Raw genomic sequence first — 72,089 nt, forward strand, 5'->3', positions numbered from 1 at the left:
TGTAAGTTACAATGGAATGTGCCGGGAAAAAGCCCTTTAAGTGTATGTGTCATTCCTTCTTGTTTGTATTTTTAACAAAATTTTTATTCTTTATCACAGCAAATTCGATTACAATGGTTTGTTTGGTCTAGGTGTGCAAGACGTGGTTCCTTCACACATATACATATATCTATTCTTCTTTGGAATCTTTTCCCGTGTAGGTTATGACACAATGTTGAGTAGTCTTCTCTTGGTATTCTGTAGGTCTTTGGTGATTATATATTTCACGTGTGTTTGTATATCTCTGTTCACCTCAATATGGTAATGTACCCAATCCTCACACCTTTCCATTTGGTGAACCTTAAGTTTTTGTACTGAATCTGTGATTGCCTTTCTCTGTGGAAGTATCTTCGTTTGTATCAATTTTTAGGTAACACCTCTATGTGGTATGATAGGATATGTGTCTTTCGTTTTCTCACTTACTCCAAGTTGCGTGATTACTTCTAGAGTCATCTATGGTGCTGCAAATGGCATTGCTTCATTTTATCGCTAGCTCATAATCCATCTGTACATGTAGCAGTTCTTCTTTGTCCACCCATCTGTCGGTGGACTTTTTGGTGACTTCCATATCTTGGCTATGGTAATACTGTGCAATGCAGATTTGCCTGCCTCTTTCTTTCCAATTCTGTCTTCTTAGGTTATAGGTCCAGGAATAAGCCTCTGGATCGTACGGTAGCTCAATGTTTACCTTTTAACGGCACCTCCACTCTGCTCTCATGAGTGGCTCTCTCCAGGTTACATCCCACTTAAAGTGGAGGGTTTGCATTTCTCCACAGCACCTTCAGCATTTATTCTTTGTGGTTTTTTACTGATGGTTATTCTGACTGGTGTGAGCTGATACGTCTTTGTGGCTGAATTTGCATGTGTCTCATGATCCATTAAAACTGAGCTTTAAGGCAGGTCCTTTTCATTTTTCAGGCTGTGAGTACCGCTTAGTTCTTCAAAGTGTTTTCTTAAAGTATGTATGTCATAATTTTAAAATTTTTTGGCCATTACCTCCCTGAAGACATTTTGCGGTGACCATTAGCACAGGCTTAAACCTGCGTTTGCAGGTAACGGCCAGAGGGTGGCGGTCTTTCTACGTTCCCCGTGCTGGTACTAGGGCAACAGGCCTTCCGGCCAGTGGTGTTCCTCGGTCATAAATTAGAGTGGAATGTGCCTGAAGAAACCCACAAATGCTGATGTCTCCTTACTTATGTTTGTCTTTTAAATTTACCTTATATTTATTATTGGAGCAATATTACATTGTGTACATGGAAGAGTTCTTCTTGGTGCGTTCCTCTGTTGATGGACATTTTCATTGCTTCCAAATGTTGGCTATGGTCAATATGGCTGGAGTGCAGGATTGCCAGCCTGTGACGTTTTGATTCTCATTTTCTCAGGGGATAGGCCCAGCAGTGGGTATGACTGATTGACGGGTAGCTCAGTGTTTACCTTTTCAAGGCACTTCCATTGTGTTTTCATTAGTGGCTCTTACCACGTCCCCCTTAGGGCCGAGTGTACGCATTCCTCCACAGTCCCTTCAGCATTTATTTTTTGAAACATTTTTGCTGATGGCCATTCTGACTGCTGTGAGCTGATAGGTTTTTGTAATTTGGGTTTGCATGTCTTTAAAAATTCCTAAAATATATCATTTTCCCACACCGTTTTCTTTCCTCTTCTTTAAAGGAAAAGCTGTGAGTACCACATAGCTCTTGAAATTGTCCTCTTGGAAGGTTGCCCTCTTTTGAAATTTTTGCTCCATTTTTGATCCCAGGATTTATTTGGAGGGCAGGTGTCATTTACAGAATGGCAAGTTGGTGAATATTTAGTGACCTTTAGCAGTGGGTTGAAAGCTGCTGTTGTGGGAAATGGCCACAAGGAGGCAGCATTTCTCCATTCCCAAATCTGAGTACTAGGGCAGCAGAGCCTTTCTGGAAGTCGTGTTCCTAGGTTGTAAATTAGAATGGAATGTGCCAGGAGAAACCCCCATAAGTTTAGGTCTCATTACTTCTTGTTTTTGTTAATTTTTTTAATCGGGGTAAGGACTAGAATATTGTTTGTCCTAGGGGTACACAATCTGGTTCATTTGTACATTATATATGTCTACTCTACAGATCCTCTTCCCATGTAAAATATTACAGAGTGTTCTGTAGACCTCCCTTGCTATATGGTCGGTCGTTTTGAAATATGCATATAATATGTATTTGGATATGTATAGTAACACTAATCTCATTTATCCATTCCCCCCACCTTTCCTTTTAGATGAGCATAGTTGGTTTTCTAAGTCTGTGAGTGTCTTTCTCTGTGGAAATATGTTCATTTGTGTCAGTGATTAGATAACGCCTCTAAGGGATATCATAGGATATAGGTCTTTTGCTTTCCGACTTACCTCATGTTTTGTGATTATCTCCAGGCTCATCTCTGGTGCCTCAAAGAGCAGTGTTTCATTGTTTTCCATGGCTAATATTCCATTGTGTACATGGACTCCTTCTTCTTTATCCATTCACCTGTTGATGGACATTTTGGTTGCTTCCCATCTTGGCTATTTTGAATAAGGCTGCAGTGCAGCATTTGCAGCCTGTGTCTTTTCGATCCTGGTCTTCTCAGGTGAGAGGCCCAGTGGTGTGCCTGCTGGATTGAATGGTACCTCAGTTTTCACTTTTCAACGCAGTTCCTTTCGGTGGTCATTATTGGCTGTTAACCACTTTCCATCCCACCAGCACCTAGAGGTTACACAGTTCTCTACAACCCCGTCAGCATTTATTGTTGGTAGACTTTTTGCTGACGGTCAGTCGACAGGTGTGAGTTGGAACCTTTTGGTTGATTAGATTGCATGAGTCTAATCATTCCTGAGGTTGAGCTTTTACCCATTTTCCTGTTTTTTTGTTTAAAGAGAGTGAGGAATACTTACCTCTGCATACTATCTTCTTGAAACATTCGCCTGTTTTGAATTTCTTTTGTCCATTCCCCACCTGAGCACAATTTTTGATGGCAGGTGTCCTTTACAGCCCTGAGCCCTTGTGAATTTTAAGTGACCAGTAGCTGTGGGTTTAAAGCTGCTCTTGCGGGAAACGGCCACAAGGGGGCAGCATTTCTCCTTTACCAAATCTGGTCACTAGGGCAACAGAGCCTTAATGGAAGTCGTGTTCTAGGTTGTAAAGTACAATGGAATGTGCCGGGAAAAAGCCCTTTAAGTGTATGTGTCATTCCTTCTTGTTTGTATTTTTAACAAAATTTTTATTCTTTATCACAGCAAATTCGATTACAATGGTTTGTTTGGTCTAGGTGTGCAAGACGTGGTTCCTTCACACATATACATATATCTATTCTTCTTTGGAATCTTTTCCCGTGTAGGTTATGACACAATGTTGAGTAGTCTTCTCTTGGTATTCTGTAGGTCTTTGGTGATTATATATTTCACGTGTGTTTGTATATCTCTGTTCACCTCAATATGGTAATGTACCCAATCCTCACACCTTTCCATTTGGTGAACATTAAGTTTTTGTACTGAATCTGTGATTGCCTTTCTCTGTGGAAGTATCTTCGTTTGTATCAATTTTTAGGTAACACCTCTATGTGGTATGATAGGATATGGGTCTTTCGTTTTCTCACTTACTCCAAGTTGCGTGATTACTTCTAGAGTCATCTATGGTGCTGCAAATGGCATTGCTTCATTTTATCGCTAGCTCATAATCCATCTGTACATGTAGCAGTTCTTCTTTGTCCACCCATCTGTCGGTGGACTTTTTGGTGACTTCCATATCTTGGCTATGGTAATACTGTGCAATGCAGATTTGCCTGCCTCTTTCTTTCCAATTCTGTCTTCTTAGGTTATAGGTCTAGGAATAAGCCTCTGGATCGTACGGTAGCTCAATGTTTACCTTTTAACGGCACCTCCGCTCTGCTCTCATGAGTGGCTCTCTCCAGGTTACATCCCACTTAAAGTGGAGGGTTTGCATTTCTCCACAGCACCTTCAGCATTTATTCTTTGTGGTTTTTTACTGATGGTTATTCTGACTGGTGTGAGCTGATACGTCTTTGTGGCTGAATTTGCATGTGTCTCATGATCCATTAAAACTGAGCTTTAAGGCAGGTCCTTTTCATTTTTCAGGCTGTGAGTACCGCTTAGTTCTTCAAAGTGTTTTCTTAAAGTATGTATGTCATAATTTTAAAATTTTTTGGCCATTACCTCCCTGAAGACATTTTGCGGTGACCATTAGCACAGGCTTAAACCTGCGTTTGCAGGTAACGGCCAGAGGGTGGCGGTCTTTCTACGTTCCCCGTGCTGGTACTAGGGCAACAGGCCTTCCGGCCAGTGGTGTTCCTCGGTTATAAATTAGAGTGGAATGTGCCTGAAGAAACCCACAAATGCTGATGTCTCCTTACTTATGTTTGTCTTTTAAATTTACCTTATATTTATTATTGGAGCAATATTACATTGTGTACATGGAACAGTTCTTCTTGGTGCGTTCCTCTGTTGATGGACATTTTCATTGCTTCCAAATGTTGGCTATGGTCAATATGGCTGCAGTGCAGGATTGCCAGCCTGTGACGTTTTGATTCTCATTTTCTCAGGGGATAGGCCCAGCAGTGGGTATGACTGATTGACGGGTAGCTCAGTGTTTACCTTTTCAAGGCACTTCCATTGTGTTTTCATTAGTGGCTCTTACCACGTCCCCCTTAGGGCCGAGTGTACGCATTCCTCCACAGTCCCTTCAGCATTTATTTTTTGAAACATTTTTGCTGATGGTCATTCTGACTGCTGTGAGCTGATAGGGTTTTGTAATTTGGGTTTGCATGTCTTTAAAAATTCCTAAAATATATCATTTTCCCACACCGTTTTCTTTCCTCTTCTTTAAAGGAAAAGCTGTGAGTACCACATAGCTCTTGAAATTGTCCTCTTGGAAGGTTGCCCTCTTTTGAAATTTTTGCTCCATTTTTGATCCCAGGATTTATTTGGAGGGCAGGTGTCATTTACAGAATGGCAAGTTGGTGAATATTTAGTGACCTTTAGCAGTGGGTTGAAAGCTGCTGTTGTGGGAAATGGCCACAAGGAGGCAGCATTTCTCCATTCCCAAATCTGAGTACTAGGGCAGCAGAGCCTTTCTGGAAGTCGTGTTCCTAGGTTGTAAATTAGAATGGAATGTGCCAGGAGAAACCCCCATAAGTTTAGGTCTCATTACTTCTTGTTTTTGTTATTTTTTTTAATCGGGGTAAGGACTAGAATATTGTTTGTCCTAGGGGTACACAATCTGGTTCATTTGTACATTATATATGTCTACTCTACAGATCCTCTTCCCATGTAAAATATTACAGAGTGTTCTGTAGACCTCCCTTGCTATATGGTCGGTCGTTTTGAAATATGTATATAATATGTATTTGGATATGTATAGTAACACTAATCTCATTTATCCATTCCCCCCACCTTTCCTTTTAGATGAGCATAGTTGGTTTTCTAAGTCTGTGAGTGTCTTTCTCTGTGGAAATATGTTCATTTGTGTCAGTGATTAGATAACGCCTCTAAGGGATATCATAGGATATAGGTCTTTTGCTTTCCGACTTACCTCATGTTTTGTGATTATCTCCAGGCTCATCTCTGGTGCCTCAAAGAGCAGTGTTTCATTGTTTTCCATGGCTAATATTCCATTGTGTACATGGACTCCTTCTTCTTTATCCATTCACCTGTTGATGGACATTTTGGTTGCTTCCCATCTTGGCTATTTTGAATAAGGCTGCAGTGCAGCCTTTGCAGCCTGTGTCTTTTCGATCCTGGTCTTCTCAGGTGAGAGGCCCAGTGGTGTGCCTGTTGGATTGAATGGTACCTCAGTTTTCACTTTTCAACGCAGTTCCTTTCGGTACTCCTTACTGGCTGTTAACCACTTTACATCTCACCAGCACCTAGAGGTTACACAGTTCTCTACAACCCCGTCAGCATTTATTGTTGGTAGACTTTTTGCTGACGGTCAGTCGACAGGTGTGAGTTGAAACCTTTTGGTTGATTAGATTGCATGAGTCTAATCATTCCTGAGGTTGAGCTTTTACCCATTTTCCTGTTTTTTTGTTTAAAGAGAGTGAGGAATACTTACCTCTGCATACTATCTTCTTGAAACATTCGCCTGTTTTGAATTTCTTTTGTCCATTCCCCACCTGAGCACAATTTTTGACGGCAGGTGTCCTTTACAGCCCTGAGCCCTTGTGAATTTTAAGTGACCAGTAGCTGTGGGTTTAAAGCTGCTCTTGCGGGAAACGGCCACAAGGGGGCAGCATTTCTCCTTTACCAAATCTGGTCACTAGGGCAACAGAGCCTTAATGGAAGTCGTGTTCTAGGTTGTAAGTTACAATGGAATGTGCCGGGAAAAAGCCCTTTAAGTGTATGTGTCATTCCTTCTTGTTTGTATTTTTAACAAAATTTTTATTCTTTATCACAGCAAATTCGATTACAATGGTTTGTTTGGTCTAGGTGTGCAAGACGTGGTTCCTTCACACATATACATATATCTATTCTTCTTTGGAATCTTTTCCCGTGTAGGTTATGACACAATGTTGAGTAGTCTTCTCTTGGTATTCTGTAGGTCTTTGGTGATTATATATTTCACGTGTGTTTGTATATCTCTGTTCACCTCAATATGGTAATGTACCCAATCCTCACACCTTTCCATTTGGTGAACCTTAAGTTTTTGTACTGAATCTGTGATTGCCTTTCTCTGTGGAAGTATCTTCGTTTGTATCAATTTTTAGGTAACACCTCTATGTGGTATGATAGGATATGTGTCTTTCGTTTTCTCACTTACTCCAAGTTGCGTGATTACTTCTAGAGTCATCTATGGTGCTGCAAATGGCATTGCTTCATTTTATCGCTAGCTCATAATCCATCTGTACATGTAGCAGTTCTTCTTTGTCCACCCATCTGTCGGTGGACTTTTTGGTGACTTCCATATCTTGGCTATGGTAATACTGTGCAATGCAGATTTGCCTGCCTCTTTCTTTCCAATTCTGTCTTCTTAGGTTATAGGTCCAGGAATAAGCCTCTGGATCGTACGGTAGCCCAATGTTTACCTTTTAACGGCACCTCCACTCTGCTCTCATGAGTGGCTCTCTCCAGGTTACATCCCACTTAAAGTGGAGGGTTTGCATTTCTCCACAGCACCTTCAGCATTTATTCTTTGTGGTTTTTTACTGATGGTTATTCTGACTGGTGTGAGCTGATACGTCTTTGTGGCTGAATTTGCATGTGTCTCATGATCCATTAAAACTGAGCTTTAAGGCAGGTCCTTTTCATTTTTCAGGCTGTGAGTACCGCTTAGTTCTTCAAAGTGTTTTCTTAAAGTATGTATGTCATAATTTTAAAATTTTTTGGCCATTACCTCCCTGAAGACATTTTGCGGTGACCATTAGCACAGGCTTAAACCTGCGTTTGCAGGTAACGGCCAGAGGGTGGCGGTCTTTCTACGTTCCCCGTGCTGGTACTAGGGCAACAGGCCTTCCGGCCAGTGGTGTTCCTCGGTTATAAATTAGAGTGGAATGTGCCTGAAGAAACCCACAAATGCTGATGTCTCCTTACTTATGTTTGTCTTTTAAATTTACCTTATATTTATTATTGGAGCAATATTACATTGTGTACATGGAACAGTTCTTCTTGGTGCGTTCCTCTGTTGATGGACATTTTCATTGCTTCCAAATGTTGGCTATGGTCAATATGGCTGCAGTGCAGGATTGCCAGCCTGTGACGTTTTGATTCTCATTTTCTCAGGGGATAGGCCCAGCAGTGGGTATGACTGATTGACGGGTAGCTCAGTGTTTACCTTTTCAAGGCACTTCCATTGTGTTTTCATTAGTGGCTCTTACCACGTCCCCCTTAGGGCCGAGTGTACGCATTCCTCCACAGTCCCTTCAGCATTTATTTTTTGAAACATTTTTGCTGATGGTCATTCTGACTGCTGTGAGCTGATAGGGTTTTGTAATTTGGGTTTGCATGTCTTTAAAAATTCCTAAAATATATCATTTTCCCACACCGTTTTCTTTCCTCTTCTTTAAAGGAAAAGCTGTGAGTACCACATAGCTCTTGAAATTGTCCTCTTGGAAGGTTGCCCTCTTTTGAAATTTTTGCTCCATTTTTGATCCCAGGATTTATTTGGAGGGCAGGTGTCATTTACAGAATGGCAAGTTGGTGAATATTTAGTGACCTTTAGCAGTGGGTTGAAAGCTGCTGTTGTGGGAAATGGCCACAAGGAGGCAGCATTTCTCCATTCCCAAATCTGAGTACTAGGGCAGCAGAGCCTTTCTGGAAGTCGTGTTCCTAGGTTGTAAATTAGAATGGAATGTGCCAGGAGAAACCCCCATAAGTTTAGGTCTCATTACTTCTTGTTTTTGTTATTTTTTTTAATCGGGGTAAGGACTAGAATATTGTTTGTCCTAGGGGTACACAATCTGGTTCATTTGTACATTATATATGTCTACTCTACAGATCCTCTTCCCATGTAAAATATTACAGAGTGTTCTGTAGACCTCCCTTGCTATATGGTCGGTCGTTTTGAAATATGTATATAATATGTATTTGGATATGTATAGTAACACTAATCTCATTTATCCATTCCCCCCACCTTTCCTTTTAGATGAGCATAGTTGGTTTTCTAAGTCTGTGAGTGTCTTTCTCTGTGGAAATATGTTCATTTGTGTCAGTGATTAGATAACGCCTCTAAGGGATATCATAGGATATAGGTCTTTTGCTTTCCGACTTACCTCATGTTTTGTGATTATCTCCAGGCTCATCTCTGGTGCCTCAAAGAGCAGTGTTTCATTGTTTTCCATGGCTAATATTCCATTGTGTACATGGACTCCTTCTTCTTTATCCATTCACCTGTTGATGGACATTTTGGTTGCTTCCCATCTTGGCTATTTTGAATAAGGCTGCAGTGCAGCCTTTGCAGCCTGTGTCTTTTCGATCCTGGTCTTCTCAGGTGAGAGGCCCAGTGGTGTGCCTGTTGGATTGAATGGTACCTCAGTTTTCACTTTTCAACGCAGTTCCTTTCGGTACTCCTTACTGGCTGTTAACCACTTTACATCTCACCAGCACCTAGAGGTTACACAGTTCTCTACAACCCCGTCAGCATTTATTGTTGGTAGACTTTTTGCTGACGGTCAGTCGACAGGTGTGAGTTGAAACCTTTTGGTTGATTAGATTGCATGAGTCTAATCATTCCTGAGGTTGAGCTTTTACCCATTTTCCTGTTTTTTTGTTTAAAGAGAGTGAGGAATACTTACCTCTGCATACTATCTTCTTGAAACATTCGCCTGTTTTGAATTTCTTTTGTCCATTCCCCACCTGAGCACAATTTTTGACGGCAGGTGTCCTTTACAGCCCTGAGCCCTTGTGAATTTTAAGTGACCAGTAGCTGTGGGTTTAAAGCTGCTCTTGCGGGAAACGGCCACAAGGGGGCAGCATTTCTCCTTTACCAAATCTGGTCACTAGGGCAACAGAGCCTTAATGGAAGTCGTGTTCTAGGTTGTAAGTTACAATGGAATGTGCCGGGAAAAAGCCCTTTAAGTGTATGTGTCATTCCTTCTTGTTTGTATTTTTAACAAAATTTTTATTCTTTATCACAGCAAATTCGATTACAATGGTTTGTTTGGTCTAGGTGTGCAAGACGTGGTTCCTTCACACATATACATATATCTATTCTTCTTTGGAATCTTTTCCCGTGTAGGTTATGACACAATGTTGAGTAGTCTTCTCTTGGTATTCTGTAGGTCTTTGGTGATTATATATTTCACGTGTGTTTGTATATCTCTGTTCACCTCAATATGGTAATGTACCCAATCCTCACACCTTTCCATTTGGTGAACCTTAAGTTTTTGTACTGAATCTGTGATTGCCTTTCTCTGTGGAAGTATCTTCGTTTGTATCAATTTTTAGGTAACACCTCTATGTGGTATGATAGGATATGTGTCTTTCGTTTTCTCACTTACTCCAAGTTGCGTGATTACTTCTAGAGTCATCTATGGTGCTGCAAATGGCATTGCTTCATTTTATCGCTAGCTCATAATCCATCTGTACATGTAGCAGTTCTTCTTTGTCCACCCATCTGTCGGTGGACTTTTTGGTGACTTCCATATCTTGGCTATGGTAATACTGTGCAATGCAGATTTGCCTGCCTCTTTCTTTCCAATTCTGTCTTCTTAGGTTATAGGTCCAGGAATAAGCCTCTGGATCGTACGGTAGCCCAATGTTTACCTTTTAACGGCACCTCCACTCTGCTCTCATGAGTGGCTCTCTCCAGGTTACATCCCACTTAAAGTGGAGGGTTTGCATTTCTCCACAGCACCTTCAGCATTTATTCTTTGTGGTTTTTTACTGATGGTTATTCTGACTGGTGTGAGCTGATACGTCTTTGTGGCTGAATTTGCATGTGTCTCATGATCCATTAAAACTGAGCTTTAAGGCAGGTCCTTTTCATTTTTCAGGCTGTGAGTACCGCTTAGTTCTTCAAAGTGTTTTCTTAAAGTATGTATGTCATAATTTTAAAATTTTTTGGCCATTACCTCCCTGAAGACATTTTGCGGTGACCATTAGCACAGGCTTAAACCTGCGTTTGCAGGTAACGGCCAGAGGGTGGCGGTCTTTCTACGTTCCCCATGCTGGTACTAGGGCAACAGGCCTTCCGGCCAGTGGTGTTCCTCGGTCATAAATTAGAGTGGAATGTGCCTGAAGAAACCCACAAATGCTGATGTCTCCTTACTTATGTTTGTCTTTTAAATTTACCTTATATTTATTATTGGAGCAATATTACATTGTGTACATGGAACAGTTCTTCTTGGTGCGTTCCTCTGTTGATGGACATTTTCATTGCTTCCAAATGTTGGCTATGGTCAATATGGCTGCAGTGCAGGGTTGCCAGCCTGTGACGTTTTGATTCTCATTTTCTCAGGGGATAGGCCCAGCAGTGGGTATGACTGATTGACGGGTAGCTCAGTGTTTACCTTTTCAAGGCACTTCCATTGTGTTTTCATTAGTGGCTCTTACCACGTCCCCCTTAGGGCCGAGTGTACGCATTCCTCCACAGTCCCTTCAGCATTTATTTTTTGAAACATTTTTGCTGATGGCCATTCTGACTGCTGTGAGCTGATAGGGTTTTGTAATTTGGGTTTGCATGTCTTTAAAAATTCCTAAAATATATCATTTTCCCACACCTTTTCTTTCCTCTTTAAAGGAAAAGGTGTGAGTACCACATAGCTCTTGAAATTGTCTTCTGGGAAGGTTACCCTCTTTTGAAATTTTTGCTCCATTTTTGATCCCAGGATTTATTTGGAGGGCAGGTGTCATTTACAGAATGGCAAGTTGGTGAATATTTAGTGACCTTTAGCAGTGGGTTGAAAGCTGCTGTTGTGGGAAATGGCCACAAGGAGGCAGCATTTCTCCATTCCCAAATCTGAGTACTAGGGCAGCAGAGCCTTTCTGGAAGTCGTGTTCCTAGGTTGTAAATTAGAATGGAATGTGCCAGGAGAAACCCCCATAAGTTTAGGTCTCATTACTTCTTGTTTTTGTTAATTTTTTTAATCGGGGTAAGGACTAGAATATTGTTTGTCCTAGGGGTACACAATCTGGTTCATTTGTACATTATATATGTCTACTCTACAGATCCTCTTCCCATGTAAAATATTACAGAGTGTTCTGTAGACCTCCCTTGCTATATGGTCGGTCGTTTTGAAATATGCATATAATATGTATTTGGATATGTATAGTAACACTAATCTCATTTATCCATTCCCCCCACCTTTCCTTTTAGATGAGCATAGTTGGTTTTCTAAGTCTGTGAGTGTCTTTCTCTGTGGAAATATGTTCATTTGTGTCAGTGATTAGATAACGCCTCTAAGGGATATCATAGGATATAGGTCTTTTGCTTTCCGACTTACCTCATGTTTTGTGATTATCTCCAGGCTCATCTCTGGTGCCTCAAAGAGCAGTGTTTCATTGTTTTCCATGGCTAATATTCCATTGTGTACATGGACTCCTTCTTCTTTATCCATTCACCTGTTGATGGACATTTTGGTTGCTTCCCATCTTGGCTATTTTGAATAAGGCTGCAGTGCAGCCTTTGCAGCCTGTGTCTTTTCGATCCTGGTCTTCTCAGGTGAGAGGCCCAGTGGTGTGCCTGCTGGATTGAATGGTACCTCAGTTTTCACTTTTCAACGCAGTTCCTTTCGGTGGTCATTATTGGCTGTTAACCACTTTCCATCCCACCAGCACCTAGAGGTTACACAGTTCTCTACAACCCCGTCAGCATTTATTGTTGGTAGACTTTTTGCTGACGGTCAGTCGACAGGTGTGAGTTGGAACCTTTTGGTTGATTAGATTGCATGAGTCTAATCATTCCTGAGGTTGAGCTTTTACCCATTTTCCTGTTTTTTTGTTTAAAGAGAGTGAGGAATACTTACCTCTGCATACTATCTTCTTGAAACATTCGCCTGTTTTGAATTTCTTTTGTCCATTCCCCACCTGAGCACAATTTTTGACGGCAGGTGTCCTTTACAGCCCTGAGCCCTTGTGAATTTTAAGTGACCAGTAGCTGTGGGTTTAAAGCTGCTCTTGCGGGAAACGGCCACAAGGGGGCAGCATTTCTCCTTTACCAAATCTGGTCACTAGGGCAACAGAGCCTTAATGGAAGTCGTGTTCTAGGTTGTAAAGTACAATGGAATGTGCCGGGAAAAAGCCCTTTAAGTGTATGTGTCATTCCTTCTTGTTTGTATTTTTAACAAAATTTTTATTCTTTATCACAGCAAATTCGATTACAATGGTTTGTTTGGTCTAGGTGTGCAAGACGTGGTTCCTTCACACATATACATATATCTATTCTTCTTTGGAATCTTTTCCCGTGTAGGTTATGACACAATGTTGAGTAGTCTTCTCTTGGTATTCTGTAGGTCTTTGGTGATTATATATTTCACGTGTGTTTGTATATCTCTGTTCACCTCAATATGGTAATGTACCCAATCCTCACACCTTTCCATTTGGTGAACATTAAGTTTTTGTACTGAATCTGTGATTGCCTTTCTCTGTGGAAGTATCTTCGTTTGTATCAATTTTTAGGTAACACCTCTATGTGGTATGATAGGATATGGGTCTTTCGTTTTCTCACTTACTCCAAGTTGCGTGATTACTTCTAGAGTCATCTATGGTGCTGCAAATGGCATTGCTTCATTTTATCGCTAGCTCATAATCCATCTGTACATGTAGCAGTTCTTCTTTGTCCACCCATCTGTCGGTGGACTTTTTGGTGACTTCCATATCTTGGCTATGGTAATACTGTGCAATGCAGATTTGCCTGCCTCTTTCTTTCCAATTCTGTCTTCTTAGGTTATAGGTCTAGGAATAAGCCTCTGGATCGTACGGTAGCTCAATGTTTACCTTTTAACGGCACCTCCGCTCTGCTCTCATGAGTGGCTCTCTCCAGGTTACATCCCACTTAAAGTGGAGGGTTTGCATTTCTCCACAGCACCTTCAGCATTTATTCTTTGTGGTTTTTTACTGATGGTTATTCTGACTGGTGTGAGCTGATACGTCTTTGTGGCTGAATTTGCATGTGTCTCATGATCCATTAAAACTGAGCTTTAAGGCAGGTCCTTTTCATTTTTCAGGCTGTGAGTACCGCTTAGTTCTTCAAAGTGTTTTCTTAAAGTATGTATGTCATAATTTTAAAATTTTTTGGCCATTACCTCCCTGAAGACATTTTGCGGTGACCATTAGCACAGGCTTAAACCTGCGTTTGCAGGTAACGGCCAGAGGGTGGCGGTCTTTCTACGTTCCCCGTGCTGGTACTAGGGCAACAGGCCTTCCGGCCAGTGGTGTTCCTCGGTTATAAATTAGAGTGGAATGTGCCTGAAGAAACCCACAAATGCTGATGTCTCCTTACTTATGTTTGTCTTTTAAATTTACCTTATATTTATTATTGGAGCAATATTACATTGTGTACATGGAACAGTTCTTCTTGGTGCGTTCCTCTGTTGATGGACATTTTCATTGCTTCCAAATGTTGGCTATGGTCAATATGGCTGCAGTGCAGGATTGCCAGCCTGTGACGTTTTGATTCTCATTTTCTCAGGGGATAGGCCCAGCAGTGGGTATGACTGATTGACGGGTAGCTCAGTGTTTACCTTTTCAAGGCACTTCCATTGTGTTTTCATTAGTGGCTCTTACCACGTCCCCCTTAGGGCCGAGTGTACGCATTCCTCCACAGTCCCTTCAGCATTTATTTTTTGAAACATTTTTGCTGATGGCCATTCTGACTGCTGTGAGCTGATAGGGTTTTGTAATTTGGGTTTGCATGTCTTTAAAAATTCCTAAAATATATCATTTTCCCACACCGTTTTCTTTCCTCTTCTTTAAAGGAAAAGCTGTGAGTACCACATAGCTCTTGAAATTGTCCTCTTGGAAGGTTGCCCTCTTTTGAAATTTTTGCTCCATTTTTGATCCCAGGATTTATTTGGAGGGCAGGTGTCATTTACAGAATGGCAAGTTGGTGAATATTTAGTGACCTTTAGCAGTGGGTTGAAAGCTGCTGTTGTGGGAAATGGCCACAAGGAGGCAGCATTTCTCCATTCCCAAATCTGAGTACTAGGGCAGCAGAGCCTTTCTGGAAGTCGTGTTCCTAGGTTGTAAATTAGAATGGAATGTGCCAGGAGAAACCCCCATAAGTTTAGGTCTCATTACTTCTTGTTTTTGTTATTTTTTTTAATCGGGGTAAGGACTAGAATATTGTTTGTCCTAGGGGTACACAATCTGGTTCATTTGTACATTATATATGTCTACTCTACAGATCCTCTTCCCATGTAAAATATTACAGAGTGTTCTGTAGACCTCCCTTGCTATATGGTCGGTCGTTTTGAAATATGTATATAATATGTATTTGGATATGTATAGTAACACTAATCTCATTTATCCATTCCCCCCACCTTTCCTTTTAGATGAGCATAGTTGGTTTTCTAAGTCTGTGAGTGTCTTTCTCTGTGGAAATATGTTCATTTGTGTCAGTGATTAGATAACGCCTCTAAGGGATATCATAGGATATAGGTCTTTTGCTTTCCGACTTACCTCATGTTTTGTGATTATCTCCAGGCTCATCTCTGGTGCCTCAAAGAGCAGTGTTTCATTGTTTTCCATGGCTAATATTCCATTGTGTACATGGACTCCTTCTTCTTTATCCATTCACCTGTTGATGGACATTTTGGTTGCTTCCCATCTTGGCTATTTTGAATAAGGCTGCAGTGCAGCCTTTGCAGCCTGTGTCTTTTCGATCCTGGTCTTCTCAGGTGAGAGGCCCAGTGGTGTGCCTGTTGGATTGAATGGTACCTCAGTTTTCACTTTTCAACGCAGTTCCTTTCGGTACTCCTTACTGGCTGTTAACCACTTTACATCTCACCAGCACCTAGAGGTTACACAGTTCTCTACAACCCCGTCAGCATTTATTGTTGGTAGACTTTTTGCTGACGGTCAGTCGACAGGTGTGAGTTGAAACCTTTTGGTTGATTAGATTGCATGAGTCTAATCATTCCTGAGGTTGAGCTTTTACCCATTTTCCTGTTTTTTTGTTTAAAGAGAGTGAGGAATACTTACCTCTGCATACTATCTTCTTGAAACATTCGCCTGTTTTGAATTTCTTTTGTCCATTCCCCACCTGAGCACAATTTTTGACGGCAGGTGTCCTTTACAGCCCTGAGCCCTTGTGAATTTTAAGTGACCAGTAGCTGTGGGTTTAAAGCTGCTCTTGCGGGAAACGGCCACAAGGGGGCAGCATTTCTCCTTTACCAAATCTGGTCACTAGGGCAACAGAGCCTTAATGGAAGTCGTGTTCTAGGTTGTAAGTTACAATGGAATGTGCCGGGAAAAAGCCCTTTAAGTGTATGTGTCATTCCTTCTTGTTTGTATTTTTAACAAAATTTTTATTCTTTATCACAGCAAATTCGATTACAATGGTTTGTTTGGTCTAGGTGTGCAAGACGTGGTTCCTTCACACATATACATATATCTATTCTTCTTTGGAATCTTTTCCCGTGTAGGTTATGACACAATGTTGAGTAGTCTTCTCTTGGTATTCTGTAGGTCTTTGGTGATTATATATTTCACGTGTGTTTGTATATCTCTGTTCACCTCAATATGGTAATGTACCCAATCCTCACACCTTTCCATTTGGTGAACCTTAAGTTTTTGTACTGAATCTGTGATTGCCTTTCTCTGTGGAAGTATCTTCGTTTGTATCAATTTTTAGGTAACACCTCTTTGTGGTATGATAGGATATGTGTCTTTCGTTTTCTCACTTACTCCAAGTTGCGTGATTACTTCTAGAGTCATCTATGGTGCTGCAAATGGCATTGTTTCATTTTATCGCTAGCTCATAATCCATCTGTACATGTAGCAGTTCTTCTTTGTCCACCCATCTGTCGGTGGACTTTTTGGTGACTTCCATATCTTGGCTATGGTAATACTGTGCAATGCAGATTTGCCTGCCTCTTTCTTTCCAATTCTGTGTTCTTAGGTTATAGGTCCAGGAATAAGCCTCTGGATCGTACGGTAGCTCAATGTTTACCTTTTAACGGCACCTCCGCTCTGCTCTCATGAGTGGCTCTCTCCAGATTACATCCCACTTAAAGTGGAGGGTTTGCATTTCTCCACAGCACCTTCAGCATTTATTCTTTGTGGTTTTTTACTGATGGTTATTCTGACTGGTGTGAGCTGATACGTCTTTGTGGCTGAATTTGCATGTGTCTCATGATCCATTAAAACTGAGCTTTAAGGCAGGTCCTTTTCATTTTTCAGGCTGTGAGTACCGCTTAGTTCTTCAAAGTGTTTTCTTAAAGTATGTATGTCATAATTTTAAAATTTTTTGGCCATTACCTCCCTGAAGACATTTTGCGGTGACCATTAGCACAGGCTTAAACCTGCGTTTGCAGGTAACGGCCAGAGGGTGGCGGTCTTTCTACGTTCCCCATGCTGGTACTAGGGCAACAGGCCTTCCGGCCAGTGGTGTTCCTCGGTTATAAATTAGAGTGGAATGTGCCTGAATAAACCCACAAATGCTGATGTCTCCTTACTTATGTTTGTCTTTTAAATTTACCTTATATTTATTATTGGAGCAATATTACATTGTGTACATGGAACAGTTCTTCTTGGTGCGTTCCTCTGTTGAAGGACATTTTCATTGCTTCCAAATGTTGGCTATGGTCAATATGGCTGGAGTGCAGGATTGCCAGCCTGTGACGTTTTGATTCTCATTTTCTCAGGGGATAGGCCCAGCAGCGGGTATGACTGATTGACGGGTAGCTCAGTGTTTACCTTTTCAAGGCACTTCCATTGTGTTTTCATTAGTGGCTCTTACCACGTCCCCCTTAGGGCCGAGTGTACGCATTCCTCCACAGTCCCTTCAGCATTTATTTTTTGAAACATTTTTGCTGATGGCCATTCTGACTGCTGTGAGCTGATAGGGTTTTGTAATTTGGGTTTGCATGTCTTTAAAAATTCCTAAAATATATCATTTGCCCACACCTTTTTCTTTCCTCTTTAAAGGAAAAGCTGTGAGTACCACATAGCTCTTGAAATTGTCCTCTTGGAAGGTTGCCCTCTTTTGAAATTTTTGCTCCATTTTTGATCCCAGGATTTATTTGGAGGGCAGGTGTCATTTACAGAATTGCAAGTTGGTGAATATTTAGTGACCTTTAGCAGTGGGTGGAAAGCTGCTGTTGTGGGAAATGGCCACAAGGAGGCAGCATTTCTCCATTCCCAAATCTGAGTACTAGGGCAGCAGAGCCTTTCTGGAAGTCGTGTTCCTAGGTTGTAAACTAGAATGGAATGTGCCAGGAGAAACCCCCATAAGTTTAGGTCTCATTACTTCTTGTTTTTGTTAATTTTTTTAATCGGGGTAAGGACTAGAATATTGTTTGTCCTAGGGGTACACAATCTGGTTCATTTGTACATTATATATGTCTACTCTACAGATCCTCTTCCCATGTAAAATATTACAGAGTGTTCTGTAGACCTCCCTTGCTATATGGTCGGTCGTTTTGAAATATGTATATAATATGTATTTGGATATGTATAGTAACACTAATCTCATTTATCCATTCCCCCCACCTTTCCTTTTAGATGAGCATAGTTGGTTTTCTAAGTCTGTGAGTGTCTTTCTCTGTGGAAATATGTTCATTTGTGTCAGTGATTAGATAACGCCTCTAAGGGATATCATAGGATATAGGTCTTTTGCTTTCCGACTTACCTCATATTTTGTGATTATCTCCAGGCTCATCTCTGGTGCCTCAAAGAGCAGTGTTTCATTGTTTTCCATGGCTAATATTCCATTGTGTACATGGACTCCTTCTTCTTTATCCATTCACCTGTTGATGGACATTTTGGTTGCTTCCCATCTTGGCTATTTTGAATAAGGCTGCAGTGCAGCATTTGCAGCCTGTGTCTTTTCGATCCTGGTCTTCTCAGGTGAGAGGCCCAGTGGTGTGCCTGCTGGATTGAATGGTACCTCAGTTTTCACTTTTCAATGCAGTTCCTTTCGGTAGTCATTATTGGCTGTTAACCACTTTCCTTCCCACCAGCACCTAGAGGTTACACAGTACTCTACAACCCCGTCAGCATTTATTGTTGGTAGACTTTTTGCTGACGGTCAGTCGACAGGTGTGAGTTGAAACCTTTTGGTTGATTAGATTGCATGAGTCTAATAATTCCTGAGGTTGAGCTTTTACCCATTTTCCTGTTTTTTTGTTTAAAGAGAGTGAGGAATACTTACCTCTGCATACTATCTTCTTGAAACATTCGCCTGTTTTGAATTTCTTTTGTCCATTCCCCACCTGAGCACAATTTTTGACGGCAGGTGTCCTTTACAGCCCTGAGCCCTTGTGAATTTTAAGTGACCAGTAGCTGTGGGTTTAAAGCTGCTCTTGCGGGAAACGGCCACAAGGGGGCAGCATTTCTCCTTTACCAAATCTGGTCACTAGGGCAACAGAGCCTTAATGGAAGTCGTGTTCTAGGTTGTAAATTACAATGGAATGTGCCGGGAAAAAGCCCTTTAAGTTTATGTGTCATTCCTTCTTGTTTGTATTTTTAACAAAATTTTTATTCTTTATCACAGCAAATTCGATTACAATGGTTTCTTTGGTCTAGGTGTGCAAGACGTGGTTCCTTCACACATATACATATATCTATTCTTCTTTGGAATCTTTTCCCGTGTAGGTTATGACACAATGTTGAGTAGTCTTCTCTTGGTATTCTGTAGGTCTTTGGTGATTATATATTTCACGTGTGTTTGTATATCTCTGTTCACCTCAATATGGTAATGTACCCAATCCTCACACCTTTCCATTTGGTGAACCTTAAGTTTTTGTACTGAATCTGTGATTGCCTTTCTCTGTGGAAGTATCTTCGTTTGTATCAATTTTTAGGTAACACCTCTATGTGGTATGATAGGATATGGGTCTTTCGTTTTCTCACTTACTCCAAGTTGCGTGATTACTTCTAGAGTCATCTATGGTGCTGCAAATGGCATTGCTTCATTTTATCGCTAGCTCATAATCCATCTGTACATGTAGCAGTTCTTCTTTGTCCACCCATCTGTCGGTGGACTTTTTGGTGACTTCCATATCTTGGCTATTGTAATACTGTGCAATGCAGATTTGCCTGCCTCTTTCTTTCCAATTCTGTCTTCTTAGGTTATAGGTCCAGGAATAAGCCTCTGGATCGTACGGTAGCCCAATGTTTACCTTTTAACGGCACCTCCACTCTGCTCTCATGAGTGGCTCTCTCCAGGTTACATCCCACTTAAAGTGGAGGGTTTGCATTTCTCCACAGCACCTTCAGCATTTATTCTTTGTGGTTTTTTACTGATGGTTATTCTGACTGGTGTGAGCTGATACGTCTTTGTGGCTGAATTTGCATGTGTCTCATGATCCATTAAAACTGAGCTTTAAGGCAGGTCCTTTTCATTTTTCAGGCTGTGAGTACCGCTTAGTTCTTCAAAGTGTTTTCTTAAAGTATGTATGTCATAATTTTAAAATTTTTTGGCCATTACCTCCCTGAAGACATTTTGCGGTGACCATTAGCACAGGCTTAAACCTGCGTTTGCAGGTAACGGCCAGAGGGTGGCAGTCTTTCTACGTTCCCCGTGCTGGTACTAGGGCAACAGGCCTTCCGGCCAGTGGTGTTCCTCGGTTATAAATTAGAGTGGAATGTGCCTGAATAAACCCACAAATGCTGATGTCTCCTTACTTATGTTTGTCTTTTAAATTTACCTTATATTTATTATTGGAGCAATATTACATTGTGTACATGGAACAGTTCTTCTTGGTGCGTTCCTCTGTTGATGGACATTTTCATTGCTTCCAAATGTTGGCTATGGTCAATATGGCTGCAGTGCAGGATTGCCAGCCTGTGACGTTTTGATTCTCATTTTCTCAGGGGATAGGCCCAGCAGTGGGTATGACTGATTGACGGGTAGCTCAGTGTTTACCTTTTCAAGGCACTTCCATTGTGTTTTCATTAGTGGCTCTTACCACGTCCCCCTTAGGGCCGAGTGTACGCATTCCTCCACAGTCCCTTCAGCATTTATTTTTTGAAACATTTTTGCTGATGGCCATTCTGACTGCTGTGAGCTGATAGGGTTTTGTAATTTGGGTTTGCATGTCTTTAAAAATTCCTAAAATATATCATTTTCCCACACCGTTTTCTTTCCTCTTCTTTAAAGGAAAAGCTGTGAGTACCACATAGCTCTTGAAATTGTCCTCTTGGAAGGTTGCCCTCTTTTGAAATTTTTGCTCCATTTTTGATCCCAGGATTTATTTGGAGGGCAGGTGTCATTTACAGAATGGCAAGTTGGTGAATATTTAGTGACCTTTAGCAGTGGGTTGAAAGCTGCTGTTGTGGGAAATGGCCACAAGGAGGCAGCATTTCTCCATTCCCAAATCTGAGTACTAGGGCAGCAGAGCCTTTCTGGAAGTCGTGTTCCTAGGTTGTAAATTAGAATGGAATGTGCCAGGAGAAACCCCCATAAGTTTAGGTCTCATTACTTCTTGTTTTTGTTATTTTTTTTAATCGGGGTAAGGACTAGAATATTGTTTGTCCTAGGGGTACACAATCTGGTTCATTTGTACATTATATATGTCTACTCTACAGATCCTCTTCCCATGTAAAATATTACAGAGTGTTCTGTAGACCTCCCTTGCTATATGGTCGGTCGTTTTGAAATATGTATATAATATGTATTTGGATATGTATAGTAACACTAATCTCATTTATCCATTCCCCCCACCTTTCCTTTTAGATGAGCATAGTTGGTTTTCTAAGTCTGTGAGTGTCTTTCTCTGTGGAAATATGTTCATTTGTGTCAGTGATTAGATAACGCCTCTAAGGGATATCATAGGATATAGGTCTTTTGCTTTCCGACTTACCTCATGTTTTGTGATTATCTCCAGGCTCATCTCTGGTGCCTCAAAGAGCAGTGTTTCATTGTTTTCCATGGCTAATATTCCATTGTGTACATGGACTCCTTCTTCTTTATCCATTCACCTGTTGATGGACATTTTGGTTGCTTCCCATCTTGGCTATTTTGAATAAGGCTGCAGTGCAGCCTTTGCAGCCTGTGTCTTTTCGATCCTGGTCTTCTCAGGTGAGAGGCCCAGTGGTGTGCCTGTTGGATTGAATGGTACCTCAGTTTTCACTTTTCAACGCAGTTCCTTTCGGTACTCCTTACTGGCTGTTAACCACTTTACATCTCACCAGCACCTAGAGGTTACACAGTTCTCTACAACCCCGTCAGCATTTATTGTTGGTAGACTTTTTGCTGACGGTCAGTCGACAGGTGTGAGTTGAAACCTTTTGGTTGATTAGATTGCATGAGTCTAATCATTCCTGAGGTTGAGCTTTTACCCATTTTCCTGTTTTTTTGTTTAAAGAGAGTGAGGAATACTTACCTCTGCATACTATCTTCTTGAAACATTCGCCTGTTTTGAATTTCTTTTGTCCATTCCCCACCTGAGCACAATTTTTGACGGCAGGTGTCCTTTACAGCCCTGAGCCCTTGTGAATTTTAAGTGACCAGTAGCTGTGGGTTTAAAGCTGCTCTTGCGGGAAACGGCCACAAGGGGGCAGCATTTCTCCTTTACCAAATCTGGTCACTAGGGCAACAGAGCCTTAATGGAAGTCGTGTTCTAGGTTGTAAATTACAATGGAATGTGCCGGGAAAAAGCCCTTTAAGTTTATGTGTCATTCCTCCTTGTTTGTATTTTTAACAAAATTTTTATTCTTTATCACAGCAAATTCGATTACAATGGTTTGTTTGGTCTAGGTGTGCAAGACGTGGTTCCTTCACACATATACATATATCTATTCTTCTTTGGAATCTTTTCCCGTGTAGGTTATGACACAATGTTGAGTAGTCTTCTCTTGGTATTCTGTAGGTCTTTGGTGATTATATATTTCACGTGTGTTTGTATATCTCTGTTCACCTCAATATGGTAATGTACCCAATCCTCACACCTTTCCATTTGGTGAACCTTAAGTTTTTGTACTGAATCTGTGATTGCCTTTCTCTGTGGAAGTATCTTCGTTTGTATCAATTTTTAGGTAACACCTCTATGTGGTATGATAGGATATGTGTCTTTCGTTTTCTCACTTACTCCAAGTTGCGTGATTACTTCTAGAGTCATCTATGGTGCTGCAAATGGCATTGCTTCATTTTATCGCTAGCTCATAATCCATCTGTACATGTAGCAGTTCTTCTTTGTCCACCCATCTGTCGGTGGACTTTTTGGTGACTTCCATATCTTGGCTATGGTAATACTGTGCAATGCAGATTTGCCTGCCTCTTTCTTTCCAATTCTGTCTTCTTAGGTTATAGGTCCAGGAATAAGCCTCTGGATCGTATGGTAGCTCAATGTTTACCTTTTAACGGCACCTCCACTCTGCTCTCATGAGTGGCTCTCTCCAGGTTACATCCCACTTAAAGTGGAGGGTTTGCATTTCTCCACAGCACCTTCAGCATTTATTCTTTGTGGTTTTTTACTGATGGTTATTCTGACTGGTGTGAGCTGATACGTCTTTGTGGCTGAATTTGCATGTGTCTCATGATCCATTAAAACTGAGCTTTAAGGCAGGTCCTTTTCATTTTTCAGGCTGTGAGTACCGCTTAGTTCTTCAAAGTGTTTTCTTAAAGTATGTATGTCATAATTTTAAAATTTTTTGGCCATTACCTCCCTGAAGACATTTTGCGGTGACCATTAGCACAGGCTTAAACCTGCGTTTGCAGGTAACGGCCAGAGGGTGGCGGTCTTTCTACGTTCCCCATGCTGGTACTAGGGCAACAGGCCTTCCGGCCAGTGGTGTTCCTCGGTTATAAATTAGAGTGGAATGTGCCTGAAGAAACCCACAAATGCTGATGTCTCCTTACTTATGTTTGTCTTTTAAATTTACCTTATATTTATTATTGGAGCAATATTACATTGTGTACATGGAACAGTTCTTCTTGGTGCGTTCCTCTGTTGATGGACATTTTCATTGCTTCCAAATGTTGGCTATGGTCAATATGGCTGGAGTGCAGGATTGCCAGCCTGTGACGTTTTGATTCTCATTTTCTCAGGGGATAGGCCCAGCAGTGGGTATGACTGATTGACGGGTAGCTCAGTGTTTACCTTTTCAAGGCACTTCCATTGTGTTTTCATTAGTGGCTCTTACCACGTCCCCCTTAGGGCCGAGTGTACGCATTCCTCCACAGTCCCTTCAGCATTTATTTTTTGAAACATTTTTGCTGATGGCCATTCTGACTGCTGTGAGCTGATAGGGTTTTGTAATTTGGGTTTGCATGTCTTTAAAAATTCCTAAAATATATCATTTTCCCACACCTTTTTCTTTCCTCTTTAAAGGAAAAGCTGTGAGTACCACATAGCTCTTGAAATTGTCTTCTTGGAAGGTTGCCCTCTTTTGAAATTTTTGCTCCATTTTTGATCCCAGGATTTATTTGGAGGGCAGGTGTCATTTACAGAATTGCAAGTTGGTGAATATTTAGTGACCTTTAGCAGTGGGTTGAAAGCTGCTGTTGTGGGAAATGGCCACAAGGAGGCAGCATTTCTCCATTCCCAAATCTGAGTACTAGGGCAGCAGAGCCTTTCTGGAAGTCGTGTTCCTAGGTTGTAAATTAGAATGGAATGTGCCAGGAGAAACCCCCATAAGTTTAGGTCTCATTACTTCTTGTTTTTGTTAATTTTTTTAATCGGGGTAAGGACTAGAATATTGTTTGTCCTAGGGGTACACAATCTGGTTCATTTGTACATTATATATGTCTACTCTACAGATCCTCTTCCCATGTAAAATATTACAGAGTGTTCTGTAGACCTCCCTTGCTATATGGTCGGTCGTTTTGAAATATGTATATAATATGTATTTGGATATGTATAGTAACACTAATCTCATTTATCCATTCCCCCCACCTTTCCTTTTAGATGAGCATAGTTGGTTTTCTAAGTCTGTGAGTGTCTTTCTCTGTGGAAATATGTTCATTTGTGTCAGTGATTAGATAACGCCTCTAAGGGATATCATAGGATATAGGTCTTTTGCTTTCCGACTTACCTCATGTTTTGTGATTATCTCCAGGCTCATCTCTGGTGCCTCAAAGAGCAGTGTTTCATTGTTTTCCATGGCTAATATTCCATTGTGTACATGGACTCCTTCTTCTTTATCCATTCACCTGTTGATGGACATTTTGGTTGCTTCCCATCTTGGCTATTTTGAATAAGGCTGCAGTGCAGCCTTTGCAGCCTGTGTCTTTTCGATCCTGGTCTTCTCAGGTGAGAGGCCCAGTGGTGTGCCTGTTGGATTGAATGGTACCTCAGTTTTCACTTTTCAACGCAGTTCCTTTCGGTACTCCTTACTGGCTGTTAACCACTTTACATCTCACCAGCACCTAGAGGTTACACAGTTCTCTACAACCCCGTCAGCATTTATTGGTGGTAGACTTTTTGCTGACGGTCAGTCGACAGGTGTGAGTTGAAACCTTTTGGTTGATTAGATTGCATGAGTCTAATAATTCCTGAGGTTGAGCTTTTACCCATTTTCCTGTTTTTTTGTTTAAAGAGAGTGAGGAATACTTACCTCTGCATACTATCTTCTTGAAACATTCGCCTGTTTTGAATTTCTTTTGTCCATTCCCCACCTGAGCACAATTTTTGACGGCAGGTGTCCTTTACAGCCCTGAGCCCTTGTGAATTTTAAGTGACCAGTAGCTGTGGGTTTAAAGCTGCTCTTGCGGGAAACGGCCACAAGGGGGCAGCATTTCTCCTTTACCAAATCTGGTCACTAGGGCAACAGAGCCTTAATGGAAGTCGTGTTCTAGGTTGTAAATTACAATGGAATGTGCCGGGAAAAAGCCCTTTAAGTTTATGTGTCATTCCTCCTTGTTTGTATTTTTAACAAAATTTTTATTCTTTATCACAGCAAATTCGATTACAATGGTTTGTTTGGTCTAGGTGTGCAAGACGTGGTTCCTTCACACATATACATATATCTATTCTTCTTTGGAATCTTTTCCCGTGTAGGTTATGACACAATGTTGAGTAGTCTTCTCTTGGTATTCTGTAGGTCTTTGGTGATTATATATTTCACGTGTGTTTGTATATCTCTGTTCACCTCAATATGGTAATGTACCCAATCCTCACACCTTTCCATTTGGTGAACCTTAAGTTTTTGTACTGAATCTGTGATTGCCTTTCTCTGTGGAAGTATCTTCGTTTGTATCAATTTTTAGGTAACACCTCTATGTGGTATGATAGGATATGTGTCTTTCGTTTTCTCACTTACTCCAAGTTGCGTGATTACTTCTAGAGTCATCTATGGTGCTGCAAATGGCATTGCTTCATTTTATCGCTAGCTCATAATCCATCTGTACATGTAGCAGTTCTTCTTTGTCCACCCATCTGTCGGTGGACTTTTTGGTGACTTCCATATCTTGGCTATGGTAATACTGTGCAATGCAGATTTGCCTGCCTCTTTCTTTCCAATTCTGTCTTCTTAGGTTATAGGTCCAGGAATAAGCCTCTGGATCGTACGGTAGCTCAATGTTTACCTTTTAACGGCACCTCCACTCTGCTCTCATGAGTGGCTCTCTCCAGGTTACATCCCACTTAAAGTGGAGGGTTTGCATTTCTCCACAGCACCTTCAGCATTTATTCTTTGTGGTTTTTTACTGATGGTTATTCTGACTGGTGTGAGCTGATACGTCTTTGTGGCTGAATTTGCATGTGTCTCATGATCCATTAAAACTGAGCTTTAAGGCAGGTCCTTTTCATTTTTCAGGCTGTGAGTACCGCTTAGTTCTTCAAAGTGTTTTCTTAAAGTATGTATGTCATAATTTTAAAATTTTTTGGCCATTACCTCCCTGAAGACATTTTGCGGTGACCATTAGCACAGGCTTAAACCTGCGTTTGCAGGTAACGGCCAGAGGGTGGCGGTCTTTCTACGTTCCCCATGCTGGTACTAGGGCAACAGGCCTTCCGGCCAGTGGTGTTCCTCGGTCATAAATTAGAGTGGAATGTGCCTGAAGAAACCCACAAATGCTGATGTCTCCTTACTTATGTTTGTCTTTTAAATTTACCTTATATTTATTATTGGAGCAATATTACATTGTGTACATGGAACAGTTCTTCTTGGTGCGTTCCTCTGTTGATGGACATTTTCATTGCTTCCAAATGTTGGCTATGGTCAATATGGCTGCAGTGCAGGGTTGCCAGCCTGTGACGTTTTGATTCTCATTTTCTCAGGGGATAGGCCCAGCAGTGGGTATGACTGATTGACGGGTAGCTCAGTGTTTACCTTTTCAAGGCACTTCCATTGTGTTTTCATTAGTGGCTCTTACCACGTCCCCCTTAGGGCCGAGTGTACGCATTCCTCCACAGTCCCTTCAGCATTTATTTTTTGAAACATTTTTGCTGATGGCCATTCTGACTGCTGTGAGCTGATAGGGTTTTGTAATTTGGGTTTGCATGTCTTTAAAAATTCCTAAAATATATCATTTTCCCACACCTTTTCTTTCCTCTTTAAAGGAAAAGGTGTGAGTACCACATAGCTCTTGAAATTGTCTTCTGGGAAGGTTACCCTCTTTTGAAATTTTTGCTCCATTTTTGATCCCAGGATTTATTTGGAGGGCAGGTGTCATTTACAGAATGGCAAGTTGGTGAATATTTAGTGACCTTTAGCAGTGGGTTGAAAGCTGCTGTTGTGGGAAATGGCCACAAGGAGGCAGCATTTCTCCATTCCCAAATCTGAGTACTAGGGCAGCAGAGCCTTTCTGGAAGTCGTGTTCCTAGGTTGTAAATTAGAATGGAATGTGCCAGGAGAAACCCCCATAAGTTTAGGTCTCATTACTTCTTGTTTTTGTTAATTTTTTTAATCGGGGTAAGGACTAGAATATTGTTTGTCCTAGGGGTACACAATCTGGTTCATTTGTACATTATATATGTCTACTCTACAGATCCTCTTCCCATGTAAAATATTACAGAGTGTTCTGTAGACCTCCCTTGCTATATGGTCGGTCGTTTTGAAATATGCATATAATATGTATTTGGATATGTATAGTAACACTAATCTCATTTATCCATTCCCCCCACCTTTCCTTTTAGATGAGCATAGTTGGTTTTCTAAGTCTGTGAGTGTCTTTCTCTGTGGAAATATGTTCATTTGTGTCAGTGATTAGATAACGCCTCTAAGGGATATCATAGGATATAGGTCTTTTGCTTTCCGACTTACCTCATGTTTTGTGATTATCTCCAGGCTCATCTCTGGTGCCTCAAAGAGCAGTGTTTCATTGTTTTCCATGGCTAATATTCCATTGTGTACATGGACTCCTTCTTCTTTATCCATTCACCTGTTGATGGACATTTTGGTTGCTTCCCATCTTGGCTATTTTGAATAAGGCTGCAGTGCAGCCTTTGCAGCCTGTGTCTTTTCGATCCTGGTCTTCTCAGGTGAGAGGCCCAGTGGTGTGCCTGCTGGATTGAATGGTACCTCAGTTTTCACTTTTGAACGCAGTCCCTTTCGGTACTCCTTACTGGCTGTTAACCACTTTCCATCCCACAAGCACCTAGAGGTCACACAGTTCTCTACAACCCCGTCAGGATTTATTGTTGGTAGACTTTTTGCTGACGGTCAGTCGACAGGTGTGAGTTGAAACCTTTTGGTTGATTAGATTGCATGAGTCTAATCATTCCTGAGGTTGAGCTTTTACCCATTTTCCTGTTTTTTTGTTTAAAGAGAGTGAGGAATACTTACCTCTGCATACTATCTTCTTGAAACATTCGCCTGTTTTGAATTTCTTTTGTCCATTCCCCACCTGAGCACAATTTTTGACGGCAGGTGTCCTTTACAGCCCTGAGCCCTTGTGAATTTTAAGTGACCATTAGCTGTGGGTTTAAAGCTGCTCTTGCGGGAAACGGCCACAAGGGGGCAGCATTTCTCCTTTACCAAATCTGGTCACTAGGGCAACAGAGCCTTAATGGAAGTCGTGTTCTAGGTTGTAAATTACAATGGAATGTGCCGGGAAAAAGCCCTTTAAGTGTATGTGTCATTCCTTCTTGTTTGTATTTTTAACAAAATTTTTATTCTTTATCACAGCAAATTCGATTACAATGGTTTGTTTGGTCTAGGTGTGCAAGATGTGTTGCCTTCACACATGTACATATATCTATGCTTCTTTGGAATCTTTTCCCGTGTAGGTTATGACACAATGTTGAGTAGTCTTCTCTTGGTATTCTGTAAGTCTTTGGTGATTATATATTTCACGTGTGTTTGTATATCTCTGTTCACCTCAATATGGTAATGTACCCAATCCTCACACCTTTCCATTTGGTGAACCATAAGTTTTTGTACTGAATCTGTGATTGCCTTTCTCTGTGGAAGTATCTTCGTTTGTATTCAATTTTTAGGTAACACCTCTATGTGATATGATAGGATATGTGTCTTTCGCTTTCTCACTTACTCCAAGTTGCGTGATTACTTCTAGAGTCATCTATGGTGCTGCAAATGGCATTGCTTCATTTTATCGCTAGCTCATAATCCATCTGTACATGTAGCAGTTCTTCTTTGTCCACCCATCTGTCGGTGGACTTTTTGGTGACTTCCATATCTTGGCTATGGTAATACTGTGCAATGCAGATTTGCCTGCCTCTTTCTTTCCAATTCTGTCTTCTTAGGTTATAGGTCCAGGAATAAGCCTCTGGATCGTACGGTAGCTCAATGTTTACCTTTTAACGGCACCTCTGCTCTGCTCTCATGAGTGGCTCTCTCCAGGTTACATCCCACTTAAAGTGGAGGGTTTGCATTTCTCCACAGCACCTTCAGCATTTATTCTTTGTGGTTTTTTACTGATGGTTATTCTGACTGGTGTGAGCTGATACGTCTTTGTGGCTGAATTTGCATGTGTCTCATGATCCATTAAAACTGAGCTTTAAGGCAGGTCCTTTTCATTTTTCAGGCTGTGAGTACCGCTTAGTTCTTCAAAGTGTTTTCTTAAAGTATGTATGTCATAATTTTAAAATTTTTTGGCCATTACCTCCCTGAAGACATTTTGCGGTGACCATTAGCACAGGCTTAAACCTGCGTTTGCAGGTAACGGCCAGAGGGTGGCGGTCTTTCTACGTTCCCCATGCTGGTACTAGGGCAACAGGCCTTCCGGCCAGTGGTGTTCCTCGGTTATAAATTAGAGTGGAATGTGCCTGAAGAAACCCACAAATGCTGATGTCTCCTTACTTATGTTTGTCTTTTAAATTTACCTTATATTTATTATTGGAGCAATATTACATTGTGTACATGGAACAGTTCTTCTTGGTGCGTTCCTCTGTTGATGGACATTTTCATTGCTTCCAAATGTTGGCTATGGTCAATATGGCTGGAGTGCAGGGTTGCCAGCCTGTGATGTTTTGATTCTCATTTTCTCAGGGGATAGGCCCAGCAGTGGGTATGACTGATTGACGGGTAGCTCAGTGTTTACCTTTTCAAGGCACTTCCATTGTGTTTTCATTAGTGGCTCTTACCACGTCCCCCTTAGGGCCGAGTGTACGCATTCCTCCACAGTCCCTTCAGCATTTATTTTTTGAAACATTTTTGCTGATGGCCATTCTGACTGCTGTGAGCTGATAGGGTTTTGTAATTTGGGTTTGCATGTCTTTAAAAATTCCTAAAATATATCATTTTCCCACACCTTTTCTTTCCTCTTTAAAGGAAAAGCTGTGAGTACCACATAGCTCTTGAAATTGTCTTCTTGGAAGGTTACCCTCTTTTCAAATTTTTGCTCCATTTTTGATCCCAGGATTTATTTGGAGGGCAGGTGTCATTTACAGAATTGCAAGTTGGTGAATATTTAGTGACCTTTAGCAGTGGGTTGAAAGCTGCTGTTGTGGGAAATGGCCACAAGGAGGCAGCATTTCTCCATTCCCAAATCTGAGTACTAGGGCAGCAGAGCCTTTCTGGAAGTCGTGTTCCTAGGTTGTAAATTAGAATGGAATGTGCCAGGAGAAACCCCCATAAGTTTAGGTCTCATTACTTCTTGTTTTTGTTAATTTTTTTAATCGGGGTAAGGACTAGAATATTGTTTGTCCTAGGGGTACACAATCTGGTTCATTTGTACATTATATATGTCTACTCTACAGATCCTCTTCCCATGTAAAATATTACAGAGTGTTCTGTAGACCTCCCTTGCTATATGGTCGGTCGTTTTGAAATATGTATATAATATGTATTTGGATATGTATAGTAACACTAATCTCATTTATCCATTCCCCCCACCTTTCCTTTTAGATGAGCATAGTTGGTTTTCTAAGTCTGTGAGTGTCTTTCTCTGTGGAAATATGTTCATTTGTGTCAGTGATTAGATAACGCCTCTAAGGGATATCATAGGATATAGGTCTTTTGCTTTCCGACTTACCTCATGTTTTGTGATTATCTCCAGGCTCATCTCTGGTGCCTCAAAGAGCAGTGTTTCATTGTTTTCCATGGCTAATATTCCATTGTGTACATGGACTCCTTCTTCTTTATCCATTCACCTGTTGATGGACATTTTGGTTGCTTCCCATCTTGGCTATTTTGAATAAGGCTGCAGTGCAGCCTTTGCAGCCTGTGTCTTTTCGATCCTGGTCTTCTCAGGTGAGAGGCCCAGTGGTGTGCCTGTTGCATTGAGTGGTACCTCAATTTTCACTTTTCAACGCAGTTCCTTTTGGTACTCCTTACTGTCTGTTAACCACTTTACATCTCACCAGCACCTAGAGGTTACACAGTTCTCTACAACCCCGTCAGCATTTATTGTTGGTAGACTTTTTGCTGACGGTCAGTCGACAGGTGTGAGTTGAAACCTTTTGGTTGATTAGATTGCATGAGTCTAATCATTCCTGAGGTTGAGCTTTTACCCATTTTCCTGTTTTTTTGTTTAAAGAGAGTGAGGAATACTTACCTCTGCATACTATCTTCTTGAAACATTCGCCTGTTTTGAATTTCTTTTGTCCATTCCCCACCTGAGCACAATTTTTGACGGCAGGTGTCCTTTACAGCCCTGAGCCCTTGTGAATTTTAAGTGACCAGTAGCTGTGGGTTTAAAGCTGCTCTTGCGGGAAACGGCCACAAGGGGGCAGCATTTCTCCTTTACCAAATCTGGTCACTAGGGCAACAGAGCCTTAATGGAAGTCGTGTTCTAGGTTGTAAATTACAATGGAATGTGCCGGGAAAAAGCCCTTTAAGTTTATGTGTCATTCCTTCTTGTTTGTATTTTTAACAAAATTTTTATTCTTTATCACAGCAAATTCGATTACAATGGTTTCTTTGGTCTAGGTGTGCAAGACGTGGTTCCTTCACACATATACATATATCTATTCTTCTTTGGAATCTTTTCCCGTGTAGGTTATGACACAATGTTGAGTAGTCTTCTCTTGGTATTCTGTAGGTCTTTGGTGATTATATATTTCACGTGTGTTTGTATATCTCTGTTCACCTCAATATGGTAATGTACCCAATCCTCACACCTTTCCATTTGGTGAACCTTAAGTTTTTGTACTGAATCTGTGATTGCCTTTCTCTGTGGAAGTATCTTCGTTTGTATCAATTTTTAGGTAACACCTCTATGTGGTATGATAGGATATGGGTCTTTCGTTTTCTCACTTACTCCAAGTTGCGTGATTACTTCTAGAGTCATCTATGGTGCTGCAAATGGCATTGCTTCATTTTATCGCTAGCTCATAATCCATCTGTACATGTAGCAGTTCTTCTTTGTCCACCCATCTGTCGGTGGACTTTTTGGTGACTTCCATATCTTGGCTATTGTAATACTGTGCAATGCAGATTTGCCTGCCTCTTTCTTTCCAATTCTGTCTTCTTAGGTTATAGGTCCAGGAATAAGCCTCTGGATCGTACGGTAGCCCAATGTTTACCTTTTAACGGCACCTCCACTCTGCTCTCATGAGTGGCTCTCTCCAGGTTACATCCCACTTAAAGTGGAGGGTTTGCATTTCTCCACAGCACCTTCAGCATTTATTCTTTGTGGTTTTTTACTGATGGTTATTCTGACTGGTGTGAGCTGATACGTCTTTGTGGCTGAATTTGCATGTGTCTCATGATCCATTAAAACTGAGCTTTAAGGCAGGTCCTTTTCATTTTTCAGGCTGTGAGTACCGCTTAGTTCTTCAAAGTGTTTTCTTAAAGTATGTATGTCATAATTTTAAAATTTTTTGGCCATTACCTCCCTGAAGACATTTTGCGGTGACCATTAGCACAGGCTTAAACCTGCGTTTGCAGGTAACGGCCAGAGGGTGGCAGTCTTTCTACGTTCCCCGTGCTGGTACTAGGGCAACAGGCCTTCCGGCCAGTGGTGTTCCTCGGTTATAAATTAGAGTGGAATGTGCCTGAATAAACCCACAAATGCTGATGTCTCCTTACTTATGTTTGTCTTTTAAATTTACCTTATATTTATTATTGGAGCAATATTACATTGTGTACATGGAACAGTTCTTCTTGGTGCGTTCCTCTGTTGATGGACATTTTCATTGCTTCCAAATGTTGGCTATGGTCAATATGGCTGCAGTGCAGGATTGCCAGCCTGTGACGTTTTGATTCTCATTTTCTCAGGGGATAGGCCCAGCAGTGGGTATGACTGATTGACGGGTAGCTCAGTGTTTACCTTTTCAAGGCACTTCCATTGTGTTTTCATTAGTGGCTCTTACCACGTCCCCCTTAGGGCCGAGTGTACGCATTCCTCCACAGTCCCTTCAGCATTTATTTTTTGAAACATTTTTGCTGATGGCCATTCTGACTGCTGTGAGCTGATAGGGTTTTGTAATTTGGGTTTGCATGTCTTTAAAAATTCCTAAAATATATCATTTTCCCACACCGTTTTCTTTCCTCTTCTTTAAAGGAAAAGCTGTGAGTACCACATAGCTCTTGAAATTGTCCTCTTGGAAGGTTGCCCTCTTTTGAAATTTTTGCTCCATTTTTGATCCCAGGATTTATTTGGAGGGCAGGTGTCATTTACAGAATGGCAAGTTGGTGAATATTTAGTGACCTTTAGCAGTGGGTTGAAAGCTGCTGTTGTGGGAAATGGCCACAAGGAGGCAGCATTTCTCCATTCCCAAATCTGAGTACTAGGGCAGCAGAGCCTTTCTGGAAGTCGTGTTCCTAGGTTGTAAATTAGAATGGAATGTGCCAGGAGAAACCCCCATAAGTTTAGGTCTCATTACTTCTTGTTTTTGTTATTTTTTTTAATCGGGGTAAGGACTAGAATATTGTTTGTCCTAGGGGTACACAATCTGGTTCATTTGTACATTATATATGTCTACTCTACAGATCCTCTTCCCATGTAAAATATTACAGAGTGTTCTGTAGACCTCCCTTGCTATATGGTCGGTCGTTTTGAAATATGTATATAATATGTATTTGGATATGTATAGTAACACTAATCTCATTTATCCATTCCCCCCACCTTTCCTTTTAGATGAGCATAGTTGGTTTTCTAAGTCTGTGAGTGTCTTTCTCTGTGGAAATATGTTCATTTGTGTCAGTGATTAGATAACGCCTCTAAGGGATATCATAGGATATAGGTCTTTTGCTTTCCGACTTACCTCATGTTTTGTGATTATCTCCAGGCTCATCTCTGGTGCCTCAAAGAGCAGTGTTTCATTGTTTTCCATGGCTAATATTCCATTGTGTACATGGACTCCTTCTTCTTTATCCATTCACCTGTTGATGGACATTTTGGTTGCTTCCCATCTTGGCTATTTTGAATAAGGCTGCAGTGCAGCCTTTGCAGCCTGTGTCTTTTCGATCCTGGTCTTCTCAGGTGAGAGGCCCAGTGGTGTGCCTGTTGGATTGAATGGTACCTCAGTTTTCACTTTTCAACGCAGTTCCTTTCGGTACTCCTTACTGGCTGTTAACCACTTTACATCTCACCAGCACCTAGAGGTTACACAGTTCTCTACAACCCCGTCAGCATTTATTGTTGGTAGACTTTTTGCTGACGGTCAGTCGACAGGTGTGAGTTGAAACCTTTTGGTTGATTAGATTGCATGAGTCTAATCATTCCTGAGGTTGAGCTTTTACCCATTTTCCTGTTTTTTTGTTTAAAGAGAGTGAGGAATACTTACCTCTGCATACTATCTTCTTGAAACATTCGCCTGTTTTGAATTTCTTTTGTCCATTCCCCACCTGAGCACAATTTTTGACGGCAGGTGTCCTTTACAGCCCTGAGCCCTTGTGAATTTTAAGTGACCAGTAGCTGTGGGTTTAAAGCTGCTCTTGCGGGAAACGGCCACAAGGGGGCAGCATTTCTCCTTTACCAAATCTGGTCACTAGGGCAACAGAGCCTTAATGGAAGTCGTGTTCTAGGTTGTAAATTACAATGGAATGTGCCGGGAAAAAGCCCTTTAAGTTTATGTGTCATTCCTCCTTGTTTGTATTTTTAACAAAATTTTTATTCTTTATCACAGCAAATTCGATTACAATGGTTTGTTTGGTCTAGGTGTGCAAGACGTGGTTCCTTCACACATATACATATATCTATTCTTCTTTGGAATCTTTTCCCGTGTAGGTTATGACACAATGTTGAGTAGTCTTCTCTTGGTATTCTGTAGGTCTTTGGTGATTATATATTTCACGTGTGTTTGTATATCTCTGTTCACCTCAATATGGTAATGTACCCAATCCTCACACCTTTCCATTTGGTGAACCTTAAGTTTTTGTACTGAATCTGTGATTGCCTTTCTCTGTGGAAGTATCTTCGTTTGTATCAATTTTTAGGTAACACCTCTATGTGGTATGATAGGATATGTGTCTTTCGTTTTCTCACTTACTCCAAGTTGCGTGATTACTTCTAGAGTCATCTATGGTGCTGCAAATGGCATTGCTTCATTTTATCGCTAGCTCATAATCCATCTGTACATGTAGCAGTTCTTCTTTGTCCACCCATCTGTCGGTGGACTTTTTGGTGACTTCCATATCTTGGCTATGGTAATACTGTGCAATGCAGATTTGCCTGCCTCTTTCTTTCCAATTCTGTCTTCTTAGGTTATAGGTCCAGGAATAAGCCTCTGGATCGTACGGTAGCTCAATGTTTACCTTTTAACGGCACCTCCACTCTGCTCTCATGAGTGGCTCTCTCCAGGTTACATCCCACTTAAAGTGGAGGGTTTGCATTTCTCCACAGCACCTTCAGCATTTATTCTTTGTGGTTTTTTACTGATGGTTATTCTGACTGGTGTGAGCTGATACGTCTTTGTGGCTGAATTTGCATGTGTCTCATGATCCATTAAAACTGAGCTTTAAGGCAGGTCCTTTTCATTTTTCAGGCTGTGAGTACCGCTTAGTTCTTCAAAGTGTTTTCTTAAAGTATGTATGTCATAATTTTAAAATTTTTTGGCCATTACCTCCCTGAAGACATTTTGCGGTGACCATTAGCACAGGCTTAAACCTGCGTTTGCAGGTAACGGCCAGAGGGTGGCGGTCTTTCTACGTTCCCCATGCTGGTACTAGGGCAACAGGCCTTCCGGCCAGTGGTGTTCCTCGGTTATAAATTAGAGTGGAATGTGCCTGAAGAAACCCACAAATGCTGATGTCTCCTTACTTATGTTTGTCTTTTAAATTTACCTTATATTTATTATTGGAGCAATATTACATTGTGTACATGGAACAGTTCTTCTTGGTGCGTTCCTCTGTTGATGGACATTTTCATTGCTTCCAAATGTTGGCTATGGTCAATATGGCTGGAGTGCAGGATTGCCAGCCTGTGACGTTTTGATTCTCATTTTCTCAGGGGATAGGCCCAGCAGTGGGTATGACTGATTGACGGGTAGCTCAGTGTTTACCTTTTCAAGGCACTTCCATTGTGTTTTCATTAGTGGCTCTTACCACGTCCCCCTTAGGGCCGAGTGTACGCATTCCTCCACAGTCCCTTCAGCATTTATTTTTTGAAACATTTTTGCTGATGGCCATTCTGACTGCTGTGAGCTGATAGGGTTTTGTAATTTGGGTTTGCATGTCTTTAAAAATTCCTAAAATATATCATTTTCCCACACCTTTTTCTTTCCTCTTTAAAGGAAAAGCTGTGAGTACCACATAGCTCTTGAAATTGTCTTCTTGGAAGGTTGCCCTCTTTTGAAATTTTTGCTCCATTTTTGATCCCAGGATTTATTTGGAGGGCAGGTGTCATTTACAGAATTGCAAGTTGGTGAATATTTAGTGACCTTTAGCAGTGGGTTGAAAGCTGCTGTTGTGGGAAATGGCCACAAGGAGGCAGCATTTCTCCATTCCCAAATCTGAGTACTAGGGCAGCAGAGCCTTTCTGGAAGTCGTGTTCCTAGGTTGTAAATTAGAATGGAATGTGCCAGGAGAAACCCCCATAAGTTTAGGTCTCATTACTTCTTGTTTTTGTTAATTTTTTTAATCGGGGTAAGGACTAGAATATTGTTTGTCCTAGGGGTACACAATCTGGTTCATTTGTACATTATATATGTCTACTCTACAGATCCTCTTCCCATGTAAAATATTACAGAGTGTTCTGTAGACCTCCCTTGCTATATGGTCGGTCGTTTTGAAATATGTATATAATATGTATTTGGATATGTATAGTAACACTAATCTCATTTATCCATTCCCCCCACCTTTCCTTTTAGATGAGCATAGTTGGTTTTCTAAGTCTGTGAGTGTCTTTCTCTGTGGAAATATGTTCATTTGTGTCAGTGATTAGATAACGCCTCTAAGGGATATCATAGGATATAGGTCTTTTGCTTTCCGACTTACCTCATGTTTTGTGATTATCTCCAGGCTCATCTCTGGTGCCTCAAAGAGCAGTGTTTCATTGTTTTCCATGGCTAATATTCCATTGTGTACATGGACTCCTTCTTCTTTATCCATTCACCTGTTGATGGACATTTTGGTTGCTTCCCATCTTGGCTATTTTGAATAAGGCTGCAGTGCAGCCTTTGCAGCCTGTGTCTTTTCGATCCTGGTCTTCTCAGGTGAGAGGCCCAGTGGTGTGCCTGTTGGATTGAATGGTACCTCAGTTTTCACTTTTCAACGCAGTTCCTTTCGGTACTCCTTACTGGCTGTTAACCACTTTACATCTCACCAGCACCTAGAGGTTACACAGTTCTCTACAACCCCGTCAGCATTTATTGGTGGTAGACTTTTTGCTGACGGTCAGTCGACAGGTGTGAGTTGAAACCTTTTGGTTGATTAGATTGCATGAGTCTAATAATTCCTGAGGTTGAGCTTTTACCCATTTTCCTGTTTTTTTGTTTAAAGAGAGTGAGGAATACTTACCTCTGCATACTATCTTCTTGAAACATTCGCCTGTTTTGAATTTCTTTTGTCCATTCCCCACCTGAGCACAATTTTTGACGGCAGGTGTCCTTTACAGCCCTGAGCCCTTGTGAATTTTAAGTGACCAGTAGCTGTGGGTTTAAAGCTGCTCTTGCGGGAAACGGCCACAAGGGGGCAGCATTTCTCCTTTACCAAATCTGGTCACTAGGGCAACAGAGCCTTAATGGAAGTCGTGTTCTAGGTTGTAAATTACAATGGAATGTGCCGGGAAAAAGCCCTTTAAGTTTATGTGTCATTCCTCCTTGTTTGTATTTTTAACAAAATTTTTATTCTTTATCACAGCAAATTCGATTACAATGGTTTGTTTGGTCTAGGTGTGCAAGACGTGGTTCCTTCACACATATACATATATCTATTCTTCTTTGGAATCTTTTCCCGTGTAGGTTATGACACAATGTTGAGTAGTCTTCTCTTGGTATTCTGTAGGTCTTTGGTGATTATATATTTCACGTGTGTTTGTATATCTCTGTTCACCTCAATATGGTAATGTACCCAATCCTCACACCTTTCCATTTGGTGAACCTTAAGTTTTTGTACTGAATCTGTGATTGCCTTTCTCTGTGGAAGTATCTTCGTTTGTATCAATTTTTAGGTAACACCTCTATGTGGTATGATAGGATATGGGTCTTTCGTTTTCTCACTTACTCCAAGTTGCGTGATTACTTCTAGAGTCATCTATGGTGCTGCAAATGGCATTGCTTCATTTTATCGCTAGCTCATAATCCATCTGTACATGTAGCAGTTCTTCTTTGTCCACCCATCTGTCGGTGGACTTTTTGGTGACTTCCATATCTTGGCTATGGTAATACTGTGCAATGCAGATTTGCCTGCCTCTTTCTTTCCAATTCTGTCTTCTTAGGTTATAGGTCCAGGAATAAGCCTCTGGATCGTACGGTAGCTCAATGTTTACCTTTTAACGGCACCTCCACTCTGCTCTCATGAGTGGCTCTCTCCAGGTTACATCCCACTTAAAGTGGAGGGTTTGCATTTCTCCACAGCACCTTCAGCATTTATTCTTTGTGGTTTTTTACTGATGGTTATTCTGACTGGTGTGAGCTGATACGTCTTTGTGGCTGAATTTGCATGTGTCTCATGATCCATTAAAACTGAGCTTTAAGGCAGGTCCTTTTCATTTTTCAGGCTGTGAGTACCGCTTAGTTCTTCAAAGTGTTTTCTTAAAGTATGTATGTCATAATTTTAAAATTTTTTGGCCATTACCTCCCTGAAGACATTTTGCGGTGACCATTAGCACAGGCTTAAACCTGCGTTTGCAGGTAACGGCCAGAGGGTGGCGGTCTTTCTACGTTCCCCATGCTGGTACTAGGGCAACAGGCCTTCCGGCCAGTGGTGTTCCTCGGTCATAAATTAGAGTGGAATGTGCCTGAAGAAACCCACAAATGCTGATGTCTCCTTACTTATGTTTGTCTTTTAAATTTACCTTATATTTATTATTGGAGCAATATTACATTGTGTACATGGAACAGTTCTTCTTGGTGCGTTCCTCTGTTGATGGACATTTTCATTGCTTCCAAATGTTGGCTATGGTCAATATGGCTGCAGTGCAGGGTTGCCAGCCTGTGACGTTTTGATTCTCATTTTCTCAGGGGATAGGCCCAGCAGTGGGTATGACTGATTGACGGGTAGCTCAGTGTTTACCTTTTCAAGGCACTTCCATTGTGTTTTCATTAGTGGCTCTTACCACGTCCCCCTTAGGGCCGAGTGTACGCATTCCTCCACAGTCCCTTCAGCATTTATTTTTTGAAACATTTTTGCTGATGGCCATTCTGACTGCTGTGAGCTGATAGGGTTTTGTAATTTGGGTTTGCATGTCTTTAAAAATTCCTAAAATATATCATTTTCCCACACCTTTTCTTTCCTCTTTAAAGGAAAAGGTGTGAGTACCACATAGCTCTTGAAATTGTCTTCTGGGAAGGTTACCCTCTTTTGAAATTTTTGCTCCATTTTTGATCCCAGGATTTATTTGGAGGGCAGGTGTCATTTACAGAATGGCAAGTTGGTGAATATTTAGTGACCTTTAGCAGTGGGTTGAAAGCTGCTGTTGTGGGAAATGGCCACAAGGAGGCAGCATTTCTCCATTCCCAAATCTGAGTACTAGGGCAGCAGAGCCTTTCTGGAAGTCGTGTTCCTAGGTTGTAAATTAGAATGGAATGTGCCAGGAGAAACCCCCATAAGTTTAGGTCTCATTACTTCTTGTTTTTGTTAATTTTTTTAATCGGGGTAAGGACTAGAATATTGTTTGTCCTAGGGGTACACAATCTGGTTCATTTGTACATTATATATGTCTACTCTACAGATCCTCTTCCCATGTAAAATATTACAGAGTGTTCTGTAGACCTCCCTTGCTATATGGTCGGTCGTTTTGAAATATGCATATAATATGTATTTGGATATGTATAGTAACACTAATCTCATTTATCCATTCCCCCCACCTTTCCTTTTAGATGAGCATAGTTGGTTTTCTAAGTCTGTGAGTGTCTTTCTCTGTGGAAATATGTTCATTTGTGTCAGTGATTAGATAACGCCTCTAAGGGATATCATAGGATATAGGTCTTTTGCTTTCCGACTTACCTCATGTTTTGTGATTATCTCCAGGCTCATCTCTGGTGCCTCAAAGAGCAGTGTTTCATTGTTTTCCATGGCTAATATTCCATTGTGTACATGGACTCCTTCTTCTTTATCCATTCACCTGTTGATGGACATTTTGGTTGCTTCCCATCTTGGCTATTTTGAATAAGGCTGCAGTGCAGCATTTGCAGCCTGTGTCTTTTCGATCCTGGTCTTCTCAGGTGAGAGGCCCAGTGGTGTGCCTGCTGGATTGAATGGTACCTCAGTTTTCACTTTTGAACGCAGTCCCTTTCGGTACTCCTTACTGGCTGTTAACCACTTTCCATCCCACCAGCACCTAGAGGTCACACAGTTCTCTACAACCCCGTCAGGATTTATTGTTGGTAGACTTTTTGCTGACGGTCAGTCGACAGGTGTGAGTTGAAACCTTTTGGTTGATTAGATTGCATGAGTCTAATAATTCCTGAGGTTGAGCTTTTACCCATTTTCCTGTTTTTTTGTTTAAAGAGAGTGAGGAAAACTTACCTCTGCATACTATCTTCTTGAAACATTTGCCTGTTTTGAATTTCTTTTGTCCATTCCCTACCTGAGCACAATTTTTAACGGCAGGTGTCCTTTACAGCCCTGAGCCCTTGTGAATTTTAAGTGACCATTAGCTGTGGGTTTAAAGCTGCTCTTGCGGGAAACGGCCACAAGGGGGCAGCATTTCTCCTTTACCAAATCTGGTCACTAGGGCAACAGAGCCTTAATGGAAGTCGTGTTCTAGGTTGTAAATTACAATGGAATGTGCCGGGAAAAAGCCCTTTAAGTGTATGTGTCATTCCTTCTTGTTTGTATTTTTAACAAAATTTTTATTCTTTATCACAGCAAATTCGATTACAATGGTTTGTTTGCTCTAGGTGTGCAAGATGTGGTGCCTTCACACATGTACATATATCTATGCTTCTTTGGAATCTTTTCCCGTGTAGGTTATGACACAATGTTGAGTAGTCTTCTCTTGGTATTCTGTAAGTCTTTGGTGATTATATATTTCACGTGTGTTTGTATATCTCTGTTCACCTCAATATGGTAATGTACCCAATCCTCACACCTTTCCATTTGGTGAACCATAAGTTTTTGTACTGAATCTGTGATTGCCTTTCTCTGTGGAAGTATCTTCGTTTGTATTCAATTTTTAGGTAACACCTCTATGTGATATGATAGGATATGTGTCTTTCGCTTTCTCACTTACTCCAAGTTGCGTGATTACTTCTAGAGTCATCTATGGTGCTGCAAATGGCATTGCTTCATTTTATCGCTAGCTCATAATCCATCTGTACATGTAGCAGTTCTTCTTTGTCCACCCATCTGTCGGTGGACTTTTTGGTGACTTCCATATCTTGGCTATGGTAATACTGTGCAATGCAGATTTGCCTGCCTCTTTCTTTCCAATTCTGTCTTCTTAGGTAATAGGTCCAGGAATAAGCCTCTGGATCGTACGGTAGCTCAATGTTTACCTTTTAACGGCAACTCTGCTCTGCTCTCATGAGTGGTTCTCTCCAGGTTACATCCCACTTAAAGTGGAGGGTTTGCATTTCTCCACAGCACCTTCAGCATTTATTCTTTGTGGTTTTTTACTGATGGTTATTCTGACTGGTGTGAGCTGATACGTCTTTGTGGCTGAATTTGCATGTGTCTCATGATCCATTAAAACTGAGCTTTAAGGCAGGTCCTTTTCATTTTTCAGGCTGTGAGTACCGCTTAGTTCTTCAAAGTGTTTTCTTAAAGTATGTATGTCATAATTTTAAAATTTTTTGGCCATTACCTCCCTGAAGACATTTTGCGGTGACCATTAGCACAGGCTTAAACCTGCGTTTGCAGGTAACGGCCAGAGGGTGGCGGTCTTTCTACGTTCCCCATGCTGGTACTAGGGCAACAGGCCTTCCGGCCAGTGGTGTTCCTCGGTTATAAATTAGAGTGGAATGTGCCTGAAGAAACCCACAAATGCTGATGTCTCCTTACTTATGTTTGTCTTTTAAATTTACCTTATATTTATTATTGGAGCAATATTACATTGTGTACATGGAACAGTTCTTCTTGGTGCGTTCCTCTGTTGATGGACATTTTCATTGCTTCCAAATGTTGGCTATGGTCAATATGGCTGGAGTGCAGGGTTGCCAGCCTGTGACGTTTTGATTCTCATTTTCTCAGGGGATAGGCCCAGCAGTGGGTATGACTGATTGACGGGTAGCTCAGTGTTTACCTTTTCAAGGCACTTCCATTGTGTTTTCATTAGTGGCTCTTACCACGTCCCCCTTAGGGCCGAGTGTACGCATTCCTCCACAGTCCCTTCAGCATTTATTTTTTGAAACATTTTTGCTGATGGCCATTCTGACTGCTGTGAGCTGATAGGGTTTTGTAATTTGGGTTTGCATGTCTTTAAAAATTCCTAAAATATATCATTTTCCCACACCTTTTCTTTCCTCTTTAAAGGAAAAGCTGTGAGTACCACATAGCTCTTGAAATTGTCTTCTTGGAAGGTTACCCTCTTTTCAAATTTTTGCTCCATTTTTGATCCCAGGATTTATTTGGAGGGCAGGTGTCATTTACAGAATTGCAAGTTGGTGAATATTTAGTGACCTTTAGCAGTGGGTTGAAAGCTGCTGTTGTGGGAAATGGCCACAAGGAGGCAGCATTTCTCCATTCCCAAATCTGAGTACTAGGGCAGCAGAGCCTTTCTGGAAGTCGTGTTCCTAGGTTGTAAATTAGAATGGAATGTGCCAGGAGAAACCCCCATAAGTTTAGGTCTCATTACTTCTTGTTTTTGTTAATTTTTTTAATCGGGGTAAGGACTAGAATATTGTTTGTCCTAGGGGTACACAATCTGGTTCATTTGTACATTATATATGTCTACTCTACAGATCCTCTTCCCATGTAAAATATTACAGAGTGTTCTGTAGACCTCCCTTGCTATATGGTCGGTCGTTTTGAAATATGTATATAATATGTATTTGGATATGTATAGTAACACTAATCTCATTTATCCATTCCCCCCACCTTTCCTTTTAGATGAGCATAGTTGGTTTTCTAAGTCTGTGAGTGTCTTTCTCTGTGGAAATATGTTCATTTGTGTCAGTGATTAGATAACGCCTCTAAGGGATATCATAGGATATAGGTCTTTTGCTTTCCGACTTACCTCATGTTTTGTGATTATCTCCAGGCTCATCTCTGGTGCCTCAAAGAGCAGTGTTTCATTGTTTTCCATGGCTAATATTCCATTGTGTACATGGACTCCTTCTTCTTTATCCATTCACCTGTTGATGGACATTTTGGTTGCTTCCCATCTTGGCTATTTTGAATAAGGCTGCAGTGCAGCCTTTGCAGCCTGTGTCTTTTCGATCCTGGTCTTCTCAGGTGAGAGGCCCAGTGGTGTGCCTGTTGCATTGAGTGGTACCTCAATTTTCACTTTTCAACGCAGTTCCTTTTGGTACTCCTTACTGGCTGTTAACCACTTTACATCTCACCAGCACCTAGAGGTTACACAGTTCTCTACAACCCCGTCAGCATTTATTGTTGGTAGACTTTTTGCTGACGGTCAGTCGACAGGTGTGAGTTGAAACCTTTTGGTTGATTAGATTGCATGAGTCTAATCATTCCTGAGGTTCAGCTTTTACCCATTTTCCTGTTTTTTTGTTTAAAGAGAGTGAGGAATACTTACCTCTGCATACTATCTTCTTGAAACATTCGCCTGTTTTGAATTTCTTTTGTCCATTCCCCACCTGAGCACAATTTTTGACGGCAGGTGTCCTTTACAGCCCTGAGCCCTTGTGAATTTTAAGTGACCAGTAGCTGTGGGTTTAAAGCTGCTCTTGCGGGAAACGGCCACAAGGGGGCAGCATTTCTCCTTTACCAAATCTGGTCACTAGGGCAACAGAGCCTTAATGGAAGTCGTGTTCTAGGTTGTAAGTTACAATGGAATGTGCCGGGAAAAAGCCCTTTAAGTGTATGTGTCATTCCTTCTTGTTTGTATTTTTAACAAAATTTTTATTCTTTATCACAGCAAATTCGATTACAATGGTTTGTTTGGTCTAGGTGTGCAAGACGTGGTTCCTTCACACATATACATATATCTATTCTTCTTTGGAATCTTTTCCCGTGTAGGTTATGACACAATGTTGAGTAGTCTTCTCTTGGTATTCTGTAGGTCTTTGGTGATTATATATTTCACGTGTGTTTGTATATCTCTGTTCACCTCAATATGGTAATGTACCCAATCCTCACACCTTTCCATTTGGTGAACCTTAAGTTTTTGTACTGAATCTGTGATTGCCTTTCTCTGTGGAAGTATCTTCGTTTGTATCAATTTTTAGGTAACACCTCTTTGTGGTATGATAGGATATGTGTCTTTCGTTTTCTCACTTACTCCAAGTTGCGTGATTACTTCTAGAGTCATCTATGGTGCTGCAAATGGCATTGTTTCATTTTATCGCTAGCTCATAATCCATCTGTACATGTAGCAGTTCTTCTTTGTCCACCCATCTGTCGGTGGACTTTTTGGTGACTTCCATATCTTGGCTATGGTAATACTGTGCAATGCAGATTTGCCTGCCTCTTTCTTTCCAATTCTGTGTTCTTAGGTTATAGGTCCAGGAATAAGCCTCTGGATCGTACAGTAGCTCAATGTTTACCTTTTAACGGCACCTCCGCTCTGCTCTCATGAGTGGCTCTCTCCAGGTTACATCCCACTTAAAGTGGAGGGTTTGCATTTCTCCACAGCACCTTCAGCATTTATTCTTTGTGGTTTTTTACTGATGGTTATTCTGACTGGTGTGAGCTGATACGTCTTTGTGGCTGAATTTGCATGTGTCTCATGATCCATTAAAACTGAGCTTTAAGGCAGGTCCTTTTCATTTTTCAGGCTGTGAGTACCGCTTAGTTCTTCAAAGTGTTTTCTTAAAGTATGTATGTCATAATTTTAAAATTTTTTGGCCATTACCTCCCTGAAGACATTTTGCGGTGACCATTAGCACAGGCTTAAACCTGCGTTTGCAGGTAACGGCCAGAGGGTGGCGGTCTTTCTACGTTCCCCATGCTGGTACTAGGGCAACAGGCCTTCCGGCCAGTGGTGTTCCTCGGTTATAAATTAGAGTGGAATGTGCCTGAAGAAACCCACAAATGCTGATGTCTCCTTACTTATGTTTGTCTTTTAAATTTACCTTATATTTATTATTGGAGCAATATTACATTGTGTACATGGAAGAGTTCTTCTTGGTGCGTTCCTCTGTTGATGGACATTTTCATTGCTTCCAAATGTTGGCTATGGTCAATATGGCTGGAGTGCAGGATTGCCAGCCTGTGACGTTTTGATTCTCATTTTCTCAGGGGATAGGCCCAGCAGTGGGTATGACTGATTGACGGGTAGCTCAGTGTTTACCTTTTCAAGGCACTTCCATTGTGTTTTCATTAGTGGCTCTTACCACGTCCCCCTTAGGGCCGAGTGTACGCATTCCTCCACAGTCCCTTCAGCATTTATTTTTTGAAACATTTTTGCTGATGGCCATTCTGACTGCTGTGAGCTGATAGGGTTTTGTAATTTGGGTTTGCATGTCTTTAAAAATTCCTAAAATATATCATTTTCCCACACCTTTTCTTTCCTCTTTAAAGGAAAAGCTGTGAGTACCACATAGCTCTTGAAATTGTCTTCTTGGAAGGTTACCCTCTTTTCAAATTTTTGCTCCATTTTTGATCCCAGGATTTATTTGGAGGGCAGGTGTCATTTACAGAATTGCAAGTTGGTGAATATTTAGTGACCTTTAGCAGTGGGTTGAAAGCTGCTGTTGTGGGAAATGGCCACAAGGAGGCAGCATTTCTCCATTCCCAAATCTGAGTACTAGGGCAGCAGAGCCTTTCTGGAAGTCGTGTTCCTAGGTTGTAAATTAGAATGGAATGTGCCAGGAGAAACCCCCATAAGTTTAGGTCTCATTACTTCTTGTTTTTGTTAATTTTTTTAATCGGGGTAAGGACTAGAATATTGTTTGTCCTAGGGGTACACAATCTGGTTCATTTGTACATTATATATGTCTACTCTACAGATCCTCTTCCCATGTAAAATATTACAGAGTGTTCTGTAGACCTCCCTTGCTATATGGTCGGTCGTTTTGAAATATGTATATAATATGTATTTGGATATGTATAGTAACACTAATCTCATTTATCCATTCCCCCCACCTTTCCTTTTAGATGAGCATAGTTGGTTTTCTAAGTCTGTGAGTGTCTTTCTCTGTGGAAATATGTTCATTTGTGTCAGTGATTAGATAACGCCTCTAAGGGATATCATAGGATATAGGTCTTTTGCTTTCCGACTTACCTCATGTTTTGTGATTATCTCCAGGCTCATCTCTGGTGCCTCAAAGAGCAGTGTTTCATTGTTTTCCATGGCTAATATTCCATTGTGTACATGGACTCCTTCTTCTTTATCCATTCACCTGTTGATGGACATTTTGGTTGCTTCCCATCTTGGCTATTTTGAATAAGGCTGCAGTGCAGCCTTTGCAGCCTGTGTCTTCTCGATCCTGGTCTTCTCAGGTGAGAGGCCCAGTGGTGTGCCTGCTGAATTGAATGGTACCTCAGTTTTTACTTTTCAACGGAGTTCCTTTCTGTACTCATTACTGGCTGTTAACCACTTTACATCTCACCAGCACCTAGAGGTTACACAGTTCTCTACAACCCCATCAGCATTTATTGTTGGTAGACTTTTTGCTGACGGTCAGTCGACAGGTGTGAGTTGAAACTTTTTGGTTGATTAGATTGCATGAGTCTAATAATTCCTGAGGTTGAGCTTTTACCCATTTTCCCCTAACCCTATTCTACACTTGACTGCTTCTGCCTCCAGTAGATTTCCTTAGCACTAGTGTTTTAAGGAACAAATTAAAAATAGAATCCTAATGTGATTTCTTTATAATGGGTGTGTTTCTAATCTTATCCTAGTCTCTAAACTCTTCTCCATGGCTGGACCCCAAATAATATTCCTTTACGTGCTAAGTGGTATCTAGAGAGTGGGATAGGTTTAATAAATAACCTAACTCTAACGTGTACCCTAACCTTAACCCCTACCCTAACCCTAACATATACCCTAGACCGAGCCCTAACCCTAAAACTAACCCTAACCCTAATCCATATCCTACGCCGTACCAGAACCCGTACCCTAAGCTGTAACCTAACCCTAACCCTAACCCTAAGCTACCCTTGACTGTTTCTGCCTCCAATAGATTTCCTAAGCACTAGTGTTTTAAGGAAAAGAAAAAGAAATAAAAGGAATACAAATTGGAAAAGAAGAAGTAAAACTGTCACTTTTTGCGGATAATATGATACTATACATAGAGAATCCTATAACTGCCACCAGAAAACTACTAGAGCTAATTAATGAATATGGTAACGTTGCAGGATACAAAATTAATGCACAGAAATCTCTTGTATTCCTAGACACTAATGATGAGAAATCTGAAAGAGAAATTATGGAAACACTCCCATTTCCCATTGCAACAAAAAGAATAAAATACCTAGGAATACACCTACCTAGGGAGACAAAAGACCTGTATGCAGAAAACTGTAAGACACTGATGAAAGAAATTACAGATGATACCAACAGATGGAGAGATATACCATGTTCCTGGATTGGAAGAAGCAACATTGTGAAAATGAGTATACTACCCAAAGCAATCTACAGATTCAATGCCATCCCTATCAAATTACCAATGGCATTTTTTACAGAGCTAGAACAAATCATCTTAAAATTTGTATGGAGACACAAAAGACCCCGAATAGCCTAAGCAGTCTTGAGGCAAAAAAATGGAGCTGGAGGAATCAGACTCCCTGACTTCAGACTATACTACAAAGCTACAGTAATCAAGACAATATGGTACTGGCACAAAAACAAGCATAGATCAATGGAACAAGATAGAAAGCCCAGAGATTAACCCACGCACCTATGGTCAACTAATCTATGACAAAGGAGGCAAAGATATACAATGGAGAAAAGACAGTCTCTTCAATAAGTGGTGCTGGGAAAACTGGACAGCTACATGTAAAAGAATGAAATTAGAATACTCCCTAACACCATACACAAAAATAAACTCAAAATGGATTAGAGACCTAAATATAAGACTGGACACTATAAAACTCTTAGAGGAAAACATAGGAAGAACACTCTTTGACATAAATCACAGCAAGATCTTTTTGGATCCACCTCCTAGAGTAATGGAAATAAAAACAAAAATAAACAAATGGGACCTAATGAAACTTCAAAGCTTTTGCACAGCAAACGAAACCATCAACAAGACGAAAAGACAACCCTCAGAATGGGAGAAAATATTTGCAAACGAATCAACGGACAAAGGATTAATCTCCAAAATATATAAACAGCTCATTCAGCTCAATATTAAAGAAACAAACACCCCAATCCAAAAATGGGCAGAAGACCTAAATAGACATTTCTCCAAAGAAGACATACAGATGGCCACGAAGCATATGAAAAGATGCTCAACATCACTAATTATTAGAGAAATGCAAATCAAAACTACAATGAGGTATCACCTCACTCCTGTTAGAATGGGCATCATCAGAAAATCTACAAACAACAAATGCTGGAGAGGGTGTGGAGAAAAGGGAACCCTCTTGCACTGTTGGTGGGAATGTAAATTGATACAGCCACTATGGAGAACAATATGGAGGTTCCTTAAAAAACTAAAAATAGAATTACCATATGACCCAGCAATCCCACTACTGGGCATACACCCAGAGAAAACCGTAATTCCAAAAGACACATGCACCCGAATGTTCATTGCAACACTATTTACAATAGCCAGGTCATGGAAGCAACCTAAATGCCCATCAACAGACGAATGGATAAAGAAGTTGTGGTACATATATACAAAGGAATATTACTCAGCCATAAAAAGGAACGAAATTGAGTCATTTGTTGAGAAGTGGATGGATCTAGAGACTGTCATACAGAGTGAAGTAAGTCAGAAAGAGAAAAACAAATATCGTATATTAATGCATGTATGTGGAACCTAGAAAAATGGTATAGATGAGCCGGTTTGCAGGGCAGAAGTTGAGACACAGATGTAGAGAATGGACATATGCACAGCAAGGGGGGAAAACTGCGGTGGGGTGGGGATGGTGGTGTGCTGAATTGGGCGATTGGGATTGACATGTATACACTGATGTGTATAAAATTGATGCCTCATAAGAACCTGCAGTATAAAAAAACAAACAAACAAAACAACTAATACTAAACTTTCATTGGGTTATTTGTATGGAAATATGTTAATATAAATGTTTCAGACAAAACATGAAATTTCTAAAAATCTTTTATTTGTATTTGTATGGAAATATGTATGGAAATATGTTAATATAAATGTTTCAGACATTACATGAAATTTCTAAAAATTTTATATGTTCTGGTATAATGTTATAAGTAATAATCCTAGTTATTACTTTAAAATGTATATCTCAAAAATAACTAATTTTCTTGTCAACTGCATTATTATGAACTTTCATCAAATCTTTAACAGTGGTCATTTTTAAGTCTTTTGTCATTTACAGACAGTTCTGGGTGTACTCTGATGCTTTTGCAAATATGTTCCTACAAAAGTCTTTCATCTTCAAGAAATTCATGGAAAAGTCTCTGACAAGTACAGGTTTCTGGTAACTGACTGTACTGCTGAACTGAATGAATAAGCATTTTCAGAACGCTAATGAAAAACTGATGAACTCATAAAAGTGCTAACAAAAGATCAAGATGAAAAAAAAAATTAATTACATGGGACTGAGTGAACTGATGAGGATGAGTATAATTTTTGTGACTTTCTGTCTGAATTATAAAAAATCCCACAAGGACTCAGAGGCAAAGAATACAGAAATCAATTTTCACTGCAAAGTAAAGGAGCTGTTACAGTGGAGGATTACTGGTCTGAATGTCAATATTATGACATAGTATGACTGTGTTTCATGTCGGTATTTGCAAACATTGTTGCTTTTGTTGTGGTCATCCATGAACAATGCTTGGTGTCAGTCTATTTATCTCTTGTAAAAATAAAATACAGTGTGTGTGTGTGTGAAAAAAAAAGAGAATCCTAATGTGATTTCTTTATAATGGGTTTGTTCCTTATCTTATCCTAGTGTCTAAACTCTTCTCCATGGCTGGATCCCAAATAATATTCCTTTACGTGCTAAATGGAATCTAGAGATTGGGATAGGTTTAATAAATAACCTAACCCTAACACGTACCCCAAACCTAACCCGTACCCTAACCCTAAAACTAACCCTAACCCTAACCCTAACCCATACCCTACGCCGTACCCGAACCCGTACCAGAAACCTTACAATAAGCAGTACCCTAACCCTAACCCTAACCCTAACCCTAGTCTACCCTTTACTGCTTCTGCTTCCCATAGATTTCCTAAGCACTAGTGTTTTAAGGAAAAGGATAAAAAGAGAATCCTAATGTGATATCTGTATAATGGGTGTGTTCCTGATATTATCTTAGTGCCTAAACTCTTCTCCATGGCTGGACCCCAAATAATATTCCTTTACGTGCTAAGTGGTATCTTGAGAGAGGGATAGGGTTAATAAATAACCTAACTCAAACATGTACCCTAATCCTATCCCCTACCCTAACCCTAACACGTGCCCTAATCTTAACCCGTACCCTAAACCGAGCCCTAACCCTAAAACTAACCCTAACCCTAAGCCTAAACCATACCCTACACCGTACCCGAACACGTACCCTAAGCCGTACCCTAACACTAACCCTAACCCTAACCCTAACCCTAAGCTATCCTGGACTGCTTCTGCCTCCAATACATTTCCTAAACACGAGTGTTTAAGGAACAGATTAAAAAGAGAATCCCAATGTGATTTCTTTATAATGGGTGTGTTCCTTATCTTATCCTAGTGTCTAAACTCTTCTCCATGGCTGGACCCAAAATAATATTCCTTTATGTGCTAAGTGGTATCTAGAGAGTGGGATAGGTTTAATAAATAACCTAACCTTTACGCGTACCCTAACCCTAACCCTAACCCATACTCTACGCCGTACCCGAAACCGTACCCTAAGCCGTACCGTAACCGTAACCCTATACCTAAGCTACCCTTGACTGCTTCTGACACCAATAGAGTCCTAAGCACTAGTGTTTTAAGGAACACGTTAAAAAGAGGATCCTAATGTGATTTCTTTATACTGGGTGTGTTCCTTATCTCATCCTAATGTCTAAACTCTTCTACATGGCTGAACGCCAAATAATATTCTTTATGTGCTAAGTGGTATCTAGAGAGTGGGATAGGTTTAATAAATACCCTAACCCTAACACGTACCCTAACCCTATCCCTTACCGTTACTCTAACACGTACCCTAATCCTAACCTGTACCATAAACCGAGCCCTAACCCTAAAATTAACCCGAACCCTAACCCTAAACCATACCCTACGACGTACCCGAACCCGTAACCGAACAAGAACCATAAGCCGTACCCTAAGCCTAACCCTAACCCTAAGGTACCCTTGACTGCTTCTGCCTCCAATAGATTTCCTAAGCACTAGTGTTTTAAGGAACAGGTTAAAAAGAGAATCCTAATGTGATTTCTTTATAATGGGTGTGTTCCTTATTTTATCCTAGTGTCTAAACTCTTCTCCTTGGCTGCACCCAAATAATATTCCTTTACATGCTAAGTGGTATCTAGAGAGTGCGATAGGTTTAATAAATACCCTAACCCTAACGTGTACCCTAATCCTATCCCCTACCATAACCCAAACACGTACCCTAATCCTAACACGTACCCTAAACCAAGCCCTAACCCTAAAACCAACCCTAATCCTAACCACAACACAAAACCTAAGCCATACCCGAACCCGTACCCTAAGCCGTACCCTAACCCTAACGCTAACCCTAAGCTACCCTTGACTGCTTCTACCTCCATTAGATTTCCTAAGCACTAGTGTTTTAAGGAACAGGTTATAAAGAGAATCCTAATGTCATTTCTTTATAATAGGTGTGTTCCTTATGTTATCATAGTGTGTAAACTATTCTCCATGGCTAGACCCCAAATAATATTCCTTTACGTGCTACGTGGTATCTAGAGATTGGGATAAGTTTAATAAATACCCTAACCCTAACGCATACCCTAACCCTACCCCTACCCTAACCCTAACACGTACGCCAATCCTAACCCGTAATTTAAACCGATCCCTAACCCTAAAACTAACCCTAACTCTAAACCTAAACCATACCCTACGCCTTACCCGAACCCGAACCCGAAACCTTACCATAAGCAGTACCTTAACCCTAACCCTAAGCTACCCTTGACTGCTTCTGCTTCCAATAGATTTCCTAAGCACTAGTGTTTTAAGGAACAGGTTAAAAAGAAAATCCTAATGTGACGTCTTTATAATGGCTGTGTTCCTGATGTTATCCTAGTGCCTAAACTCTTCTCCAAGGCTGGATTCCAAATAATATTCCTTTACGTTCTAAGTGGTATCTAGAGAGTGGAATATGTTTAATAAATACCCTAATCCTAACGAGTACCCTAACCCTAACCAATATCCTAACCCTAACACGTAAACTAATCTTAACCCGTACCCTAAACCATGCCCTAACCCTAAAACTAACCCTAACCCTAACCCATACCCTACGCCGTACGCGAATCCGTACCCGAATCCGTACCCTAAGCCGTACACTAACACTAACCCTAACACTAACCATAACCCGAAGCTACCCTTGACTCCTTCTGCCTCCAATAGATTTCCTAAGCACTAGTGTTTTAAGGAACAGGTTAAAAAGAGAATCCTAATGTGATTTCTTTATAATGGGTGTGTTCCTTATCTTATCCTAATGTCTAAACTCTTCTACATGGCTAAACCCCAAATAATATTCTTTACGTGCTAAGTGGTATCTAGAGAGTGGGATAGGTTTAATAAATACCCTAACCCTAACGCGTACCCTAACCCTATCCCCCACCATTACCCTAACACGTAAACTAATCCTAACCTGTACCCTAAACCGAGCCCTAACCCTAAAACTAACCCTAAAACTAACCCTAAACCATACCCTACGCCGTAACCGAACCCGTAACCGAACCCGTACCATAAGCCGTACACTAACCCTAACCCTAACCCTAAGGTACCCTTGAATGCTTCTGCCTCCAATAGATTTCCTTAGCACTAGTGTTTTAAGGAACAGATTAAAAAGAGAATCCTAATGTGATTTCTTTATAATGTGTGCGTTCCTTATCCTATCCTAGTGTCTAAACTCTTTTCCATGGCTGGATTCCAAATAATACTCTTTTACGTTCTAAGTGGTATCTAGAGAGTGGGATAGGTTTAATAATACCCTAAACCTAATGCGTACCCTAACCCTAACCCCTACCCTAACACGTACACTAATCCTAATCCGTACCCTAAACCGAGCCCTAACCCTAAAACTAACCCTAAACCTAACCCTAACCTATACTCGAACCCATACTCGAATCCGTACCCTAAGCCGTACCCTAACACTAACCCTAACCCTAACACTAACCCGAAGGTACCCTTGACTGCTTCTGCCTCCAATAGATTTCCTAAACACTAGTGTTTTAAGGAACAGATTAAAAAGAGAATCCCAATGTGATTTCTTTATTATGGGTGAGTTCCTTATCTTATCCTAATGTCTACACTCTTCTCCATGACTGGACCCAAAATAATATTCCTTTATGTGCTAAGTGGTATCTAGAGAGTGGGATAGGTTTAATAAATAACCTAACCTTAACGCGTACCCTAACGCTATCCCCTAACCTAACCCTAAAACGTACCCTAATCCAAACACGTACCCTAAACAGAGCCCTAACCCTAAAACTAACCCTAATCCTAACCCTAACACAAAACCTAAGCCATACCCGAACCCGTACCTTAAGCCATACCCTAACCCTAACGCTAACTCTAAGCTACCCTTGACTGCTTCTACCTCCATTAGATTTACTAAGCACTAGTGTTTTAAGGTACAGGTTAAAAAGAGAATCCTAGTGTCATTTCTTTATAATAGGTGTGTTCCTTATGTTACCCTAGTGTGTAAACTATTCACCATGGCTGGACCCCAAATAATATTCCTTTACATGCTAATTGGTATCTAGAGATTGGGATAGGTTTAATAAATACCCTAACCCTACCTCATACCCTAACCCTAACCCCTACACTAACCCTAACATGTACCCCAATCCTAAACCGTAACCTAAACCGAACCCTAACCCTAAAACTAACCCTAACCCATACCCTACGCCATTCCCGAACCCGTATCCGAAACTTTACCATAAGCAGTACCCTAACCCTAACCCTAACTTAAGCTACCCTTGACTGCTTCTGCTTCCAATAGATTTCCTAAGCACTAGTGTTTTAAGGAACAGGTTAAAAAGAGAATCCTAATGTGATTTCTTTATAATGGGTTTGTTCCTGATATTATCGTAGTGCCTAAACCCTTCTCCAAGGCTGGATTCCAAATAATATTCCTTTACGTTATAAGTGGTATACAGAGAGTGGGATACGTTTAATAAATACCCTTATGCTAACGTGTACACTAACCCTAACCCCTACCCTAACACTAACACGTCCACTAATCTTAACCCGTATGCTAAACCGAGCCCTAACCCTAAAACTAACGTAACCCTAACCCATACTCTACGCCATACCGGAACCCATAACCGAATCCTTAACCTAAGCCGTACCCTAACACTAACCCTAACACTAACCCTAACCCGAAGCTACCCTTGAGCCCTTCTGCCTCCAATAGATTTCCTAAGCACTAGTGTTTTAAGGAACATGTTAAAAAGAGAAACCTAATGTGATTTCTTTATAATGGGTGTGTTCCATATCTTATCCTAGTGTCTAAACTCTTCTCCATGGGGGAATCACAAATAATATTCCTTTACATGCTAAGTGGTATCTAGAGGGTGGGACAGGTTTAATAAATACCCTAACCTTAACTCGTACACAACCCTATCCCTTACCGTTACCCTAACACGTACCCTAATCCTAACCTGTACCCTAAACCGAGCCCTAACCCTAAAACTAACCCTAAACCTAACCCTAAACCATACCCTACGACGTACCCGAACCCATAACCGAACCCGAACCATAAGCCGTACCCTGACCCTAACCCTAACACTAAGGTACTCTTGACTGCATCTGCCTCCAATAGATTTCCTAAGCACTAGAGTTTTAAGGAACAGGGTAAAAAGAGAATCCTAATGTGATTCCTTTATAACGGGTGTCTTCCTTATCTTATCCTAGTGTCTAAACCCTTCTCCATGGCTGCACCCAAATAATATTCCTTTACATGCTAAGTGGTATCTAGAGAGAGGGATACGGTTAATATATAACCAAACCCTAATGTGTACCCTAATCCTATCCCCTACCCTAACTCTAACACGTACCCTAATCTTAACCCGTACCCTAAACCGAGCCCTAACCCTAAAACTATCCCTAACCCTAACCCTAAACCATACCCTTTGACGTACCCGAACCCTTACCCTAAGCCGTACCCTAACACTAACCGTAAGACTAAGCTAGCCTTGACAGCTTCTACCTCCAATAGATTTCCTAAACACTAGTGTTTTAAGGAACAGATTAAAAGGAGAATCCTAATATGATTTCTTTATAATGGGTGTGTTCCTTATCTTATCCTAGTGTCTAAACTCTTCTCCATGGCTGGACGCAAATTAATATTCCTTTATGTGCTAAGTGGTATCTAGAGGGTGGGATAGGTTTAATAAATAAACTAACCTTAACGTGTACCCTATCCCTAACTCTAACCCGTACTCTACGCCGTACCCGAACCCGTACCCTAAGCCGTACCCTAACCCTAACCCTATCCCTAAGCTACCCTTGACTGCTTCTGCCTCCAATAGATTTCCTAAGCACTAGTGTTTTAAGGAACAGGTTAAAAAGAGAATCGTAATATCATTTCTTTATAATGGGTGTGTTCCTTATCTTATCCTAATGTCTAAACACTTCTACATGGCTGTACCCCAAATAATATTCTTTACGTGCTAAATGGTATCTAGAGAGTGGGATAGGTTTAATAAATATCCTAACCCTAACGCGTAACCTAACGCTATCCCTTACCATTACCCTAACACGTACCCTAATCCTAACCTGTACCCTAAACAGGTCCCTAACCCTAAAACTAACCCTAACCCTAACCCTAACCCATACCCTACGCCATACCCGAACCCGTACCCAAAACTTTACCATAAGCAGTACCCTAACCCTAACCCTAAGCTACCCTTGACTGCTTCTGCTTCCAATAGATTTCCTAAGCACTAGTGCTTTAAGAAACAGGTTAAAAAGAGCATCCTAATGTGATTTCTTTATAATGGGTTTGTTCCTGATATTATCCTAGTGCCTAAACTCTTCTCCAAGGCTGGATTCCAAATCATATTCCTTTACGTTATAAGTGGTATACAGAGAGTGGGATACGTTTAATAAATAACCTTATCCTAACGTGTACACTAACCCTAACCCGTACCCTAACACTAACACGTACACTAATCTTAACCCGTACCCTAAACCGAGCCCTAACCCTAAAACTAACGTAACCCTAAACCATACCATACGCCATAACCGAACCCATACCCGAATCCGTACCCTAAGCCGTACCCTAACACTAACCCTAACCCGTAGCTACCCTTGAGTCCTTCTGCCTCCAATAGATTTCCCAAGCACTAGTGTTTTAAGGAACATGTTAAAAAGAGAATACTAATGTGCTTTCTTTATAATGGGTGTGTTCCATATCTTATCCTAGTGTCTAAACTCTTCTCCATGTGGGAACCACAAATAATATTCCTTTACATGCTAAGTGGTATCTAGAGAGTGGGATAGGTTTAATAAATACCCTAACCCTAACTCGTACCCAAACCTATCCCTTACCGTTACTCTAACACGTACCCTAATCCTAACCTGTACCCTAAACCGAGACCTAACCCTAAAACTAACCCTAAACCTGACCCTAAACCATACCCTATGACGTACCCGAACCCATAACTGAACCCGAACCATAAGCCGTACCCTGACCCTAACCCTAATCCGAAGCTACCCTTGAGTCCTTCTGCCTCCAGTAGATTTCCTAAGCACTAGTGTTTTAAGGAACAGGTTAAAAAGAGAATCCTAATGTGATTTCTTTATAATGGGTGTGTTCCATATGTTATCCTAGTGTCTAAACTCCTCTCCATGTGGGAACCACAAATAATATTCCTTTACATGCTAAGTGGAATCTAGAGAGAGGGATAGGGTTAATAAATAACCTAACTCTAACGTGTACCCTAATCCTATCCCCTACCCTAACTCTAACACGTACCCTAATCTTAACCCGTACCCTAAACCGAGCCCTAACCCTAAAACTAACTCTAACCCTAAGACTAAACCATACCCTACGCCGTACCCCAACCCGTACCCTAAGCCATACCCTAACACTAACCCTAACCCTAACCCTAACCCTAAGCTATCCTTGACTGCTTCTGCCACCAATAGATTTCCTAAACACTAGTGTTTTAAGGAACAGATTAAAAAGAGAATCCCAATATGATTTCTTTATAATGGGTGTGTTCCTTATTTTATCCTAGCGTCTAAACTCTTCTCCATGGCTGGACCCAAAATAATATTCCTTTATGTGCTAAGTGTTATCTAGAGAGTGGGATAGGTTTAATAAATAACCTAACCTTAACGCATACCCTATCCCTAACCATAACCCTAACCCATAATCTACGCCGTATCCGAACCTGTACCCTAAGCCATACCCTAACCCTAACCCGATCCCTAAGCTACCCTTGACTGCTTCTCCCTCCAATAGATTTCCTAAGCACTAGTGTTTTAAGGAACAGGTTAAAAAGAGAATCCTAATGTGATTTGTTTTTAATGGGTGTTTTCCTTATCTTATCCTAATGTCTAAACTCTTCTACATGGCTGGACCCCAAATAATATTCTTTACGTGCTAAGTGGTATCTATAGAGTGGGATAGGTTTAATAAATAACATAACCCTAATGCGTACCCTAACCCTATCCTTTACCATTACCCTAACACGTACCCTAATCCTAACCTGTACCCTAAACCGATCCCAAACCCTAAAATTAACCCTAAACCTAACCCTAAACCATACCTTATGACGTACCCAAACCCGTAACCGAACCCAAACCATAAGCCGTACCCTAACCCTACCCCTAACCCTAAGGTACCCTTGACTGCTTCTCCCTCCAATAGATTTCCTAAGCACTAGTGTTTTAAGGAACAGGTTAAAAAGAGAATCCTAATGTGATTTCTTTATAATTGGTGTGTTCCTTATCTTATCCTAGTGTCTAAACTCTTCTCCATGGCTGGACCCCAAATAATATTCCTTTACATGCTAAGTGGTATCTAGAGAGTCGGATATGTTTAATAAATACCCTAACCCTAACGTGTACCGTAATCCTATCCCCTACCCTTACCCTAACACGTACACTAATCATAACCCGTACCCTAAACTGAGCCCTAACCCTAAAACTAACCCTAAACCTAACCCTAAACCATACCCTATGCTGTACCCGAACCCGTACCCTAAGCCGTACCCTAACACTAACCCTAACCCTAACCCTAACCCTAAGCTACCCTTGACTGTTTCTGCCTCCAATAGATTTCCTAAACACTAGTGTTTTAAGAAACAGATTAAAAAGAGAATCCCAATGTGATTTCTTTATTATGGGTGTGTTCCTTATCTTATCCTAGTGTCTAAACTCTTCTCCATGGCTGGACACAAAATAATATTCCTTTATGTGCTAAGTGGTATCTAGAGAGTGGGATAAGTTTAATAACTAACCTAACCTAAACGCATACCCTAACCCTATCCCCTACCCTAACCCTAACACATAACCTAATCCTAACCTGTACCCTAAACCGAGCCCTAACACTAAAACTAACCCTAATCCTAACCCTAACACAAAACCTAAGCCATACCCGAACCCGTAACCTAAGCCGTACCCTAAGCCGTACCCTAACCCTAACAATAACCCTAATCTACCCATGACTGCTTCTACCTCCATTAGATTTCATAAGCACTAGTGGTTTAAGGAACAGGTTAAAAAGAGAATCCTAATGTCATTTCTTTATAATAGGTGTGTTCCTTATGTTATCCTAGTCTGTAAACTATTCTCCATGGCTGGACCACAAATAATATTCCTTTACGTGCTAAGTGGTATATAGATATTGGGATAGGTTTAATAAATACCCTAACCCTAATGCATACCCTAACCCTAACCCCTACCGTAACCCTAACTCTACCCCAATACTAACCCGTACCCTAAACCGATCCCTAACCCTAAAACTAACCCTAACCCTAACCCATACCCTACGCCGTACCCGAACCCGTACCCGAAACTTTACCATAAGCAGTACCCTAACCCTATCCCTTACCCTAAGGGACCTTTCACTGCTTCTGCCTCCAATAGATTTCCTAAGCACTAGTGTTTTAAGGAACAGTTTAAAAAGAGAATCCTAATGCGATTTCCTTATAATGGCTGTGTTCCTTATCCTATCCTAGTATCTAAACTCTTTTCCAAGGCTGGATTCCAAATAATACTTGGTACGTTCTAAGTGGTATCTAGAGAGTGGGATAGGTTTAATAAATACACTAAACGTAACGCGTACCCTAAACCTAACCCCTACCCTAACCCTAAAACCTACACTAATCCTAATCCGTACCCTAAACCGAGCCCTAACCCTAAAACTAACCCTAACCCTAACCCATACTCGAACCCGTACCCGAATCCGAACCCTAAGCCGTACCCTAACACTAACCCTAACCCTAACACTAACCCGAAGCTACCCTTCACTGCTTATGCCTCAAATAGATTTCCTAAGCACTAGTGTTTTAAGGAACAGGTTAAAAAGAATCCTAATGTGATTACTTTATAATGGGTGTGTTCCTTATCTTTTCCTACTGTCTAAACTCTTCTCCATGGCTGGACCCCAAATAATATTCCTTTACGTGCTAAGTGTTATCTAGAGTGTGGGATAGGTTTAATAAATAAACTAAATCTAATGTGTACCCTATCCATAGCCACTACACTAACCCTAACACGTACCCTAATACTAAGCCGTACCCTAAACCGAGCCCTAACAATAAAACTAACTCTAACCCATACCCTATGCCGTACCCGAATCCGTACCCTAAGCCATACCCTAACACTAACCCTAACCCTAACCCTAAGCTATCCTTGACTGCTTCTGCCTCCAATAGATTTCCTAAACACTAGTGTTTTAAGGAACAGATTAAAAAGAGAATCCCAATGTGATTTCTTTATTACGGGTCTGTACATTATCTTCTCCTAGTGTCTAAACTCTTCTCCATGGCTGGACCCAAAATAATATTCCTTTATGTGCTAAGTGGTATCTAGACAGTGGGATAGGTTTAATAAATAACCTAACCTTAATGCGTACCCTAACCCTATCCACTACCCTAAGCCTAACACGTACCCTAATCCTAACCTGTACCCTAAACCGAGCCCTAACCCTAAAAGTAACCCTAATCCTAACCCTAAAACAAAACCTAAGCCATACCCGAAACCGTACCCTAAGACGTACCCTAACCCTAACGCTAACCCTAAGCTACCCTTGACTGCTTCTACCTCCATTAGATTTCCTAAGCACTAGTGTTTTAAGGAACAGGTTAAAAAGAGAATCCTAATGTCACTTCCTTATTATAAGTGTGTTCCTTATGTTATCCTAGTGTGTAAACTATTCTCCATGGCTGGATCCCAAATAATATTGCTTTACGTGCTAAGTGGTATCTAGAGATTGGGATAGGTTTAATAAATACCCTAACCCTAACGCGAACCCTAACCCTAACCCCTACACTAACCCGAACACGTACACCTATCCTAACCCGTACCCTAAACCGATCCCTAACCCTAAAACTAACCCTAACCCAAACCCTAAACCATACCCTATGCCGTACCCGAAACCGTACCCGAAACCTTACCATAAGCAGTACCCTAACCTTAATCCTAACCCTAACCCTAAGCTACCCTTGACTGTTTCTGTATCCAAAAGATTTCCTAAGCATTAGTGTTTTAAGGAAGAGGTTTAAAAGAGAATCCTAATGTGATTTCTTTATAATGGGTGTGTTCCTTATCTTTTCCTACTGTCTAAACTCTTCTCCATGGCTGGACCCCAAATAATATTCCTTTACGTCCTAAGTGTTATCTAGGGTGTGGGATAGGTTTAATAAATACCCTAAACCTAATGCGTACCCTAAGCCTAACCCCTACCCTAACCGTAACACGTACCCTAATCCTAACCCGTACCCTAAACTGACCCCTAACCCTAAAACTAACCCTAACCCTAAACCTAACCCTTACCCTACGCCGTACCCGAACCCGTACCCGATCCCGTACCATAAGCAGTACCCTAACCCTAACCCTAACCCTAAGCTACCCTTGACTGCTTCTGCTTCCCATAGATATCCTAAGCACTAGTGTTTTAAGGAACAGGTTAAAAAGAGAATCCGAATGTGATTTCTGTATAATGGGTGTGTTCCTGATATTATCCTAGTGCCTAAACTCTTCTCCAAGGCTGGATTCCAAATAATATTCCTTTACGTTATAACTGGTATCTAGAGAGTTGGATACGTTTAATAAATACCCTAATTCTACAGCGTACCCTAACCCTAACCCCTACCCTAACACTATCACGTACACTAACCTTAAGCCGTACCCTAAACCAAGCCCTAACCCTAAAACTAACCCTAACCCTAACCCATACCCTACGCCGTACCCGAACCCATACCCGAATCTGTACCCTAACACTAACCCTAACACTAACCCTAACCCGAAGCTACCCTTGACTCCTTCTGCCTCCAATAGTTTTCCTAAGCACTAGTATATTAAGGAACAGGTTAAAAAGAGAATCCTAATGTGATTTCGTTATAATGGGTGTGTTCCTTATCTTATCCTAGTGTCTAAACTCTTCTCCATAAGGGAACCACAAATAATATTCCTTTACATGCTAAGTGTTATCTAGAGAGTGGGATAGTTTTAATAAATACTCTAACCCTACTGCGTACCTTAACCCTAACCCCTACCCTAAACCTAACACGTAACCTAATCCTAACCTGTACCCTAAACCGAGCTCCAACCCTAAAACAAACCCTAACCCTAACCCTAAACCATACCCTACGACGTACCCGAACCAGTACCCGAACCCTTACCATAAGCAGTACCCTAACCCTAACCCTAACCCTAAGGTACCCTTGACTGCTTCTGCCTCCAATAGATTTCCTAAACACTAGAGTTTTAAGAACAGGTTAAAAAGATAATCGTAATGTGATTCCTTTATAACGGGTGTGTTCCTTATCTTATCCTAGTGTCTAAACACTTCTCCATGGCTGGAACCCAAATAATATTCCTTTACGTGCTAAGTGGTATCTAGAGAGTGGGATAGGTTTAATAAGTACCCTAACCCTAACGCGTACCCTAACCCTAACGCGTACCCTAACCCTAAAACGTAACCTATCCTAACCTGTTCCGAAAACCGAGCCCTAACTCTAAAACTAACCCTAAACCTAACCCTAACCCATACTCTACGCCGAAGCCGAACCCGTAACCTAAGCTGTACCCTAACCCTAACTTTAACCTAAGCTACCCTTGACTGCTTCTGCCTCCAATAGATTTCCTAAACACTAGTGTTTTAAGGAACAGATTAAAAAGAGAATCCCAAAGTGATTTCTTTATTATGGGTGTGTTCCTTATCTTATCCTAGTGTCTAAACTCTTCTCCATGGCTGGACCCCAAATAATATTCCTTTAAGTGCTAAGTGGTATCTAGAGAGAGGGATAGGGTTAATAAATAACCTAACCCTAACGTGTACCATAATCCTATCCCCTACCCTAACCCTAACACGTACCCTAATCTTAACTGGTACCCTAAACCGAGCCCTAACCGCAAAACTAACCCTAACACTAAACCTAAACCATACCCTACGCCGTACGCGAACCCATACCCTAAGCCATACCCTAACACTAATCCTAACCCTAACTCTAACCCTAAGCTATCCTTGACTGCTTCTGACTCCAATAGATTTCCTAAACACTAGTGTTTTAAGGAACAGATTAAAAAGAGAATCCCAATGTGATTTCTTTATTATGGGTGTGTTCCTTATCTTATCCTAGTGACTAAACTAATCTCCATGGCCTGACCGAAAATAATATTCCTTTATGTGCTAAGTGGTATCTAGAGAGTGGGATAGGTTTAATAAATTCCCTAACCCTAACGTGTACCCTAACCCTATCCCCTACCATTACCCTAAAACGTACCCTCATCCTAACCTTTACCCTAAACCGAGCCCTAAACCTAAAACTAACCCGAAAACTAACCCTAACCCATACTCGAACCCGTACCCGAATCCGTACCCTAAGCCGTACCCTAACACTAACCCTAACCCTAACACTAACCCGAAGTTACCCTTGACTGCTTATGCCTCACATAGATTTCCTAAGCCCTAGTGTTTTAAGGAACAGGTTTAAAAGAGAATCCTAATGTGATTTCTTTATAATGGGTGTGTTCCTTATCTTTTCCTACTGTCTAAACACTTCTCCATGGCTGGACCCCAAATAATATTCCTTTATGTGCTAAGTGTTATCTAGAGTGTGGGATAGGTTTAATAAATTCACTAAACCTAATGCGTACCCTAACCATAACCCGTACCCTAAACCGTGCCCTAACCATAAAACTAACTCTAACACTAACTCTAACACATACCCTATGCCGTACCCGAATCCGTACACTAAGCCGTACCCTAACCATAACCCTAACCCTAACCCTAAGCTAGCCTTGACTGCTTCTGCCTCCAATAGATTTCCTAAGCACAAGTGTTTTAAGAAACAGGTTAAAAAGAGAATCCTAATGTGATTCCTTTAAAATGGGTGTGTTCCTTATCTTATCCTAGTGTCTAAACTCTTCTCCATGGCTGGACCCCAAATAATATTCCTTTACATGGTAAGTGGTATCTAGAGAGTGGGATAGGTTTAATAAATACCCTAACCCTAACGCGTACCCTAACCCTAACGCGTACCCTAACCCTAAAACGTAACCTAATCCTAACCTGTTCCGAAAACCGAGCCCTAACTCTAAAACTAACCCTAACCCTAACCATAACACATACTCTACGCCGTAGCCGAACCCGTACCCTAAGCCGTACCCGAACCCTAACCCTAACCTTAAACCTAAGCTACCCTTGACTGCTTCTGCCTCCAATAGATTTCCTAAACACTTGTGTTTTAAGGAACAGATTAAAAAGAGAATCCCAAAGTGATTTCTTTATTATGGGTGTGTTCCTTATCTTATCCTAGTGTCTAAACTCTTCTCCATGGCTGGACCCCAAATAATATTCCTTTAAGTGCTAAGTGGTATCTAGAGAGAGGAATAGGGTTAATAAATAACCTAACCCTAACGTGTACCATAATCCTATCCCCTACCCTAACCCTAACACGTACCCTAATCTTAACCCGTACCCTAAACCGAGCCCTAACCCCAAAACCAACCGTAACACTAAGCCTAAACCACACCCTATGCCGTACGCGAACCCATACTCTAAGCCGTACCCTAACACTAACCTTTACCCTAACTCTAACCCTAAGCTAACCTTGACTGCTTCTGCCTCCAATAGATTTCCTAAACACTAGTGTTTTAAGGAACAGATTAAAAAGAGAATCCCAATGTGATTTCTTTATAATGGGTATGTTCCTTATCTTATCCTAGTGACTAAACTGATCTCCATGGCCTGACCGAAAATAATATTCCTTTATGTGCTAAGTGGAATCTAGAGAGTGGGACAGGTTTAATAAATACCCTAACCCTAACGCGTACCCTAACCCTATCCCCTACCATTACCGTAAAACGTACCCTAATCCTAACCTTTACACTAAACCGAGCCCTAACCTTAAAACTAACCCGAAAACTAACCCTAACCCATACTCAAACCCGTACCCGAATCCGTACCCTAAGCCATACCCTAACCCTAACCCTAACCCTAACCCTAAGCTACCCTTTACTTCTTCTGCATCCAATAGATTTCCTAAGCATTAGTGTTTTAAGGAACAGGTTAAAAAGAGAATCGTAATGTGATTTCTTTATAATGGGTGTGTTCCTTATCTTTTCCTACTGTCTAAACTCTTCTCCATGGCTGGACCCCAAATAATATTCCTTTACGTCCTAAGTGTTATCTAGAGTGTGGGATAGGTTTAATAAATACCCTAAACCTAATGCGTACCCTAACCCTAAACCCTACCCTAACCCTAACACGTACCCTAATCCTAATCCGTAACCTAAACTGAGCCCTAACCCTACAACTAACTCTAACCCTAACCCTATCACATGCCCTATGCCGTACCCAAATCCGTACCCTAAGCCGTACCCTAACCCTAACCCTAACCCCAACCCTAAGCTAGCCTTGACTGCTTCTGCCTCCAATAGATTTCCTAAGCACTAGTGTTTTAAGGAACAGGTTAAAAGGAGAATCCTAATGTGATTTCTTTATAATAGGTGTGTTCCTTATGTTATCCTAGTGTGTAAACTATTCTCCATGGGTGGACCCCAAATAATATTCCTTTACGTGCTAAGTGGTATCTAGAGAGTGGGATAGATTTAATAAATACCCTAACCCTAACGCGTACCCTAACCCTAACACCTACACTAACCCTAACACGTACCCCAATACTAACCTGTACCCTAAACCGATCCCTAACCCTAAAACTAACCCTAACGCTAATCCTAACCCATACCCTAGGCCGTATCCGAACCTGTACCCGAAACCTAACCATAAGCAGTACCCTATCCCTAACCCTAAACATAACCCTAACCTACCCTTGACTGCTTCTGCATCCAATCGATTTCCTAAGCACTAGTGTTTTAAGGAACAGGTTAAAAAGAGAATCCCAATGTGATTTCTTTATTATGGGTGTGTTCCTTATCTTATACTAGTGTCTAAACTCTTCTCCATTGCTGGACCCAAAATAATATTCCTTTATGTGCTAAGTGGTTTCTAGAGAGTGGGATAGGTGTAATAAATAACCTAACCTTAACACGTACCCTAACCCTAACACCTACCCTTACACTAACACGTACACTAATCTTAAACCGTACCCTAAACCGAACCCTAACACTAAAACTAATGTAACCCTAACCCATACCTTACGCTGTACCCGAACCCATACCCGAATCCGTACCCTGAGTCGTACCCTAACACTAACGCTAACCCAAATCTACCCTTGACTCCTTCTGACTCCAATAGATTTCCTAAGCACTAGTGTTTTAAGGAACAGGTTAAAAAGAGAATCCTAATGTGATTTCTTTATAATGGGTGTGTTCCTTATCTTATCCTAGTGTGTAAACTCTTCTCCATGGGGGAACCACAAATAATATTCCTTTACATACTAAGTGGTATCTAGAGAGTGGGACAGGTTTAATAAGTACCCTAACCCTAACGCATACATTAACCCTAACCCCTACCCTAACCCTAACACTTAACGTAATCCTAACCTGTACCCTAAACCTAGACCTAACCCTAAAACTAAAGCTAACCCTAACCCTAAACCATACCTACGACGTATCCGAACCTGTACCATATTCGTACCCTAACCCTAACCCTAAGGTACCCTTGACTGCTTCTGCCTCCAATTGATTTCCTAAACACTAGTGATTTAAGGAACAGGTTAAAAAGATAATCGTAATGTGATTCCTATATAACGGGTGTGTTACGTAACTTATCCTAGTGTCTAAACTCTTCTCCATGGCTGGACCCCAAATAATATTCCTTTACGTGCTAAGTGCTATGTAGAGAGTGGGATAGGTTTAATAAACACCCTAACCCTAACACGTACACTAATCCCAACTCCTACCCTAACCCTAGCAGGTAACCTAATCCTAACCCGTTCCCAAAACCGAGCCCTAACTCTAAAATAACCCTAACACTAACCCTAACCCATACTCTACGCCGTAACCGAACACGTACCCTAAGCCGTACCCTAACCCTAACCCTAACCCTAAGCTACCCTTGACTGCTTCTGCCTCCAATAGATTTCCTAAGAACTAGTGTTTTAAGGAACAGGTTAAAAAGAGAATCCTAATGTGATTTCTTTATAATGGGTGTGTACCTTATCTTATCCTAATGTTTAAACACTCCTACATGGCTGGATCCCAAATAATATTCTTTACGTGCTAAGTGGTATCTAGAGAGTGGGATAGGTTTAATAAATACCCTAACCCTAACGCGTACCCTAACCCTATCCATTACCGTTACCCTAACCCGTACCCTAATCCTAACCTGTACCCTAAACCGAGCCCTAACCCTAAAACTAACCCTAAACCTAACCCTAAACCATACCCTACGACGTACCCAAACCCGTAACCGAACCCGAACCATAAGCCGTACCCTAACCCTAACCCTAACCCTAAGGTACCCTTGACTGCTTCTGCCTCCAATAGATTTCCTAAGCACTAGTGTTTTAAGGAACAGGTTAAAAATAGAATCCTAATGTGATTTCTTTATAATGGGTGTGTTCCTATCTAATCCTAGTGTCTAAACACTTCTCCATGGCTGGACCCAAATAATATTCCTTTACATGCTAAGTGGTATCTAGAGAGTGGGATAGGTTTAATAAATACCCTAAATCTAACACGTACCTTAACCCTAACGCCTACCCTAACCGTAACACGTACCCCAATCCTAACCCGTACCCTAAACCGATCCCTAACCCTAAAACTAATCTTAATCCTAACCCTAACCCATACCCTACGCCGTATCTGAACCCATACCCAAACCCGTACCATAAGCAGTACCCTAACCCTAACTCTAACCGTAAGCTACCCTTGACTGCTTCTGCTTCCAGTAGATTTCCTAAGCACTAGTGTTTTAAGGAACAGGTTAAAAAGAGAATCCTAATGTGATTTCTTTATAATGGGTGTGTTCCTTATCTTATCCTAGTGTCTAAACTCTTTTCCATGGCTGGATTCCAAATAATATTCTTTTACGTTCTAAGTGGTATCTAGAGAGTGGGATAGGTTTAATAAATACCCTAACCCTAACGCGTACCCAAATCCTAACCCCTACCCTAACCCTAACACCTACACTAATCGTAACCTGTACCCTAAACCGAGCCCTAACCCTAAAACTAAACGTAACCCTAACCCATACCCGAACCCGTACCCGAAACCGTACCATAAGCCGTACCCTAACCCTAACCCTAACCCTAAGGTACCCTTGACTGCTTCTTCCTCCAATAGATTTCCTAAACACTAGAGTTTTAAGAACAGGTTAAAGAGATAATCGTAATGTGATTCCTTTATAACGGGTGTGTTCCTTATCTTATCCTAGTGTCTAAACTCTTCTCCATGGCTGGACCCCAAATAATATTCCTTTACGTGCTAAGTGGTATCTAGAGAGTGGGATAGGTTTAATAAATACCCTAACCCTAACGCGTACCCTAACCCTAAAACGTAACCTAATCCTAACCCGTTCCAAAAACCGAGCCCTAAATCTAAAACTAACCCTAACCCTAACCCTAACCCATACTCTATGCGGTAGCCGAACCCGTACCCTAACCCTAACCCTAACTCTAACCTTAAACCTAAGCTACCCTTGACTGCTTCTGCCTCCAAAAGATTTCCTAAGCACTAGTGTTTTAAGGAACAGGTTAAAAAGAGAATCCTAATGTGATTTCTTTGTAATGGGTGTGTTCCTTATCTTATCCTAATGTCTAAACTCTTCTACATGGCTAGACCCCAAATAATATTCTTTATGTGCTAAGTGGTATCTAGAGAGTGGGATAGGTTTAATAAATACCCTAACCCTAACACGTACCCTAACCCTATCCCCTACCATTACCCTAACACGTACCCTAATCCTAACCTGTAACCTAAACCGAGCCCTAACCCTATAACTAACCCTAAACCATACCCTACGCCGTACCCGAACCTGTAACCGAACCCGTACCATAAGCCGTACACTAACCCTAACCCTAACCCTAAGGTACCCTTGAATGCTTCGGCCTCCAATAAATTTCCTAAGCACTAATGTTTTAAGGAACAGACTAAACAGAGAATCCTAATGTGATTTCTTTATAATGGATGTGTTCCTTATCCTATCCTAGTGTCTAAACTCTTTTCCATGGCTGGATTCCAAATAATACTCTTTTACCTTCTAAGTGGTATCTAGACAGTGGGATACGTTTAATAAATACCCTAAACCTAACACGTACCCTAACCCTAACCCGTACCCTAACCCTAACAAGTAAACTAATCTTAACCCGTACCTTAAACCGAGCCCTAACCCTAACCCTAACCCATACCCTACGCCGTACCCGAACCCGTACCTGAATCCGTACCCTAAGCCGTACCCTAACACTAACCCTAACACTAACCCTAACCCGAAGCTCCCCTTGACTCTTTCTGCCTCCAATAGATTTCCTAAGCACTAGTGTTTTAAGTAACAGGTTAAAAAGTGAATCCTAATGTGATTTCTTTATAATGGGTGTGTTCCTTATCTTATCCTAGTGTCTAAACTCTTCTCCATGGCTGGACCCCAAATAATATTCCTTTACGTCCTAAGTGTTATCTAGGGTGTGGGATAGGTTTAATAAATACCCTAAACCTAATGCACACCCTAAGACTAACCCCTACCCTAACCCTAACACGTACCCTAATCCTAACCTGTACCCTAAACTGAGCCCTAAACCTACAACTAACTCTAACCCAACCCTAACCCATGCCCTATGCCATACCCGAATCCATACCTTAAGCCGTACCCTAACACTAACCCTAACACTAACCCTAACCCGAAGCTACCCTTGACTCCTTCTGCCTCCAATAGATTTCCTAAGCACTAGTGTTTTAAGGAACAGGTTAAAAAGAGAATCATAATGTGATTTCTTTATAATGGGTGTGTTCCTTATCTTATCCTAGTGTCTAAACTCTTCTCCATGGGGGAACCAGAAATAATATTCCTTTACATGCTAAGTGGTATCTAGAGAGTGGGATAGGTTTAATAAATAGCCTAACCCTAACGCGTACCCTAACCCTATCTCCTACCGTTACCCTAACACGTAGCCTAATCCTAACCTGTACCCTAAAACCGAGCCCTAACGGTAAAACTAACCCTAAACCTAACCCTAAACCATAACCTACGACATACCCACACCCGACCCGAACCCGTACCATGAGCCGTACCCTATACCTAACCCTAACCCTAAGGTACCCTTGACTGCTTCTGCCTCCAATACATTTCCTAAGCACTAGTGTTGTAAGGAACAGGTTAAAAAGTTAATCGTAATGTGATTTCTTTATAACGGGTGTGTTCCTTATCTTAACCTAGAGTCTAAACTCTTCTCCATGGCTGGACCCCAAATAATATTCCTTTACGTGCTAAGTGGTATCTAGAGAGTGGGATAGTTTTAATAAATAACCTAACCCTAACGCGTACCCAAATCCTAACCCCTACCTTAACCCTAACACCTACACTAATCCTAACCTGTACCCTAAACCGAGCCCTAACCCTAAAACTAAACATAACCCTAAACCATGTCCGAACCCGTACCCGAATCCGTACCCTAAGCCGTACCCTAACACTAACCCTAACCCTAACTGTAACCCGAAGCTACCCTGGACTGATTATTCCTCAAAAAGATTTCGTAACCACTATTGTTTTAAGGAACACGTTAAAAAGATAATCGTAATGTGATTTCTTTATATCGGGTGTGTTCCTTATCTTATCCTAGTGTCTAAACTCTTCTCCATGGCTGGACACCAAATAATATTCCTTTACGTGCTAAGTGATATCTACAGTGTGGTATAGGTTTAATAAATACCCTAACCCTAACGTGTACCCTAATCCTATCCCCTACCTTAACCCTAACACGTACCCCAATCCTAACCCGTACACTAAACCAAGCCCTAACCCTAAAACTAACCCTAACCCTAACCCTAAACCATACCCTATGCCATACTCTAACCCGTGCCCGAACCCGTACCCTAAGCCATACCCTAACACTAACCCTAACCCTAACCCTAAGCTATCCTTGACTGCTTCTGCCTCCAATAGATTTCCTAAACACTAGTGTTTTAAGGAACAGATTAAAAAGAGAATCCCAATGTGATTTCTTTATTACGGGTGTGTACATTATCTTATCCTAGTGTCTAAACTCTTCTCCATGGCTGGACCCAAAATAATATTCCTTTATGTGCTAAGTGGTATCTAGACAGTGGCATAGGTTTAATAAATAACCTAACCTTAAAGTGTACCCTAACCCTATCCACTACCCTAAGCCTAACACGTAGCCTAATCCTAACCCGTACCCAAAACCGAGCCCTAACCCTAAAACTAACCCTAATCCTAACCCTAACACAAAACCTAAGCCATACCCGAACCCGTACCCTAACCCTAACGCTAACCCTAAGCTACCCTTGGCTGCTTCTACCTCCATTAGATTTCCTAAGCACTAGTGTTTTAAGGAACAGGTTAAAAAGAGAATCCTAATGTCACTTCCTTATTATAAGTGTGTTCCTTATGTTATCCTAGTGTGTAAAC

The sequence above is a fragment of the Eschrichtius robustus genome, chromosome 5 (assembly GCF_028021215.1).
Source record: "Eschrichtius robustus isolate mEscRob2 chromosome 5, mEscRob2.pri, whole genome shotgun sequence".
Classification (NCBI taxonomy): domain Eukaryota; kingdom Metazoa; phylum Chordata; class Mammalia; order Artiodactyla; family Eschrichtiidae; genus Eschrichtius; species Eschrichtius robustus.